Raw genomic sequence first — 70,617 nt, forward strand, 5'->3', positions numbered from 1 at the left:
TGTCAGCGCTTCGAGCCAACACAGGGCAAGGAGACCCTTCAGCAGCACAAAATCATGACCTCCCCGTGGTCCAAGGTGGGCATCGACCTCTGTCACGCCAATGGTCGTGATTATGTGCTAATCATTGATTATTTTTCCAACTACCCAGAAGTCAAGATCTCAGACCTCACAGCCAAGACCATCATCAAGGCCTGGAAGGAGACGTTCTCCAGGCATGGTATTCCACTCACTGTCATGAGTGACAACGGCCCTTGCTTCAGCAGCCAAGAGTGGTCAAGATTTGCCCGGATATATCAGTTTCACCACGTCACTTCCAGCCCACATTACCAGCAGTCCAACGGGAAGGTTGAGAAAGGGGTTCACATAGTGAAGCAGCTCATCTGTAAGGCCGCGGATTCTGCTTCTGACGTCAACTTTGTGCTGCTTGCGTACAGGGCAACCCATCTGTCTACCGGCATGTCACAGGCTCAACTCCTGATGAACAGGGACCTGTGGAAGACTCTTCCAGCCATACACTTGCCTGACCTGGATCACCTCCCGGTCCTGCAGAAGGTGCAGAATCTCAGGGGACCGGCAAAAGCAGGGCTACGATGCTCATGCCACTGATTTGCCTGTGCTATCCCCGAAGGATGCTGTTTGGATCAAGCTACCTGATGGAGGATGGTCAGCTCCAGCTGTTGTTGTTCAACAGGCTGCTCCCCGATCGTATGTTGTGCCTGTGGCTGATGGCTCTGTTGTGCGGCACAACAGACGGGCCCTGCGCACAGTTGCCCACCCGCAATCACACTCTTCATTGTTTCCATCCGTTATTGCGCCACCTCCTGATACCTCGAACCATGAGGCCGCCAGTCAGGCTTCAATCCCGCCTATCAAGGTCCCGTCGTCCCCACCACCACCACCTCCCCGGCGGTCGACCAGGATCAGACGCAAGCCCCAGAGACTGGATTTATGAACACTTGTTTTGTTTGCTATGTTCTGTTTTCGCACCTTAGACACATGTACATATGTTCCCATCTGCTACTGTATGTAAATATGTTAGTTTTTCGACCTACACATGTAAATACTTTAGGCCACAGAAAAAAATTTCAAAAGGGGCGATGTCATGATGTGCAGACATGCACATAATGAGATACAAACAGGCAGCTAATGAATACAGAGAACAGGACATAACCAATCAGCAGGCAGAACACTTGGGGGTGGTTTCCCACTATAAAAGGCACGACGGACTCACACTCCGCCTCTTTCCACTGGTGACATCTACAGTGTGAGTCAGGGTGTACATATCATATAACTCCTACAGCACGTGGCTAAGAGCTAGTCTGGTTCAGTCAGGCAGATTAATCACACTTAGGTTAGCTGAGAGTCGAACTCACAGAAAACTGAGCTAACTGTGTGACAGGTTCAATAAATCAGATTGAACTAACTTCAGGGTGTGGAGTATCTCTCAGGTAAAGCTGCATCCAGTTGCAGCCCGTGTTATCTCAGTGTGCTCAACACGACAGACTGGGGTTCTGGCTGCTCTCCCCATTGGTGCTGCACAGTCTGGGGGTACATACTCTGGTACTGCAGGAGGCAGGGGGCTCACGGTGGGCCAGTCCATCTCCGGCAGGTCCTGTTAGATACAAAGCGGCATGTACGGTTAGACAGACGGACGTGGGTGAGTCGTGATGTGGCGAGGGCTCAGGTCAGGGGGGTTGGGGTGGGGGGGAGGGGGTTTGGGATGGGGTGAGGGGTGTTTGAGGTGGGGTGAGGGGGGTTGGGGTGGGGTGAGGGGTGTTTGAGGTGGGGTGAGGGGGGTTGGGATGGGGTGAGGGGTGTTGGGATGAGGTGAGGGGGGTTGGGGTGGGGAGGGGAGTTGGGGTGGGTTGAGTGGGGTTGGGGTGAGGTGAGGGATGTTGGGGTGAGGTGGGTTGGGATGGGGTGAGGGGGGTTGGGGTGGGGAGGGGAGTTGGGGTGGGTTCAGTGGGGTTGGGGTGGGGTGAGGGATGTTGGGGTGAGGTGGGTTGGGGTGGGGTGAGGGGGGTTGGGGTGAGGGGGGTTGGGGTGGGGTGAGGGGGGATTGGGGTGAGGTGAGGGGTTTGGGGTGGGGTGAACGGATTTGGGGTGGGTTGAGTGGGGTTGGGGTGGGGTGAGGATGGTTGGGGTGGGGTGAGGGGTTTGGGGTGGGGTGAGGGGGATTGGGGTGGGGTGAGGATGGTTGGGGTGGGGTGAGGGGTTTGGGGTGGGGTGAGGGGGGATTGGGGTGGGTTGAGTGGGGTTGGGGTGGGGTGAGGGGTTTGGGGTGGGGTGAGGGATTTGGGGTGTGGTGAGGAGTTTTGGGGCGGGGTGAGGGGGGTTGGGGTGGGGTGAGGGGGATTGGGGTGGTGTGAGGGGGGTTGGGATGGGGTGTGAGGGGTTGGGATGGGTTGAGTGTGGTTGGGGTGGGGTGAGGGGGATTCGGGTGGGGTGAGGGGGGGTTGGGATGGGGTGAGGGGGGTTGGGGGTGGCACACGTGTCATGAGCATCCACAACTAGGCAGAGGGTCTCACTTCATTGCGCGCCGCAGACCTCCACGTCAGTTGGGGTGGGGTGAGGGGGGTTGGGATGAGGTGAGCGGGGTTGGGGTGGGGAGGGGGGTTGGGGGTGGGGAGGGGAGTTGGGGTGGGTTGAGTGGGGTTGGGGTGAGGTGAGGGATGTTGGGGTGAGGTGGGTTGGGATGGGGTGAGGGGGGTTGGGGTGAGGGGGGTTGGGGGTGAGGTGAGGGGTTTGAGGTGAGGTGAGGGGGATTGGGGTGGGGTGAGGGGGATTGGGGTGGAGTGCGGGGGGTTGAGGTGGGGTGAGGGGGTTGGGATGGGGTGAGGGGGTTGGGATGGGATGAGGGGGGTTGGGATGGGGTGAGGGGGGTTGGGATGGGGTGAGGGGGGGTTGGGATGGGGAGGGGAGTTGGGGTGGGTTGAGTGGGGTTGGGTGGGGTGAGGGATGTTGGGGTGGGGTGAGGGGGGTTGGGGTGGGTTGAGTGGGTTTGGGGTTGGGTGAGGATGGTTGGGGTGGGGTGAGGGGGGTTGGGGTGGATTGAGTGGGTTTGGGTGAGGATGGTTGGGGTGGGGTGAGGGGGGTTGGGGTGGTGTGAGGAGTTTGTGCTGGGGTGAAGGGGATTGGGGGGGTGAGGGGGGTTGGGGTGGGGAGGGGAGTTGGGGTGGGTTCAGTGGGGTTGGGGTGGGGTGAGGGATGTTGTGGTGAGACGGGTTGGGATGGGGTGAGGTGGGTTGGGATGGGGTGAAGGGGGTTGGGGTGAGGGGGGTTGGGGTGGGGTGAGGGGGGTTGGGATAGGGTGAGGGGGGTTGGGATGGGGTGAGGGGGATTGGGATGGGGTGAGGGGGTTGGGGTGAGGGGGGCTGGGGTGGGGTGAGGGGATTTGGGGTGGGTTGAGTGTGGTTGGGGTGGGGTGAGGATGGTTGGGGTGGGGTGAGGAGTTTGGGGTGGGGTGAGGGTGATACATAAGAACATAAGAACTAGGAGCAGGAGTAGGCCATCTGGCCCCTCGAGCCTGCTCCGCCATTCAATTAGATCATGGCTGATCTTTTGTGGACTCAGCTCCACTTTCCGGCCCGATCACCATAACCCTTAATCCCTTTATTCTTCAAAAAACTATCTATCTTTACCTTAAAAACATGTAATGAAGGAGCCTCAATTGCTTCACTGGGCAAGGAATTCAATAGATTCACAACCCTTTGGGTGAAGATGTTCCTCCTAAACTCAGTCCTAAATCTACTTCCCCTTATTTTGAGGCTATGTCCCCTAGTTCTGCTGTCACCCGCCAGTGGAAAAAACCTGCCCGCATCTATCCTATCTATTCCCTTCATAATTTTAAATGTTTCTATAAGATCCCCCCTCATCCTTCTAAATTCCAACGAGTACAGTCCCAGTCTACTCAACCTCTCCTCATAATCCAACCCCTTCAGCTCTGGGATTAACCTAGTGAATCTCCTCTGCACACCCTCCAGCGCCAGTACGTCCTTTCTCAAGTAAGGAGACCAAAACTGAACACAATACTCCAAGTGTGGCCGCACTAACACCTTATACAATTGCAACATAACCTCCCTAGTCTTAAACTCCATCCCTCTAGCAATGAAGGACAAAATTCCATTCGCCTTCTTAATCACCTGTTGCACTTGTAAACCAACCTTCTGTGACTCATGCACTAGCACACCCAAGTCTCTCTGAACAGCGGCATGCTTTAATATTTTATCGTTTAAATAATAATCCCGTTTGCTATTATTCCTACCAAAATGGATAACCTCACATTTGTCAACATTGTATTCAATCTGCCAGACCCTAGCCCATTCACTGAACCTATCCAAATCCCTCTGCAGACTTCCAGTATCCTCTGCACTTTTCGCTTTACCACTCATCTTAGTGTCATCTGCAAACTTGGACACATTGCCCTTGGTCCCCAACTCCAAATCATCTATGTAAATTGTGAACAATTGTGGGCCCAACACGGATCCCTGAGGGACACCACTAGGATTGGGGTGGGTTGAGTGGAGTTGGGGTGGGGTGAGGGGTTTGGGGTGGGGTGAGGGTTTTGGGATGTGGTGAGGGGGATTGGGGCAGGGTGAGGGGGGGTTGGGGTGAGGTGAGGGGGATTGGGGTGGTGTGAGGGGGGTTGAGATGGGGTGAGAGGGTTTGGGATGGAGTGAGGGGGTTTGGGGTGGGGTGAGGGGGATTGGGGTGGGGTGAGGGGGATTGGGGTGGGGTGAGGGGGGTTGGGGTGGGGTGAGGGGGGTTGGGATGGGGTGAGGGGGGTTGGGGTAGGGTGAGGGGGTTTGGGGTAGGGTGGGGGGGGGGTTTGGGGTGGGGAGAGGGGATTGGGATGGTGTGAGGGGGGTTGGGATGGGGTGAGGGGGGATTTTGGTAGGGTGAGAGGGGTTGGGATGGGGTGAGGGGGGTTTTGGTAGGGTGAGGGGGGTTGGGATGGGGTGAGAGGGGTTGGGATGGGGTGAGGGGGATTTTGGTAGGGTGAGGGAGGTTGGGATGGGGTGAGAGGGGTTGGGATGGGGTGAGGGGGATTGGGGTGTGGTGAGGGGGATTGGGGTGCGGTGAGGGGATTGGGATGGTGTGAGGGGGGTTGGGATGAGGTGAGAGGGGTTGGGGTGGGGTGAGGGGGGTTGGGATGGGGTGAGAGGGGTTGGGATGGGGTGAGGGGGATTGGGGTGGGGTGAGGGGGATTGGGGTGGGGTGAGGGGGATTGGGGTGCGGTGAGGGGATTGGGATGGTGTGAGGGGGGTTGGGATGGGGTGAGTGGGGTTGGGATGGGGTGAGGGGGATTGGGATGGGGTGAGTGGGGTTGGGGTGGGGTGAGGGGGATTGGGGTGGGTTGAGTGGGGTTGGGGTGGGGTGAGGGGTGTTGGGGTGGGGTGAGGGGTTTGGGGTGTGGTGAGGAGGATTGGGGCGGGGTGAGGGGGATTGGGGTGGGGTGAGGATGGTTGGGGTAGGGTGAGGGGTTTGGGATGGGGTGAGAGGGGTTGGGATGGGTTGCGTGGGGTTGGGGTGGGGTGAGGGGGATTGGGGTGGGGTGAGGGGGATTGGGGTGGGGTGAGGGGGTTTGGGATCGGGTGAGGGGATGTGGTGAGGGGGATTGGGGTGGGGTGAGGGGGGTTGGGATGGGTTGAGAGGGATTGGGGTGGGGTGAGGGGGATTGGGGTGGGGTGAGGGGGGTTGGGATGGGGTGAGGGGGATTGGGGTGGAGTGAGGGGTGTTGGGGTGGGGTGAGGGGGATTGGGGTGGGGTGAGGAGGATTGGGGTGGGGTGAGGGGGTTGGGATGGGGTGAGGGGGGTTGGGATGGGGTGAGGGGTGTTGGGGTGGGGTGAGGGGATTGGGATGGGGTGAGGGAGGTTGGGGTGGGGTTAGGGGGATTGGGATGGTGTGAGAGGGGTTGGGATGGGGTGAGGGGTGTTGGGATGGGGTGAGGGAGGTTGGGGTGGGGTTAGGGGGATTGGGGTGGTGTGAGAGGGGTTGGGATGCGGTGAGGGGGGTTGGGGTGGGGTGAGGGGGTTGGGATGGGGTGAGGGGGATTGGGGTGGGGTGAGGGGGGTTGGGGGTGGCACACGTGTCATGAGGATCCACAACTAGGCAGAGGGTCTCACTTCATTGCGCGCCGCAGATCTCCACGTCAGTGACCTCCCTGTCCTCCAGGCCGCTGACCACGTCCAGTGCCCTCGGCTTGGGCGCGGTGAGGAGACGCAGGTCTTGTGGTTCTCCCTCCAGGCTTCTCCCGCTCCCAGCGGTTGTGCGCAGCATTGTCCTGGGGCGAAGCAAATACAAACAGCGACAGTGTTTGATGGCCCGGCGCATGCTGCCCAGGGATTGTGTAGCTGATGGCATCAGTGGCCATTGCAGCTGGCATGGGTGCTGGCATGTTGGGCAGGGTGGTGGTCCATCCACCCTCCGCGAGGACGGTGCGGGTCACATGTGTGTGGTGGTGTATGGGGGGGGGGGTTGGTACCAGGGGCACAGTGCTGGGTACTCACCCTGGTCACCCTGAGGAGGTTCTGCTATTTCTTTCGGCACTGGGTACAAGTCCGGATGACTTCGCTAACTGCGCTGACGGCAGCTCTCCCCTCCGCCCAGGCATGGCGAACCGCAGATCCTGAGGACCTTCCTCCCGGGCCGGGGTACCAGCACCAGCCACTCTCCTCCTTCACGGAAATGCGGCGCTGCTCTCTTTGCTGCCATGTTGGCTGCCATGCTTGTGTGTGGGAGGGGGATAATCCCTTAAGTGCGGCTGCAGCTGTGCGACAATCACGGAGCAGGTCAATCCGCCGCCATTCCGCTTCCAAGGTGTGGTGTTTGAGTGACGCTCGTGCTAGCCCCTTTGGAGTGGGCTGAATACTTTCACCTGGCGGGCCGTTTTTGTTGTCGGGAAACTCCAGTTTTCACGATGGCGTCAACACTTTGTCTCAGAAACGGAGAATCCAGCTCCGGGGGCGCGATTCTCCCAAAACGGGAGAAATCGTAAGGCTGGCGTCAAACCCGGGCGGGTTTGACGCCAGCCCCCCCTTCCCGACCGGGAACCGATTCTGGTCCCCGGTCGGGGCTAGCAGCCCGACGCCGTAAGCTCCGGCATCACGGGCTTAACGAATTTCGTTAAGCCCGCTTGCCCGAGTTAGCGCCGGCTGACGTGTCATATGACGTCAGCCGCGCATGCGCGGATTGGAAGACTCCAACCCGCGCATGCGCGGATGACGTCATCGCGTATTTGCGCGAAACCCGCGCATACGCGGGCCGGGATGCCCCTCAGCCGCCCCGCGAATGGATACTGCGGGGCGGCGGAAGGAGAAATAGTGCGCGGGCATCGGGCCCGCTGCCCGCGATCGGTGGGCACCGATCGCGGGCCCATGGCACCCTTGGCACGGCCGTGGTACTGCCGTGCCAATCGGTGCCATGGTTATAAAAAGCGAGTTGTTCCCGCTGTTTTTACGAACGGCCAGACCAGGTGTGTTTGCCGTTCGTAAAAACAGCCGTAAAGGGCTGGGACTTCGGCCCATCTATCAGCTGAGAATCGCTGCCGGCCGTAAAAAAACGGCGGCAGCGATTCGTGTCGGGAGTTGGGCGGGGGGGGGGGAGGAGAATAGCGGGAGGGCGGGAAAAATGTCGGGAAGGCCCTCCCACTATTCTCTGACCCGTCGTGGGGGGCGGAGAATCGCGCCCCATATTCCTCCCCCAATTCCTCAAGCCTCGCAAACCGACCTCCCAAGAACTGGTCTTTTAATACCCTGACCCCCCCATCTCCTCCCATCTCTGAAACCTCCCATCCCACTTCCCTGGCTCAAACTGATGGTCCCCCCCACCCAATTGGCATCTCGCTTGACCCCGCCCACAACTTGAAGTGCTGCCTCAACTGCCTCCAGATCTTCAGCCGGACTCCCGGAATATTTACCTGGAACCATCGAGAGCGGCGCTATTGCCAACGCCCTCAGCCTCCGCCAGTAAGTGGCTGTGACAAGATGCGTCATTAATGCTGGTTCCAAAATGTGCTTAACAAGTTGATACAATGAAACAACACAGTTACAGAGAGTATTTCTGCATTAAACTTCCTCCACTTGTGACTGAACTTAGTTTCAGGCTGACTAAATTCCTGCCACATCGCCTGGAACAATTCCTTTTTTCCGATTTGTAACAGAGACACACTCAGAATCAAGTTGACTCACACAAGCCTCGGAGCAGGGGGGGGGGGTGACAATAAGGAGGACCTACTTCCTCTTGTGGGAGTGAAGTGTCCAGAACAAGGATACAGAACGGGATTAGATACAGAGTAAAGCTCCTTCTACGGTGTCCCCACTCCTTGGACAGTGTCATAATATGTGGACACACACATAATGATAACAGACAAGCAGCTAATGGACACAGAGAACAGGACATGACCAATAAGCAGGCAGGACACTCAGGGGTGGGATCTGACGATAAAATACACGAGGCACTCACACTGCTAGTCTGGTTCAGTCAGACAGAGTAACCACACTTAAGTTATCAGGGAGTCGAACTCACAGAGAACTGTGCTAACTGTGCTATTAGTTCAATAAACCTGATTGAGCTAACTTCAAGGTCTGGAGTATCTTTCTGATCTCAGCTGCATCCATTTGCAGCCAGTGTTAGACAGACAGGTACAGCACGGGGTTACATACAGAGTAAAGCTCCCTCTATACCAGTGTTCTTCAAACTTTATTCCGGGGACCCATTTTTACGAACCAGCCAACCTTCGGGACCCAACCCAGCCGACCTTCGCGACCCACGGCGGCCGACATTCACGACCCACGCCGGCTGACCTGCACGACCATTTTCTCTGACCATGTTTGCTGCTGATAAAAATGGAGGAAATGGTTTTGGGTCCCTTTGGCCCTCGTACACACTCCTCCAATGGAACCTGTTGGATGAAGGTGAAGCCTTCCGGTGTCGGAAAGTATGGAGTCTCCATCTGTCCAAAGTTCTGCATTTTTTTCCAGTAAAATTTTATCAAATAAACCCCCCCGAACTTGAAAAAAAACAAAATGAATAAAATAAATGAAAAAAAAAAAAATTAAATGAATAAAATAAATGAATAAAATGAATAACCACGAACTTGTAAAACAAAAAGCTGCGACCGTTTAAAAAAAAAACAGCCGCAGTCCGCATGCGTGCCCAATCATCGGCGCACAAGCGCATAGTTTTGGCATGCGCACCGATGATCTGGCACGCATGCGCAGTGCGGCAGCATGTTTTTACATATTCGTGGCCATTTTGAAGGACGCTTGCAGTCGGCGTTTTTAAAAGCCGGCTGTTGCGGCTGTTGCGGCTGTTGCGGCTGTTGCGGCTGTTGCATGCAGATTTGCGCGATCGGGAGCACTGCGACGGACGGCTACGCGACCCTCCCGACACCTGCCCCCGAGTTTGACAATACCTGCTCTACACTGTCCCCATCAAACACTCCCCAGGACAGGTACAGCACAGGGTTAGATACAGAGTAAAGCTCCCTCTACACTGTCCCCATCAAACACTCCCAGGACAGGTACAACACGGGGTTAGATACAGAGTAAAGCTCCCTCTACACTGTCCCCATCAAACACTCCCAGGACAGGTACAGCACGGGGTTAGATACAGAGTAAAGCTCCCTCTGCACTGTTCCCATCAAACACTCCCAGGACAGGTACAGCACAGGGTTAGATACAGAGTAAAGCTCCCTCTACACTGTCCCCATCTAACACTCCCAGGATAGGTACAGCACGGGGTTAGATACAGAGTAAAGCTCCCTCTACACTGTCCTCATCAAACACTCCCAGGACAGGTACAGCACAGGGTTAGATACAGAGTAAAGCTCCCTCTACACTGTGTGATAAACCACTGTTACACCTGTATTAGGTGATGTAAGGTAGGACCTATATTACAGGTTCGCCGGCAGCCCCTGCCTGCTGGCTCTGCCCAGTAGGGGGAACATGTACACTATTCAGCTGCCATTTCGCCAGCTGCTGTGGGAAGCCACACATCTTACTGCAATAAAGCCACAGTTGTATCCAACCTTAGTCTTTGTACAATTGATCGTGCATCAATTTATTACAGTAAGATTTCCTAAAAGATGGACCACCGAATCAAACCAGATCGCCTGCAGCTGGATCCGCACTCAAGCGATGCCAGAAAGGACTTTAATCACTGGCTAGCTTGCTTCGAGGCCTATATCAACTCAGCGACCACCCCTCCGACGGAGGCTCAGAAGATACAGATCCTTTACTCAAGGTTGAGCTCCAACTTGTTTCCGCTGATTCAGGACGCCCCGAACTACGCAGACGCCATGGCGCTCCTCAAAGAAAACTACGCACAGAAAACGAACACACTCTTCGCCAGGCACGTACTCGCCACTCGCTCTCATCTCCCTGGTGAGTCGATAGAAGACTCCTGGCGGGCCCTAATCCCACTCATCCGGGACCGTGATTGTTAGGCCGTTATGGCCACCGAACATTCCAACCTTATTATGCGCGATGCGTTTGTAACGGGGTTTAGGTCTGATCTCATACGCCAAATTTTGCTAGAAGGGGCCACGCTCGACCTGGCTGAGACTAAAAAGCTAGCACTCTCCATGACGGTCGCCTCACGTAATACTCAGGCCTACCTCTCCGGCCGCGCGGCCCACCCCTCCTATCCCTCGTGGACCCCACAGACGGCCGCCCCAGCCGGGGCTTTACCCAGCCAGTACCCCTGCGCCAAACGCCAACCCGCGCACCCCGGGGGTCCCCGATGTCACTTCTGCGACCAGCAGAAGTACCCCACCAACGCTGCCCGGCCCGCACTGCCATTTGCAAGGCTTGCGGCACTTCGCCACGGCGTGCCAGGCCCGCGCAGTCAAGCTATCGCCCCCCTCCCCCTGAAATACACACAATGGGCGCCGCCATCTTCGCTTCGGACCACGCGCGGCCAGTGGGCGCCGCCATCTTCTCCCCTCAGTCCACGTGCAGCCATGGGTGCCGCCATTTTGTCCAGTCCCCTTGTCCAGCACCCGCAACGTGCGGCCCACAGGTGCCGCCATTTTGTCCAGCCCCCGCAATGTGCGGCCCATGGGTGCCACCATTCTGTCCCCCGCAGAATCTTCAGGAGCCACCATCTTGTCTTCCCCACAGGTTTTGGATGCCGACAGCATTCCATGACCTGAGCCGCCCACGCTCTCCATCTTCTGACGCCAGCGACGACCGACCGCAGCTCACCTCAGTGACGATCGACTAGTCTCATCCGCACAACCTGGCCACAGCTTCGACCAGTGTGAGAATCAATGGTCACGTGACCTCTTGCCTGCTGGACTCCGGGAGCACTGAAAGCTTCATCCACCCAGATACAGTAAGGCGTTGCTCTCTCGCTGTCCACCCCGCCTATCAAAGAATCTCCCTGGCCTCCGGATCCCATTCCGTCGCGATCCGGGGGTTCTGCATGGTCACTCTCACGGTCCAGGGTGTAGAATTCAGCAGCTTCTGCCTCTACGTCCTTCCTAATCTCTGCGCTGCACTAGGCCTGGATTTCCAGTGCAATCTCCAGAGCCTTACCCTCAAATTCGGCGGGCCCTTGCCACCCCTCACTGTGTGTGGCCTCGCGGCCCTAAAGGTCGAACAACCCTCCCTCTTTGCCAATCTAACTCCGGATTGCAATCCCGTTGCCACCAGGAGCAGACGGTACAGCACCCAGGACAAGACCTTCATCAGGTCCGAGGTCCAACAGTTGCATCGGGAAGGCATCATTGAGGCCAGCAACAGCCCCTGGAGAGCCCAAGTGGTAGTCGTTAAAACTGGGGAGAAACACAGAATGGTCGTGCACTACAGTCAGACCATCAATCGGTACACGCAGCTTGACACGTACCCTCTTCCACGCATATCTGATATAGTCAATCAGATTGCACAGTACCGAGTCTTCTCAACGGTAGACCTCAAATCCGCCTACCACCAGCTCCCCATTTGTAAATCGGACCATCCATACATTGCCTTCGAGGCAGACGGTCGTCTCTATCACTTCCTCAGGGTTCCCTTTGGCGTCAACAACGGGGTCTCGGTCTTCCAAAGGGAGATGGACCAAATGGTCGACAGGTACGGTTTGCGGGCCACCTTCCCGTACCTAGACAACGTCACTATCTGCGGCCATGACCAGCAGGACCATGATGCCAGCCTTGCCAAATTCCTCCACACTGCCACTCTCCTCAGCCTCACCTACAATAAGGAGAAGGGTGTTCAGCACAACACACTTAGCCATCCTCGGCAATGTGGTCCAGAACGGGGTTCTGGGGCCCGATCCCGACCGCATGCACCCCATCATGGAGCTCCCCCTCCCCACTGCCCCAATGCCCTCAAACGCTGCCTGGGTTCTTCTCCTACTACGCCCAGTGGGTCCCAAACTGCGGACAGGGCCCGCCCACTCATTCAGTCCATCCACTTTAACCCTTACGGCCGAGGCACAACAGGCTTTCACCCGTATCAGAGCCGATATCGCTAAGGCCGGGATGCACGCAGCAGACGAGACACTGTCCTTCCAAGTAGAAAGCGACACATCAGACGTCGCCCTAGCGGCCACCCTCAATCAGGCAGGCAGACCCGTGGCATTCTTTTCCCGCACCCTTCATGCCTCAGAAATTCAGCACTCGTCCGTCGAAAAAGAGGCCCAAGCTATCGTTGAAGCTGTGCGGCATTGGAGCCATTACCTGGCCGGCAGGAGATTCACTCTCCTCACTGACCAACGGTCGGTTGCCTTCATGTTCAACAACAGACAACGAGGCAAGATCAAAAACGATAAAATCTTGCGGTGGAGAATCGAGTTCTCCACCTATAATTACGAGATCTTGTATCGCCCTGGCAAACTCAACAAGCCCCTCGATGCCCTATCCCGAGGTACATGTGCCAGCGCACAAGTAGACCGACTCCGGGCTCTGCATGACAGCCTTTGTCATTCGGGGATCACTCGGTTGTACCATCTTGTCAAGGCTCGCAATCTGCCCTATTCCGTCGAGGAAGTACGGACAGTCACCAGGGACTGCCAGGTCTGTGCGGAGTGCAAGCCGCACTTCTACCAGCCAGACCGTGCATGCCTGGTGAAGGCCTCCCGCCCCTTTGAACGCCTCAGCATGGATTTCAAAGAGCCCCTCCCCTCCACCGACCGCAACACATATATCCTCAGTGTGGTCGATGAGTATTCCAGATTCCCCTTCGCCATCCCATGTCCCGATATGACGTCTGCCACCGTCATCAAGGTCCTCAACTCACGACGCCGAGGTCCCAGGTTCGATCCCGGCTCTGGGTCACTGTCTGTGTGGAGTTTGCACATTCTCCCCGTGTTTGCGTGGGTTTCCTCCCCACAACCCAAAGATGTGCAGGCTAGGTGGATTGGCCATGCTATATTGCCCCTTAATTGGCAAAAATGAATTGAGGATTCTAAATTTTAAAAAAAAATCACGGTCCTCAACACAATCTTCGCTCTGTTCGGTTTCCCTGCCTACATCCACAGCGACAGGGGATCCTCATTCATGAGCGATGAGCTGTGTCAGTTCCTGCTCAGCAGGGGTATCGCCTCCAGCAGGACGACCAGCTACAGCCCCCGGGGAAACGGGCAGGTAGAGAGGGAGAACGGGACGGTATGGAGGGCCGTCCAGCTGGCCCTACGGTCCAGAAACCTTTCAGCCTCTCGCTGGCATGAGGTCCTCCCTGATGCACTACACTTCATCTGGTCACTACTGTGCACCACTACGAATAACACACCCCATGAACATCTTTTGCCTTCCCTAGGAAGTCCACATCCGGGGTGTTGCTCCCGACTAGGCTCGCAGCTCCAGGACCAGACCTGCTCGGTCGGCATGTCCGAGTCCACAAGGCGGACCTGTTGGTGGAGAGGGTGCAATTGCTCCATGCCAAAGCCCAGTATGTCTATGTGACGTACCCAGACGGCCGCCAAGATACTGTCTCCCTCAGGGACTTGGCACCAGCAGGTTCCACCCATACACACTTCCCCAACCAGGCGCCATCCTCCCCTCCCCCAGCGCTCCCAACATTAACCCCACCAGGACCATCCCTCCTTCCTGCCCACGCCAGAGGATGAAGAGGATTTAGGCACACTGCCGGAGTCACCCAACATCAGGCCAGCATCGACATCGCCAGCATCGACATCACCGCCACCGCGACGTCGCTCCCAGTGGAACGTCAAGGCACCAGACCGGTTGAATCTCTAACTGGCACCGGACTTTCAAAGGACATTTTATTTCCCCCTGATAAAACACTGTACTTAAATTCACTACTGTATATAGGTCCCCACCATCCCCGCCGGACTCATTTTTAACAGGGGGTGAATGTGGTAAACCACTGTTACACCCATATTAGGTGATGAAAGGTAGGACCTGTATTACAGGTTCACCCATAGCCCCTGCCTTCTGGCTCCGCCCAGGAGGAGGAATGTGTCCTCTATTCAGCAGCCATTTCGCCAGCTGCTGTGGGAGGCCACACATCTTACTGCAATAAAGCCACAGTTGTATCCAACCTTAGTCTCTGGACAATGCATCGTGCATCACACTGTCCCGATGAAACACTCCCAGGACAGGAACAGCATGGGGTTAGATACAGAGTAAAGCTCCCTCCACACTGTCCCCATTAAACACTCCCAGGATAGGTACAACATGGGGTTAGATACAGAGTAAAGCTCCCTCCACACTGTCCCCATTAAACACTCCCAGGATAGGTACAGCACGGGGTTAGATACAGAGTAAAGCTCCCTCCACACTGTCCCCATTAAACACTCCCAGGACAGGTACAGCACAGGGATAGATACAGAGTAAAGCTCCCTCTGCACTGTCCCCATCAAACACTCCCAGGACAGGTACAGCACAGGGTTAGATACAGAGTAAAGCTCCCTCTACACTGTCCCCATCAAACACTCCCAGGACAGGTACAGCACGGGTTTAGATACAGAGTAAAGCTCCCTCAACACTGTCCCCATCAAACACTCACAGGACAGGGACAGCACAGGGTTAGATACAGGGGAAAGCTTAATCTACACTGTTCCCATCAAACACTCCCAGGACAGGTACAGCATGGGGTTAGATACAGAGTGAAGCTCCCTCTACACTATCCCCATCAAACACTCCCAGGACAGATACAGCACAGGGTTAGATATAGAGTAAAGCTCCCTCTGCACTGTCCCCATCAAACACTCCCAGTACTGGTACAGCACAGGGTAAGATACAGAGTAAAATTCCCTCTACACTGTCCCCATCAAACACTCCCAGGATAGGTACAGCACAGGGTTAGATGCAGAATAAAGCTCCCTCTACACTGCCCTAATGAAACACTCCCAGGATAGGTACAGCACAGGGTTAGATACAGCGTAAAGCTCCCTCTACACTGCGCCCATATAACACTCCCAGGACAGGTACAGCACAAGGTTAGAGACGGAGTAAAGCTCCCTCTACACTGTCCCCACCAATGACTCCCAGGACAGGTACAGCACAGGTTTAGATACAGAGTAAAGCTCCCTCTACACTGTCCCCATCAAACACTCCCAGGACAGGGACAGCACGGGGTTAGATACAGAGTAAAGCTCCCTCTACACTGTCCCCATCAAACACTCCCAGGACAGGGATAGCACAGGGCTAGATACAGGGGACAGCTTCCTCTACACTGTTCCCATCAAACACTCCCAGGACAGGTACAGCACAGGGTTAGATACAGAGTAAAGCTCCCTCTGCACTGTCCCCATCAAACACTCCCAGGCAGGTACAGCACAGGGTTAGATACAGAGTAAAGCTCCCTTTACACTGTCACCATCAACACTCCCAGGACAGGTACAGCACGGGGTTAGATACAGAGTAAAGCTCCCTCTACACTGTCCCCATCAAACACTCCCAGTACTGGTACAGCACAGGGTTAGATACAGAGTAAAGCTCCCTCTACACTGTCCCCATCAAACACTCCCAGTACTGGTACAGCACGGGGTTAGATATAGAGTAAAGCTCCCTCTACACTGCCCCCATCAAACACTCCCAGGACAGGTACAGCACGGGGTTAGATACAGAGTAAAGCTCCCTCTACAGTGTCCCCATCAAACACTCCCAGGACAGGTACAGCACGGGGTTAGATAGACTCACTCCCAGGACAGGTACAGCACAGGGTTAGATACAGAGTAAAGCTCCCTCTACACTGCCCCCATCAAACAGTCCCAGGGCAGGTACAGCACAGGGTTAGATATAGAGTACCGAATAGGCCCCAACTGTAACTTGTTTGTGCTGAGCTGTCATTACCTGCAGTGAACACAGACACAGAGCTCGTGGAACACTCCGATGCAACATTCTGTATCATTGTATCGGATGAGGGGAGAGATTAACAAAAAGGCTTCTGTCTACTTTCCACTGAATAAACCCTGCGAAGTGCACAATCTTTGACACAAAGTTATCGAGGCAACCACCCTCCCGTCCACTCTCTGCTGACGTTCCTGTTGGCTGGCACGCCAATCGGCAGCTGCATCTTGCTGACTCTTCATGTCGTTCTATCTCGTGTCAGATTTCAGCGTGAGGAGGAGTGCGCTCGTGGGCGTGGGTGAGGGTGGGGGACACCGCAGTGAAGGAGTGAGGAGGAGGGTGTCGGGGGAGGGATTGCGAATCCCTGCCCACTGATTGGACCGACCCCTAAAATAAACCTGCGACCTTCGATGTGTCGACGTTTATCTCTGACGGGAAGGCTTGGAGAGGCTGACAGAGCCAGAGGAGGAGGTAGCAGGACCGGGTAGAGGTAAGTGAGTGTGTCCATCGGGGGATGCAGAGAGAGAGAGAGAGGGGGTCCATCAGGCTCGAGCCGCTGACCTGCCCCTCGTAGAGGGGGCCTGAGGGAATGTGGTAAGGAGAGAGGCCGGTGAGTCAGAGGGGAAATACCAACTTGCCGGAGGGGAAAGAAGCAGGAATCGATGGAGGGAAGGTGAGAATGGAAGAGTGTCGGTGCTTCTCGCAACTGAAGCTGCCAAAACGTCCTGCTCATGGCTACGAAAACTCTCACTCCTAGACTGCCTTAAGCTCTATTATCACTGGGCAGTCAATCGCTCCCCACCGCCCCCAACCTGACACCTCACTGCATCAGCTATTTATGGTTGCACAACCTTAATGATCTCAGCCATGGGGTGGGGGTTCTTGGGTGATTTTGAGATCCAGTCGAAGTCCCACTTTCCAGCCCACATGTTTTCCTGGCAGTGAGCAAGGAATTAAAGCTCCCAGAGTTTTGAACGGGAACAGCGTGTCTGGGCTCTGAGCAGTGACCTGAACACCACAAGGAGAGAGAGAGAGACCTGATAATGCTGCAGTTAAATTCATTTGCAGGATGTAGGTGTCACTCTTGGCCAGACCCAGTAATTATTGCCCATCCCTAATTGCCATAAGACACAGGAACTGAAGTAGGTCATTCAGCTCCACCCTTGAGAATGTGGTGGAGCTGCCTTCTTAAACTGCTGCAGTCCCTGAGGTGTAGGCACACCCACTGAGCTGTTAGGGAGGGAGCTCCAGGATTTTGACCCAGCGACAGTGAAGGAATGGCTGATATATTTCCAAGTCAGGGTGGTGAGTGACTTGGAAGGGAACTTCCAGGTGGTGGGGTATCTGCTGCTCTTGTCCTTCTAGATGGTAGTAGTCACGGGTTTGGAAGGTGCTGTTTAAGGAACCTTGCTGAGTTCTTGCACTGCATCTTGTCGATGGTACACACGGCTGTTGCTGTGCGTCGGTGGTGGAGGGTTTGAATGTTTGTAGAAGGAGGAGCAATCAAGTGGGCTGCTTTGTCCTGGATGGTGTTGAGCTTATTGAGTGTTGTTGGAGCTGCACTTATCCAGACAAGGGGAGAGTATTCCATCACACTCCTGACTTTTGCCATGTAGATGGTGGACAGGCTTCAGGATTGCTGGCTGATTTGGCATTGCTGGCTGATTCAGGTTTGCTGGCTGATTCGGGATTGCTGGCTGATTCAGGTTTGCTGGCTGATTCGGGAATTGCTGGTTGATTCAGGTTTGCTGGCTGATTCGGGATTGCTGGCTGATTCAGGAGTGCTCGCTGATTCGGGATTGCTGGCTGATTCAGGTTTGCTGGCTGATTCGGGATTGCTGGCTGATTCAGGATTGCTGGCTGATTCGGGATTGCTCGCTGATTCGGGATTGTTGGCTGATTCAGGTTTGCTGGCTGATTCGGGATTGCTCGCTGATTCGGGATTGCTGGCCGATTCAGGATTGCTGGCTGATTCAGGATTGCTGGCTGATTCGGGATTGCTTGCTGATTCGGGATTGCTGGCTGATTCAGGAGTGCTCGCTGATTCGGGATTGCTGGCTGATTTGGGATTGCTGGCTGATTCAGGATTGCTGGCTGATTCGGAATTGCTCGCTGATTCGGGATTGCTGGCTGATTCAGGATTGCTCACTGATTCGGGTTTGCTGGCTGATTTGGGATTTCTGACAGATTCGGATGGCCCTTCATGGTACGCAGAGTTTTGTTGCCTCTGTTTCCATCACACCTGGGCAGCAATGTTGGGAGATGGGATTCAAACCCGGGAATGTCTGATTCCTCGGCAGAGTGACGAGGATAAAAGCTTGTTCATTAACGAGGTAGTTAGCAGCAATCTACAGGATAAGCAGCTCTCTCTCAATCCACGGTGAGTACTGTGATACATCCAACAATCAGACATCTCCACGCAGGAACCTGGACATCTCCTTCAATTGATAAATAATATTGGCTGTTAACTGACACAAACCAATCACATAACTTCTAAAAGCCATATGCTGAGGTAATTCTTTCTCTCTTTCTCTTTGTATCTCTCTCTCTCACACTCTCTCTGACTCAATATCTCTGTTCTCACTACCGTCCTCTGCCTTCTCTCTTTCTCTCCCTGTCTGCCTCTTCTCTCTCTTTATCGTTCTCTCTGTTCCTCTCTGTCACTCTCACTCTCTCTCTCTTTCTGTCTTTCTCTCAGTCTCTCTCTCTATCTCCCTCTGCCCCTCTCTCTATCTCTCTGACATCCACTCATGCTGTCTCTGACTTTCACTCTGTCTCTGACTTTCACTCTCACTCTCTCTCTGACTTTTACCCTCTCTCTGACTTTCACTCTCTCTGACTTTCACCCTCTCTCTGCCTTTCACTCTCTCTTTCTCTCTGACTTTCACCTTCTCTCTCTCTGACTTTCACCCTGTCTCTGGTTCACTCTCTCTGACTTTCACTCTCTCTTTCTCTCTGACTTTCACCCTCTCTCTGACTTTCACTCTCTCTTTCTCTCTGACTTTCACCTTCTCTCTCTCTGACTTTCACCCTCTCTCTGACTTTCACTCTCTCTTTCTCTCTCTGACTTTCACCCTCTCTCTGACTTTCACCCTCTCTCTGACTTTCACTCTCTCTTTCTCTCTGACTTTCACCCTCTCTCTGACTTTCACTCTTTCTCTCCATGGCATTCTGTCTCTCTGACATTCTGTGTCTCTCTCTGACATTCGCACTCTTGCTCTCTCTCTCCCTGACATGCACTCTCTCTCTTTCTCTCTCTGGCATTCACTCTCTCTCAGAGGTTTGTGCTCTCAAGTTCGCCCTCTGGAGGCTGAATAAGGGAGGATATTCTCACAGGGAGGGCGGGCGGGTGGGGGGGGCGGTTTCTCCCTGGTGTCTGGGAGCCAATATTTACCCCTCACCACTCTCACTAAAAAAAACAGATGATCTGGGTTATTCTAACATTGCTGTGTGTGGGATCCTGCTGTGTACAAACTGCATGCTGTGTTTGCTGCAACAGTGACCTTACTTGAAAACAAATCCAATCTCTCTAATTGCTGTGTTTTTCAGTCTCCATCTGACCAGCCTGGATCCTGCAAGTATCTGGATTGAGTTCAGGATATGAAGACATCTCTCAGTTTAATGTTGTCTCTACTGGCAGTCAATACTGGTAAGTGAAAAGAGAAAAGATTATTTACTTTCTTCATTTCCACCATATTCCTCCCATTCGTTCTCTCTCCATCCTCAGTTCCCACACTGACTCCGTTTCTGCATCCTGAATCCCAGTCCTCTCTCTCCATCTCCACACTCTCTGCACTATATTCCTCACCCTGTTCCTCTTTACAACTGCCTCATGGGCCCAGTATCTCACGGGGATCCTTTGAGAGCATGCTAACTGCTGACCCTCTGCCCTGTCCCAAGGTACAAGGTACAACCTGTATCCCAGGTTCGATTCCAGCTTGGGTCACTGTCTGTGCGGAGTCTGCACATCCTCCCCGCCTGTGCGTGGGTTTCCTCCGGGTACTCCGGTTTCCTCCCACAGTCCAAAGATGTGCAGGTTGGGTGGATTGGCCATGATAAATTGCCCTTAGTGTCCAAAATTCTATGATTAACCTAGGACAAAAGTTCGGCACAACATCGTGGGCCGAAGGGCCTGTTCTGTGCTGTATTTCTCTATCTCTATCTATTTATCTGTAAGAAGTCTTACAACACCAGGTTAAAGTCCAACAGGTTTGATTCAAACACGAGCTTTCGGAGCGCAGCTCCTTCCTCAGGAAAGCTCCACTGCGCTCCGAAAGCTCGTGTTTGAATCAAACCTGTTGGACTTTAACCTGGCGTTGTAAGACTTCTTACTGTGCTCACCCCAGTCCAACGCCGGCATCTCCACATCATATCTATCTGTGTGCAGGCTGCTAACCACTGACCCCCGATCTGTCTGTGTGGTGAATGTAACTCCGTAATTCACACTGTATTGTATATACATGAGACGATGCATTGATAAGCGCAGTTGCGTTGCCTGACCACTAGGGGAGTAGCGCTGGGAATGCTTAGGAGTTTGTACAGGGCTCCACCCTTGGCTCCGCCCACGACTCCTCCCCCTGGACTGCTGTATAAATATCAATGCTCAGAGCCAGTCGTTCAGTTCATCGAGAGTTCAATGTGGAACAGGCTGGCTCTGTTGTAGATTAAAACCACTGTTCATATCTTAAAGCACGTGTCTAGTGAATTGATGGTTCCATCAATTTAATCTACTTAAGAAACAGTCAGGATCAATCATGGAATCAGCCCTCAAGCCTGAGCGACTGGAACTCGACCCGCAGGATGCAGAGGCAAAAGAAATGTTTTCTCATTGGCTGCGGTGTTTTAAAGCCTACCTGGCGGAAGCAAGCACAGCCGAAACAACGGAGGAGCAGAAACTGAGCCTACTGCACGCGAGGGTGAGCCACAGAATCTCTACTCAATTAAACTGCGCCGGTTCGAATGCTGAAGCCCTAGCGCTACTCGACAAAATGTATGTGAGGCCTGTTAATGAAGTCTGTGCACGACACGTGTTCACTACTCGCCGCAAGCGGCCTACGGAACCGCTCGCAGAATTCCTGAGAGATCTTAAAACTTTATCTAGTGACTGTAATTACCAGGCGGTTACTGCGGCAGAACATAGAGAACTTGCTGTAAGGGATGCCTTTGTTGCGGGCCTTAGGTCAAATTACGTGCGCCGGCGACTGCTGGAAAAGGGGGCCCTAAATCTTGAAGCGACTGTTGAACTTGCTACCACTATGGAGGTCTCCTTCCGCAGCCTCACCACATTCCCCGCGGACCCCGCGACCCCGTCATGGGCCCCCGACCAGCGCCTTCCCCAGGCCTGCGCCGCGCGGGCGCCCAGCCACAATGCTGCCCCAGCCTGCCACTTTTGCGGTCAGAATCAGCACTCGCGGCAGCACTGCCTGGCCCGCAATGCGACCTGCAGCAGCTGCGGGCGAAAAGGACACTATGCCAGAGTGTGTCTGGCGAAGCAAGACCCAGCTTCTAACCCTCCCACGGCTCAAAGCACTCGTTCCCTGAATTCACAGGCCCACAGGCCCTGAAATGCTGCAGCCTGTATGCCGACTCCGCCCCCACCCGACATGTGCGACTCATGGGGGCGGCCATCTTGGCAATCCTCCTCCATGCGGCCAGCCATGTGCGACTCATGGGGCGGCCATCTTGGCAATCCTCCTCCATGCGGCCGGCCATGTGCGACTCATGGGGGCGGCCATCTTGGGATCCATCCCCTTCAAACTCTGAAACTCACCTCGACGACTACGAACTCTGAGGGCAGTCATCACGGGGCCACTCCAGCACAGCTGATCGAGCCACCGACGACCCCGCAACTCAGCGCAGTCACACTGGACCAATCGCGCCCGAAGCATCTGCGAAACCCGATGGCGACGGTCCAAATTAACGGGTACAGCACGCCATGCCTTTTCGACTCCGGGAGCACTGAGAGCTTCATACACCCAGATCTAGTAAGATGGTGTTCGCTCCCCGTTTTCCCCGTGCAGCAAACTATCTCCCTCGCTTCAGGCTCCCACTCTGGACAACGCTCACAATCCAAGGCGCTAGCTATGCCAAATTCCAGCTCTACGTCCTGCCCAAACTCTGCGCCCCACTCTTATTAGGCCTTGATTTCCAGTGTAATCTCAAGAGTCTCACCCTCAGTTTCGGCGGACTCTAACCCCACTCACTATCTGCAGCCTAGCCACGTTGCGAATCTCCCCCCCTCCTCTCTTTGCCAACCTCACCCCGGACTGTAAACCCATAGCCACTCGCAGCAGGCGGTACAGCCTACAGGACAGGGTATTCATCTGATCGGAGGTCCGAAGGCTACTCAGTGAGGATATCATAGAGGCCAGCAACAGCCCCTGGAGAGCTCAGGTGGTGGTCGTTAAGGCCGGGGAAAAATTCCGCATGGTTGTCGACTATAGTCAGGCCATAAATAGATTCACGCTCCTTGATGCGTATCCCCTCCCCAGGATTGCAGACATGGTAAACCAGATCGCCCAGTATCGGCTCTTTTCCACGGTGGATCTGAAGTCTGCATACCACCAGCTCCCAATCCGCCCGGAGGACCGCCACTACACGGCATTCGAGGCCGATGGCCGCCTCTTCCATTTCCTCCGGGTCCCTTTCGGCGTCACTAATGGGGTCTCGGTGTTCCAATGAGCAATGGACCGAATGGTGGAGCAGTACGGGCTGCGGGCCACGTTTCCGTACTTGGACAATGTCACCATCTGCGGCTATGACCAGCAGGACCACGACGCCAACCTCCACTGTTTTCTCCACATGGCACAGAAACTGAATCTCACGTATAACAAGGTGAAATACGTTTTCCGCACAACCAGACTAGCCATCCTCGGCTATGTCGTGGAAAACGGAGTCCTGGGCCCAGACCCGGACCCGGACTCTTAGAACTCCCCCTCCCTCATTGTCCCAAGGCCCTCAAATGGTGCTTGGGTTTCTTTTCCTACTATGCCCAGTGGGTCCCTCAATATGCGGACAAAGCCCGCCCACTCTTTAAGGCCACACGATTTCCCCTGTCAACCGAGGCACGCCAGGCCTTCGACGGCATCAAGGAGGACATCGCCAAAGCGGTCATGCGGGCGGTGGATGAATCCACTCCCTTTCAGGTTGAGAGCGACGCCTCAGAGGTAGCTCTAGCAGCCACTTTAAATCAGGCAGGGAGACCCGTTGCATTTTTCTCCCGTACCTTATCCGCTTCAGAACTCCGACACTCCTCAGTCGAGAAGGAAGCACAAGCCATCGTGGAGGCTGTTCGTCACTGGAGGCAGTACCTCGCAGGTAGGAGGTTCACCCTCATCACCGACCAACGATCGGTTGCTTTTATGTTTGACAACTCGCAAAGGGGCAAAATTAAAAACGATAAAATCCTGCGGTGGAGGATCGAACTCTCCACCTACAGTTACGATATTAAGTATCGAACGGGGATGCTCAACGAGCCCCCAGATCCCCTATCCCGCGGGACATGCGCCAGCGCGCAGATTGACCGCCTGAAAGTCATCCACAACGACCTCTGCCACCCGGGGGTCACCCGGCTCGCCCACGCCATGAAAGCCCAAAATCTGCCTTTCTCCACTGAGGAGGTAAAAGCCGTCACCAGAGACTGCCCGATCTGTGCGGACTGCAAACCGCACTTCTATAGACCAGGCAGGGCCCACCTGGTCAAGGCTTCTAGGCCCTTTGAACGCCTCACGATCGATTTCAAAGGGCCACTCCCCTCAACTAACAGGAACGTTTACTCCTTAAACGTCATAGATGAGTTCTCCCGCTTCCCATTTGCTATCCCGTGCCCCGATATGATCTCCCACACAGTCATTAGGGCCCTGCATAGTATCTTCACCCTGTTTGGTTTCCCCAGCTATGTGCACAGCGACCGGGGTTCGTCCTTCATGAGCGACGAGCTGCGTCAGTACCTGCTCGACAAGGGCATTGCCTCAAGCAGGACTACCAGCTGCAACCACAGGGGGAACGGGCAGGTGGAGAGGGAGAATGCAACGGTCTGGAAGACCGTCCTACTGACTCTCCGGTCCAGGAATTTCCAAGTCTCCCAGTGGCAGGAAGTCCTCCCAGACGCGCTCCACGCTATCAGGTCCCTCTCATGCACAGCGACCAATCAGACCCCGCACGAGCAGCTCTTTAGTTTTTCCAGGGGCACTACCATGGGGGTCTCACTTCCGGCATGGCTGAAGACACCGGGCCCGGTACTCCTCAGGAAGAACGTCAGGGTGCACAAAACTGACCCCCTTGTTGAGAAGGTGCGCCTGCTTCACTCCAACCCCCAGTACGCCTTCGTCGAGTTCCCTGACGGCCATCAGTTCACCGTATTCCTCCGGGACCTTGCACCCGCTGGGTCCAGCATCCCCTCTATCACTACAGATGCACCCCTCACCCTACACCCCATCCTGCCGCCCCCTCGGGCTCCTGAGCCCACTAGCTCGCTACATTGGTTCCGCGCGCCCGCACCGGCTAACCCCCAGCGCCCCCAGTCCCCAGTCGAACCAGACGGGTATGGAGCTCGGACGAGATCTTCCCCGGAGTCCGCCATCGTACCCCAACCCACAACCCCCGTCCAGCCACCGCAAGAGGCTGCAGATCGCAGCGGACAGTTCGACCACCGGTCAGACTCAATTTATGAACCACCACCCCTGCCGGACTTGATTTTTTTTGTAGGGGGTGAATGTGGTGAATGTAACTCCGTAATTCATACTGTATTGTATATACATGAGACCATGCATTGATAAGCGCAGTTGCGTTGCCCGACCACTAGGGGGAGTAGCGCTGGGAATGCTTAGGAGTTTGTACAGGGCTCCGCCCACAACTCCTCCCCCTGGACTACTGTATAAATACCAATGCTCAGAGCCAGTCGTTCAGTTCATCGAGATTTCAACGTGGAACAGGCTGGCTCTGTTGTAAGTAGATTAAAACCACTGTTCATATCTTAAAGCACGTGTCTAGTGAATTGATGGTTCCATCAGTCTGGAAGCCGCTAACTTCTGACCCCTGGTCTATGTGCAGGCTGCTAACCCCTGACCCTCTGACCTCTGGTCTGTGTGCAGGCTGCTAACCTCTGACCCTCTGACCCCTGGTCTGCATGCAGGCTGCTAACCCCTGACTCTCTGACCCCCAGTCTGTGTGCAGGCTGCTAACCCCTGGCCCTCTAAGCCCTGGTCTGTGTGCAGGCTGCTAACCCCTTGACTCTCTGACCCCTGGTCTGCGTGCAGTCTGCTAACCCCTGACCCTCTGTCCCTGGTCTGTGTGCAGGCTGCTAACCCCTGGCTCTCTAAGCCCTGGTCTGTGTGCAGGCTGCTAACCCCTGACTCTCTGACCCCCAATCTGTGCAGGCTGCTAACCCCTGACGCTCTGACCTCTGGTCTGCATGCAGGCTGCTAACCCCTGACTCTCTGACCCCCGGTCTGTGTGCAGGCTGCTAACCCCTGACTCTCTGACCCCCGGTCTGTGTGCAGGCTGCTAACCCCTGACTCTCTGACCCCCGGTCTGTGTGCAGGCTGCTAACCCCTGACCCTCTGTCCCTGGTCTGTGTGCAGGCTGCTAACCCCTGACTCTCTGACCCCTGGTCTGTGTGCAGGCTGCTAACCCCTGACTCTCTGACCCCCGGTACCTGACTCTGACCCCTGGTCTGTGTGCAGGCTGCTAACCCCTGACTCTCTGACCCCCGGTCTGTGTGCAGGCTGCTAACCCCTGACCCTCTGTCCCTGGTCTGTGTGCAGCCTGCTAACCTCTGACCCTCTGACCCCTGGTCTGCATGCAGGCTGCTAACCCCTTGACTCTCTGACCCCTGGTCTGCATGCAGGCTGCTAACCCTTGACTCTCTGACCCCTGGTCTGTGTGCAGTCTGCTAACCCCTGACCCTCTGTCCCCGGTCTGTGTGCAGGCTGCTAACCCCTGACCCTCTGACCCCCGGTCTGTGTGCAGGCTGCTAACCCCTGACTCTCTGACCCCCGGTCTGTGTGCAGGCTGCTAACCCCTGACCCTCTGACCCCGGTCTGTGTGCAGGCTGCTAACCCCTGACCCTCTGACCCCTGGTCTGTGCGCAGGCTGCTAACCCCTGACCCTCTGACCCCGGTCTGTGTGCAGGCTGCTAACCCCTGACCCTCTGACCCCTGGTCTGTGTGCAGGCTGCTAACCCCTGACCCTCTAAGCCCTGGTCTGTGTGCAGGCTGCTAACCCCTGACCCTCTAAGCCCTGGTCTGTGTGCAGGCTGCTAACCCCTGACCCTCTGACCCCCGGTCTGTGTGCAGGCTGCTAACCCCTGACTCTCTAAGCCCTGGTCTGTGTGCAGGCTGCTAACCCCTGACCCTCTAAGCCCTGGTCTGTGTGCAGGCTGCTAACCCCTGACCCTCTGACCCCTGGTCTGCGTGCAGGCTGCTAACCCCTGACCCTCTAAGCCCTGGTCTGTGTGCAGGCTGCTAACTCCTGACCCTCTAAGCCCTGGTCTGTGTGCAGGCTGCTAACGCCTGACTCTCTGACCCCCAGTCTGTGTGCAGGCTGCTAACCCCTTGTGGCGCTAACAATTATACTCAAAGCCGAGAGACTAGTACAATAGAGGCTTTATTGTTGTACGATGTTGTCCCTCCATCCGCAACTGTAGACTGAGGGTCTGAGCAGCTCTCATACATATTTATCCACAAGCTCCCTGTGGGCGGAGCTAGCCGGCAGGGGCTGACCGGAGGAACCTGTATTACAGGTACAGGCATACATCCCCCTACTGCAGTACACATAACTACAGTGGTTATCTCACCACATTCACCCCCTGTAAAAAATGAGTCCGGCGGGGGTGACATGTAACTCTAATACAAAGGATGCTATTTACAAGAGGGTCCAACAAGGAAAACCAAGAGTCCATCCGGTTAGCAGGTTACAGGTTGAGCCGAATCGGTGGTCGGACGTTCCGCTGTGATCGGCGTAGCTGTGGTGGTGACGTCGGCACAGGCGGTGATGGCCCCGATGGTGCAGGTGCTGGCGGTGTTGGTGCTGGCTGCTGGCGGGATCACTCCGAGAGCAAGCCAAAATCTTCCGTGTCCTCCAGGGTGGGCAGGGGGATGAGGGATGGACCTGATGGGGACGAATAGGGGGGCGCTGGAAGGGGTGTGGGCATGGGATCGGCACCTGAGGGAGCCAGGTCCCGGAGCGAGACTGTGTCCTGGTGGCCGTCGGGGAACTCCACGTAGGCATACTGAGGGTTGGCGTGGAGAAGGCGTACTTTGTCCACCAGGGGTTCCGCCTTGTGGTGCCGGACATGCCTACGGAGAAGGACTGGGCCCGGAGTCGTGAGCCAAGTCGGGAGCGACACTCCGGATGTGGACTTCCTAGGGAAGGCAAAAACACGTTCATGGGGTGTACTGTTAGTTGCGGTGCACAGTAGAGACCGAATGGAATGGAACGCGTCAGGGAGGACCTGCTGCCAGCGAGCGGCTGGGAGGTTCCTGGACCGTAGGGCCAACTGGACGGCCCTCCATACCATCCCGTTCTCCCTCTCTACCTGCCCGTTTCCCCGGGGTTGTAGCTGGTCGTCCTGCTGGAGGCGATACCCCTGCTGAGCAGGAACTGACGCAGCTCATCGCTCATGAATGAGGATCCCCTGTCACTGTGGATATAGTCGGGGAAACCGAACAGGGCGAAAATGGAATCCAGGGCCTTGATGACGGTGGCAGACGTCATATCTGGGCATGGGATGACAAAGGGGAACCTACAGTTGCGGATGGAGGGACAACATCGTACAGCAATAAATTGTGGCGCTAACAATTATACTCAAAGCCGAGAGACTAGTACAATAGAGGCTTTATTGCTGTACGATGTTGTCCCTCCATCCGCAACTGTAGACTGAGGGTCTGAGCAGCTCTCATACATATTTATCCACAAGCTCCCTGTGGGCGGAGCTAGCCGGCAGGGGCTGACCGGAGGAACCTGTATTACAGGTACAGGCATACATCCCCCTACAGCAAGTACACATAACTACAGTGGTTATCTCACCACACCCCTGACTCTCTGACCCCCGGTCTGTGTGCAGGCTGCTAACCCCTGACTCTCTGACCCCCCCGGTCTGTGTGCAGGCTGCTAACCCCTGGCCCTCTGACCCCGGTCTGGGTGCAGGCTGCTAACCCCTGACCCTCTAAGCCCTGGTCTGTGTGCAGGCTGCTAACCCCTGACCCTCTAAGCCCTGGTCTGTGTGCAGGCTGCTAACCCCCGACTCTCTGACCCCCCCCGGTCTGTGTGCAGGCTGCTAATCCCTGACTCTCTGACCCCCGGTACCTGACTCTGACCCCCGGTCTGTGTGCAGGCTGCTAACCCCTGACTCTCTGACCCCCGGTCTGTGTGCAGGCTGCTAACCCCTGACTCTCTGACCCCCGGTCTGTGTGCAGGCTGCTAACCCCTGACTCTCTGACCCCCGGTACCTGACTCTGACCCCCGGTCTGTGTGCAGGCTGCTAACCCCTGACTCTCTGACCCCCGGTCTGTGTGCAGGCTGCTAACCCCTGACTCTCTGACCCCCGGTCTGTGTGCAGGCTGCTAACCCCTGACTCTCTGACCCCCGGTCTGTGTGCAGGCTGCTAACCCCTGACTCTCTGACCCCCGGTACCTGACTCTGACCCCCGGTCTGTGTGCAGGCTGCTAACCCCTGACTCTCTGACCCCCGGTCTGTGTGCAGGCTGCTAACCCCTGACTCTCTGACCCCCGGTCTGTGCAGGCTGCTAACTCCTAACCCTCTGCTCCCGGTGCGTCTGGAAGCCACTATCTCCTGACCCTCTGGCCCCGGTCTGTCTGGAGGACACTAACCCTTGCCCCTCTGTTCCCAGTCTGTCTGGAGGCCACTAACCCCTGACCCATGGTGTCCAGGTGGCAGTGCCAGGCTGGCAAGGTCACTGAGGGGGGCCTTGCCCAATTAAAGGAGGCTTGAGGGGGAGTATGAATGGTTGGGGGGGTAAAGGGTGGATATGAAGGGGCCTCCTGAAGGATGGGGGGGAAAGGGTGGGGTCCTGGAAGGCGGGGCACCGAATGGAGGCATGGGAAGGCCTGAGAAGGGGGGCCCCCAGCGACCCCATAACAGATTGTCCTCACTTGGGGGGGTCTTTGCCCTTGCGTCTGGGGGGGGAGGGGGTGGTGAAGTTGTCCATGGTTGGGGGGGGGTGAGGTGTGGGGACCCTCAAGCTTATTTAGAGATTGGGGCATCTTTTCAAAATGGCGGGCCGACCTCTGAGGAGCCGGTGTGCCCAACGAGTTCAGGGAACGATTTAAGGGCAGCACGGCAACACAGTGGTTAGCACTGTTGCTTCACAGCGCCAGGGTCCCAGGTTCTATTCCCAGCTTGGGTCACTGTCTGTGTGGAGTCTGCATGTTCTCCCCATATCTGCAAGGATTTCCTCCGGGTGCTCCGGTTTCCTCCACAAATCCCGAAAGATGTTAGGTGGATTGGCCATGCTAAATTGCCCGTAGTGTCCTAATAAAAGTAAGGTTAAGGGGGGGTTGTTGGGTTACGGGTATAGGGTGGATACGTGGGTTTGAGTAGGGTGATCATGGCTCGGCACAACATTGAGGGCCGAAGGGCCTGTTCTGTGCTGTACTGTTCTATGTTCTATGTGCTGTTAGGTAGTTTGGACAATCTGAATTCTCCCTCTGTGTACCCGAACAGGCGACGGAGTGTCGCGACTTGGGGATTGTCACAGTAACTCATTGCAGTGTTAATGCCAGCCTACTTGTGACAATAAAGATTATTAAAAAAACCTAAATGGGAACAAAGTCCCATAGCGAGCGTTCAGCCGTGTGTTTCCCAGTGCACGCAGCGGGACAAGATTAAAAATGATAAAATCTTGCGGTGGAGAATCGAGCTCTCCACCTATAATTGCGAGATTTTGTATCGCCCCGGCAGACTCAACGAGCCCCCAGACTCCCTTTCCCGAGGTACATGTGCCAGCGCACAAGTAGACCAACTCCGTGCCCTACACAACAGCCTCTGCCACCCGGGGGTCACACGACTGTACCACCTCATCAAAGCCCGCAATCTGCCCCACTCCGTCGAGGAAGTACGGGCTGTCACCAGGGACTGCCAGGTCAGTGCGGAGTGCAAGCCGCACTTCTACCGGCCGGACCGCGCGGCCTGGTGAAGGCCTCCTGCCCCTTTGAACGCCTCAGCGTGGATTTCAAAGGGCCCCTCCCCTCCATCGACCGTAACATGTACTTTCTCAGTGTAGTCGATGAGTACTCCAGATTCCCTTCGCCATCCTATGCCCCGATATGACGTCTGCCACCGTCATCAAGGCCCTCAACACAATCTTTGCTCTGTTCGGATTCCCCGCCTACATCCACAGCGACAGGGGATCCTCATTCATGAGCGATGAGCTACGTCAGTTCCTGCTCAGCAGGGGTATCGCCTCCAGCAGGACGACCAGCTACAACCCCCGGGGAAACGGGCAGGTAGAGAGGGAGAACGGGACGGTTTAGAGAGCCGTCCAACTGGCCCTACGGTCCAGAAACCTCCCAGCCTCTCGCTGGCAGGAGGTCCCCCCTGATGCACTACACTCCATCCGGTCTCTACTGTGCACCGCCACAAATAACACACCCCATGAACGTGTTTTTACCTTCCCTAGGAAGTTCACATCCGGGGTGTCGCTCCCAACTTGGCTCACAGCTCCAGGACCGGCCCTTCTACGTAGGCATGTCCGACTCCACATGGCAGACCCCTTGGTGGACAGGGTACACTTGCTCCACGCCAACCCCCAGTATCGCTAAGTGAAGTTCCCCGACGGCCGCCAAGATACTGTCTCCCTCAGGGACCTGGCTACCTCAGGTTCCACTACAACACACTCCCCCACCCACGCGCCACCCTCCCCTCCCCCGGCGCTCCCAACATTAGCCACTGGGTGCACCAGTATTAGAGGATGTAAGGTAGGACCTGCACTACAGGTTCACCGGTAGCCCCTGCCAGCTAGCTCCGCCCACAAGGAGCCGTATAAATATGCGTGTCCTCCATTGATCTGCCATTTCGCCAGCTGCAGCAGGAGGCCACGCATCTGACAGCAATAAAGCCACAGTTGTACCCAACCTTAGTCTTTGTGCAATTAATCGTGCATCAGGGAATGAGACTGAGACACAGAGAGAGAGAGACACACAGACAGATAGTGAGAGTGAGACAGTCAGAGCGAGACAGATGGAGAGCGAGTGAGTGTGAGAGAGGGAGAGGGAGAGGGAGAGAGTGCGTATGGATGTGTGACTGGGATGGGAGTTCAGTTGGGAATGTGGAACTCTCGCCTTCACTTTGTTGTGTTTTCTCTCTCCAGCCACCAGATGCACAGACATTGCTGGAACAATGAAGCAGATTGATGCCGGAATTGGAATGGTGTTCGGAGTTAATTATACAGGATCCGTGTACACCCGGCTGCAGGATTCCTGGATCAGGATCCCTGGAACACTCAAACACATCACTGTTGGTCCAGCAGGAGTTTGGGGAGTGGATCACAAGAGAAAGATTTTCCGGATGACATCAGGAACCTTGAACCCGATATTCAGTGAGTCAGGAGTTTACCAGATATTTATAAAGGAATTGCATTTCTCAAATGTTTCCCAGTCAATGAAATTTGCAGGAAATGAAGCAACAGATATACATACAGCAAGATCCCACTAATGTTCACTCAATACTGACACTCTGACAGTGCAGCTCTCCCTCAGTACTGACCCTCTGACAGTGCAGCACTCCCTCAGTACTGACCCCCTGACAGTGCAGCACTCCCTCAGTACTGACCCTCTGACAGTGCAGCACTCCCTCAGTACTGACCCTCTGACAGTGCCGCACTCCCTCAGTACTGACCCTCTGACAGTGCAGCTCCCCCTCAGTACTGACCCTCTGACAGTGCGGCACTCCCTCAGTACTGACCCTCCGAGAGTGCAGCGCTCCCTCAGTACTGACCCTCTGGCAGTGCAGCACTCCTTCAGTACTGACCCTCTGACAGTGCAGCACTCCCTCAGTACTGACCCTCTGACAGTGCAGCACTCCCTCAGTACAGACCCTCTGACAGTGCAGCACCCCCTCAGTACTGACCCTCTGACAGTGCAGCACTCCCTCAGTACTGACCCTCTGACAGTGCAGCACCCCCTCAGTACTGACCCTCTGACAGTGCAGCACTCCCTCAGTACTGACCCTCTGACAGTGCAGCACTCCCTCAGTACTGACCCTGACAGTGCAGCACTCCCTCAGTACTGACCCTCTGACAGTGCAGCACTCCCTCAGTACTGACCCTCTGACAGTGCAGCACTCCCTCAGTACAGACCCTCTGACAGTGCAGCACCCCCTCAGTACTGACCCTCTGACAGTGCAGCACTCCCTCAGTACTGACCCTCTGACAGTACAGCACTCCCTCAGTACTGACCCTCTGACAGTACAGCACTCCCTCAGTACTGACCCTCTGACAGTGCAGCACTCCCTCAGTACTGACCTTCTGGCAGTGCAGCACTCCTTCAGTACTGACCCTCTGACAGTGCAGCACTCCCTCAGTACTGACCCTCTGACAGTGCAGCACCCCCTCAGTACTGACCCTCTGACAGTGCAGCATTCCCTCAGTACTGACCCTCTGACAGTACAGCACTCCCTCAGTACTGACCCTCTGACAGTACAGCACTCCCTCAGTACTGACCCTCTGACAGTGCAGCACTCCCTCAGTACTGACCCTGACAGTGCAGCACTCCCTCAGTACTGACCCTCTGACAGTGCAGTACTCCCTCAGTATTGACCCTCTGACAGTACAGCGCTCCCTCAGTACTGACCCTCTGACAGTACAGCACTCCCTCAGCACTGACCCTCTGACAGTGCAGCACTCCCTCAGTACTGACCCTCTGACAGTGCAAATCACAAAAATAAAGCAATGTGCAGAGACCTCAGAAGGTTTTACGGCTGCAGGAGGTTCCAGAGGCAGGGAGGGTTGTCAGAGCTCGAGGAGGTTATGGAGATGGGAGTGTTGTAGGGGCTGGAAGGAGTTACAGAGATAGGGAGGATTGTAGATGCTGGGGGGGGGTTACAAAGATAGGGAAGGTTGTTGGGGCTGGAGGGGGCTACAGAGATTGCATGGGTTGTAGGGGCTGGGGTGTTACAGGGATAGGAAGGGTTGTAGGGCTGGAGAATGTTACAGAGATAGGGAGCGTTGTAGGGCTGGAGAATGTTACAGAGATAGGGATGGATGTAGGGGCTGGAGCAGGTTACAGGAATAGGGAGGGTTGTAGGGCTGGAAAATGTTACAGAGATAGGGATGGATGTAGGGGCTGGAGCAGGTTACAGGAATAGGGAGCGTTGTAGGGCTGGAGAATGTTACAGAGATAGGGATGGATGTAGGGGCTGGAGCACGTTACAGGAATAGGGAGGGTTGTAGGGCTGGAGAATGTTACAGAGGTAGGGATGGATGTAGGGGCTGGAGCAGGTTACAGGAATAGGGAGGGTTGTAGGGCTGGAGAATGTTACAGAGGTAGGGAGGGTTGTAGGGCTGGAGAATGTTACAGAGATAGGGATGGGTGTAGGGGCTGGAGGAGGTTACAGGAATAGGGAGGGTTGTAGGTACTGGAAGAAGTTACAGAGCTTATGGGAAGCTGGAAGGGATTTGAACACAATGATGTAGAACTTTGAGCAATACAGCCTGGAGGTGTGAATGAGTGGAGGTGATCCGCTGCACGTTAGGGATATACACAGGGAGGGTGGGGGTTAGTAGTGTTTTAGATGAGTTGAAGTTCACAGTGGGCAGGTGATGGGTGGCCAGGGGAGGAGAATGTTGGCATTAGTGAGTCTGGAGCTAACAAAGGCTCTGATTCGTGGAATGGGGTCAGGGGGCAGGGACGGGCTGGGGCAGGGCAGGAATGGGGTGGGGTGGGAGGGATGGCTGACGTTACGGATTGGATAACCGGCACAGCGTGGGCCAGTGATTGGCGATAAGGCGGAGTCAAACCAGACGCCGTGATTACAATCGGCCTAGTCTTTCAGACACCATGTGAAACCTAAGATAATGGGGGCTGTTAGGGGAGGGGGAAGCGTGGAGGTTGTCACGACGAGTTGACCAGACTGAAGCTAATCCCGCTCTCTTCAATCCTTTCAGATGGTGAACTGATTCAGCTGGACGCTGGGGGAGAGCGGATCCTGGCAGGAGTCGACCAGTTTGGCTCCACCTTCTGCATCAACAGCCAAGACCTGGCCGCCGTCACCGACAACAAGTCCGCTACCTTCAACACCATCGGGAGCCGGATGCGGTACTACTCCTGCGGACCCCTGGGCTGCTGGGGGGTGACCCTCGCCAGGGACGTCTACTACCGACTCAACGTGAAGCCCTCGGCCTGCATTGGCACCAGCTGGACACGCGTCTTCGGAAAGTTCCAGAACATCGAGGTCGGCAGCGATGGGCGAGTATTTGGGATCAGCGTCACCAAACAGCTGTACATGAGGTAAATCCCGCAGCGCAATGGAAAGAAGTCAAGAACACAGGAGAGAGCGGGTGATAAGTGTGATTGGCCAGGGGGAGTGGGAGGGTGGCAAATTGTCCTGATTGGAAATGTGAAGTAATTCATCGATTTCTGGTATTAGGTTTCCAGTCCAGCCCCAACAGTGGCAACATATTAATTCATTTAAAAGACTGTGCGGAAGGAATGATTCATACCAGGAGTGTTTGCATAAAGACATTGGGATTTGGGATTTCTTTTTAAACAAGACTTTATTATGAATGTAAGATTAAACTCTTTAACTTCACACCTGTAAAGAACAGCTTACAATTAACCCTTAAACACTACTACTCAATTTCCCATTGAACAACAAGAAAATAAACATACAGCTCTCAATCTATCTTAAAGTCAGCCTGGCTAGAGTAATACTCGCTTTACAGAACAGATTTGGCTTCTGTTGGAACCCCTTCAGATTCTGGCTGAATATCTTCAGAGAGCTGGTTCACCAGCTTCTTCCTTGTCGCCAGGCTAGACTGCTCTGATTAAAGATATTACTCTTTTTTGACTATCCTACTGTGAGAGAATTGTGGACTCAGTGTCAGACAGATCAGATTTTACCTCTTCTATCTCCAGAAACCGTCTCTAAAACTGTCGCTTTTTCAAAATGTCTCTCTGCATCCCTTGGCTACACCCAGCAATGACCTCTTCACCCCATGCTGAAAGATAAATTACCCTCTGAAGGCTGAAAGTACATTAATTCTCCAGGGACCAACATGTAAATTGTTATTGTTTCATCCATCTCTTGTACAGTGTAAAAATGCTAACTTTAGTAAAAATATATTTTTAAAAACTCCCCAGGGACTTTCCCCAATCAAACCATAGTGCATTAGCCCAGACTGAAAACCACATCCTCTGGTCAATTTCACCTTCTGGCTCCGAGAAGCTCCCAGGCCTTTACTAAACAAAATCTTTTTTTTTAAAACAACATGACCACTGTAGTCAAACACACTACAACCCCAGGCATCCAACCCTTTATTTATCCCAATATTTAGAAGCCAATATTCCTTAAAAAAAAACCCATTCATCACACTGGGATAAAACAGGGCTCTTATACTTTTCACGTGCATGTTTATCTGGTTAGTGCAACAGTCGAGGTTCCAACGTCCTCCCCGCCACATGGCAGACCAGGAATCTCTCCCACCCTTTGCCCCTGACACTTGCAGGACTTCTAGTTTGAGTAAAGTGTTATTAATGTGCCTGCCATGAACGTCACGCTGTGGGTTGGGACTCGAACCCAGAGCTTCCGATTCTGAGGCACGGCAATGTTAATCATTGCATTATAAGCCCCCTGTTTCAGAAAAAAGAAACAGAACTTCTGACAGTGCTGCACTGGAGTCGCAGACTCTGCACTTAGGGGTGGGGCCCCTTGAGCTCACAATCTTCTGGCTTAATTAACAGATTTATTCACTCAGCCAAGCGTGACAGGCTTGGGGGTATCAATCCACACTGCACTGAAGGTGGCAGGGCAGGTCAAGAAAGTGGTTACTAAAGTATTCAGTCTCCTGGACTTGATCAATAGAGGCCTAGAGTACAAACGAATTAAGTTATGCTGAATCTATCTTAAACACTGGTTCAGCCTCAACTGCAGCATTGTTGTGGGAACCGCACTTTAAGAAGGATGTGGAGACACTAGAGAGAGAGAACATGGAGAAAGGTTTACATGAATGGTTCCAGTGACATGGGCAGATTGGGCAATATGGGGATGTTCTTCTCAGAAATGAAAAGATTGGGAGGGAGATTTGATCACGGTGTTCAAAATCAGGAGGGGGGGGTAGTTTAGACACAGCAGAGTTTTCTTACCCTTGGAGCATGGGGCCCCAGTTAAGAATTTCCAGCAGCAAGTTTTTTGTGAGTTTAAAATTAAAGGAGCTTATTTATTCTCACACACATGCCCCAAAAATTTGCAAGAATACTTAAGCATGCACACACATATGTGCACACACACACGAGGGTTGTTTACAAATAAAGGTAGCATACGCTGTTACTATTCATGATTAAGTCAGCCTCCGATTTAACATCTCCATCGCCCACTCGAGAATGAAGTTGGTGCTTTGAAGTTGGACCAAGAGTGCTGAAAAGTAAAACATTGTCAGCAGGCCATCAGGTGCCCTGTACTTGAATTTCTAGGAGGTTGATTTGCAGGTTAACTTGTGTTTAGAACAGGCTGTGGGTGTTGGTGGTTATGGTGTGGGAGGTCCTTCTCTCAGTTGGGATTTCCCCACCAACAAGTTGTTATTATCAGTTCCCCTGGCTGTATTTGATGGCTTTCTGTTCAATTTGCCCACGGGCTGCCTGCAGCTGATTTTAACAGATAGTAAGAAGTCTTACAACACCAGGTTGAAGTCCAACATGTTTGTTTCAAACACTAGCTTTCGGAGCACTGCTCCTTCCTCGGGTGAATGAGGAGATATGTTCCAAAAACATATATACAGACAAATTCAAAGCTGCCAGACAATGCTTAGAATGCGAGCATTTGCAGGTAATTGAATCTTTACAGATCCAGAGATAGGGGTAACCCCAGGTTAAAGAGGTGTGAATTGTCTCAAGCCAGGACAGTTGGTAGGATTTTGCAAGGCCAGATGGTGGGGGATGAATGTAATGCGACATGAGTCCCAGGTCCCAGTTGAGGCCGCACTCTTATGTGTGGAACTTGGCTATAAGTTTCTGCTCAGCAATTCTGCGTAGTCGCACGACCTGAAGGCCGCCTTGGAGAACGCTTACCCGGAGATCACAGGACGAATGCTCTTGACTGCTGAAGTGTTCCCCGACTGGAAGGGAACATTCCTGCCTGGTGAGTGTCGCGTGATGTCCGTTCATTCGTTGACGCAGCGTCTGCATGGTCTCGCCAATGTACCACGCTTCGGGACATCCTTTCCTGTATCCTTTCCTGGATTTTAGAAGAAGGAAAGAGCATGGCTCCCTCATCATGTAACCTTTTACAAGTTCGAGGTCCTTCTCCAAAGAATATTAATGTTTCATCTGACATCCCGCGTTGATTTTTTAAAATATTTTTATTCAGGAAATTGTCAATTTTGCAACATACAAAAAAAGAAAAACATGTTTATGCAATTTTTATAAAACTACCCCCACAGCCCAGTCCCATCTCTCCCTTATTTATCAAGTATGCTCCCTGCTCCCCCCACCTACCCACCTCCCCCTTATGGGCAACAACCAGTTCCTTAACAAAGGTAATAAATGGTACTGACGTCTAATAGAACCCTTTCTCCGTCCCCTATTGGTGTATTTGATTTTTTTTCCAAGTGCAGGACTCACACAGGTCCCCCAGCCATGACGACACCTTAGGCGGTGCTGATGCCCTCCACGCGAGCGAAATCCACCTCCAGGCTATCAGAGAGGTGAAGGCCAAGACGTCAGCCTTCTTCCCCTCCTGCAACCCCGGCAGGTCCGACACCCGAAAGATCGCCACACATGGACAGGGCTCCACTCTAACCCCCAAAATCTCTGCCATATTTTTGAAGAAGGAAGCCCAGAACTTGACTAATTTAGGGGATGACCAAAACATGTGTGAGTGGTTCGCCGGCCCCCTCGAACAACGCTCGCATTTATCTTCCACCCCAACCCCTGGAAAGAACCCACTCATCCGCACCCTGACATGTGCGCCCAATGCACCACTTTAAACTGAATCAAACTCAGTTATGTACATGAGGAGGTAGAATTAACCTTACTCAAAATCTCGTTCCACACACCCCCACCTCAAAAGCACAATCCAACTTTCCTCCCAATTTCCCATTGCTTGCTCCAACAAAGTCCTCTCCCCCTCCCTCTCCATCAACTGCCCATAAATATCTGATATTCTCCGTTTCTCTATCTCATCAAGGGACAGCACCTTATCCATAAGAGAGGGCTCTGGTAACCAAGGAAATGAAGAAAGTTCCTCCCGGACAAAGTTCCATACCTATAAATATCTAAATACCTTCCATAAACAAATCCCTAAACACTTCGACCCCTTCCCTGTCCCAGATCTTATACGACAAATTCATCCCAGCTGATATAAACCTATAGTTCCTACAGATTGACACCATTGGCGACATGTAATCTAGTTTAAAGTTCTGTCTGAATTAGTTCCATATTCTCAGAAAAGCTGTTACCACTGGGCTCGTAGAGTACTTGGCCAGCAAGACTGGAAGAAGAGACATGACAATGGCCTTAAACTCAAACCTGTACAGAAGCCTCCTCCATCCAACCCCAAACTGCCCCCCCCCCCCATTGTCTATCCCTCTGCAGGAACGCACTACGAACCCCAGGGGGGGTCTTTCTGCTCACACAAAGGTTGAAATCAGCTTGTTAATCCTGCTAAAAGAAAAACGACCTCGGCAGAAAGATTCAAAGGCACTGAAACACAAACAAGAACCTTGGAAGAACATTAATTTGAACAGTCTAGACCCTTCCCGCCAATGACAACGGGAAGGCATCCCATCTCTTCAAGTCCGCCCTCACCCCCTGTACCAGACTGGCCAGGTTCAACTTGTGCACCAAGGCCCAATCATGAGTCATCTGTATCCCCAGGTACCTAACATTAGTCCTGGCCAGTCAAAACGGCAATTTCATCAGATCAGCTCCCTTCCCCGGAGAGTTCGCCAGATAAACCTCACTCTTGCCCATGTTCAGTCGATACCGTGAGAAGGAACCAAACTTTCTCAGCATTTCCATTATCTTCCCCACATTAGTGAGAGGGTCCATAACATAGAACAATAAGTTGTCCATGTACAGGGACACTCTAAGCTCCCTATCTCACCTCTCTATGCCCTTCCACCCAGCCGACGACCTACGGTCAATGACTTGATCACGAAAGCAAATAGTAACGGGGAAAGTGGACATGTACCCCTACACAACTGAAAGTACCCGAACGTAATGCATTGCTATGGATGTTCGCAGTGGGGCCCCTCTACAAAAACTTAATCCACTAAATTAACTTGGGCCCGAAGCCAAACCGCCCAGAACCTCAAAAAGATACTCCGACTCCACCCGGTCTAACGCCTTTTCCACGTTCATGGAGATGATCACCTGTGGTTCGACCCCCAATAAGGTGCACAGCACCACATTAGGACCATCCCCTTATGTTGGCCAACAATCGGTGGCCCTTAACAAATCCCGTCTGATCCTCGGCAATTACCCCCGGCAGGCACCCCTCCAAACAAGTTGCCAACACCTTCGCCAGCAGCTCTGCATCAGCATTCAACAGAAAAATGGGCCGATGGGACCCATACTCCACAAGATCTATATCCTGTTTGAGGATTAAGGAAATGGGTGCCTGCGCCAGAGTGGCCAGCAACATCCCCTGGGACTGAAAATTGTTAAACATGTCCAACAAGTGTGGCCCACAGGGAATCTGTCCAGGCCTGGTTCCTTCTCCGACTACAGAGAACGCAAACATTTCATTATTTCCTTCAGCCTAAGCAACGCCTCCAGCTCCTACTCTCTTTCCTTCTCCACCACCAGGAAGACCACCCCACCCAGAAACTGTACAAGTCTTCCTCCGGAAGCTCAAACGGTACAGCCCCTGGTAAAAGATCTCTTTTCTGAATCAGAAACCAACAATCCACCCCCCCCCCCCCCCCCCACCCGCCCGAGTCCTTAACCAGAGCTGTTTCCCGAGAGGCCGCCTCAGCTGGTGAACCAATAACCGGCTGTCCTTCCCCTCCCCTTTCACCTCCCATGAACAGTTCCACCATTGGGGCAGCAGAGTATTGACGGTCCACCTCCAGGATAGACTCCACCAACCTCTGCCCCTCTGCCCTACCTGACTTATCTCTGTGAGATTTAATTGAAATTACCTCCCGCTAATGACCACCTTTAATGCCTCCCAGAACATGGACGGTGAGACATCCTCGTTCTTATTAAATTCCACATTGGTTCCAATAGTGGCAGCTATCCTCTCTCAAACCCCCACTTGTCTGTGAGTAATCCCTTATCCAGCCCCCATGGGAGTCACTGAGTACAGCCCTCCATGAAACACAAATCCACATAATGTGGATCGTGGTCAGAAATAACAATCGCCGAATACTCCGCCCCCACCCCGGGGAGTAACAACTTACCCACTACAAAGAAGTCAATAGGGCAGTAGAGCTGGTGCACATGCGAAAAGAAGGAAAACCCCTTATCCCTCGGGTATCTGAATCACCACGGGTCCCCCTCCCCCACCCCGATCTGCTCCATAAATCCGAGTAACTCCGGTAGATCCTTTGTCACCCTCAATGACGTAAGGGATCCTCACCAGATAACCAATCGCAGCTCTCCACCCTGATATACCATCAATTCACTACGAGACTGTGAGAACGAGTGAACATAAGGCTTTATTATCCAGGAACTCACCTGCCAGTGTCTGCTGTACAAATGAGTGCTGCCCACAGGTGGCCGGTCTATATATCGCCCCGGGGAGGGCGGAGCCAGAGGCGGAGCCCACCGGGGTTCCAGTATAGTACCTGGAAGTAGACCGTATTATAATTTCCTGGTCATAGGTCACAATACTATACAGACAGTTCATACTCGGGTGAATACATTCACCACACACCCCAACTTCGATCCCATTAACTAGCATCTCTGCCAGCACAGTGATCCCCCATCTGGGGAAAAATGCAGGTTATACATTCAATGAATCAGCAAACAGCAAACCCCCCAAAGGTAAATATTGAACATTCAACAAACCCATCCCCACACCTATTCACTCGCCTCCCTCCCCCTCAACATTTCCAACCATTTCCAACAATATTGTAACAAACATCAAATCAATAACCCGGCAACAAAGTTAAAGACAGAATAGAAAAATGGAAAATACAAAGAGCAAGAAAACTAAATATAAAAACCCCACCACTCATATGAAACCAGATGCATCATTCAACTTCACCCGGTCCATAATTCTTTACAAAGTCTTTTGCCTTCTCTCGAAGTAATGGTCCCCATCTCTGAACGTGATCTGCAGGTGAGCCAGGTGTACCACTCCAAACCTCACTTTGCTCTTATAAAGAGCTGCCTTGGATTTATTGAACCTTTTTGCCAATTGTGCCCAACGTCCTGATAGATTCAGATAGATTTCCCCCTTTACATTTTCGAGTGTCCTTCGCCCACCCCAGGATCTTTTCCTTGTCCAAGTACCTGGGGAATCGGGCTCTGATCACCCATAGCAGCTCCCCAGATCTGGGCCCCTGTCGCAACGACTGGTGGGCCCGGTCCACTTCGGGAAGGTTTGCGAAGACCCCCTCCCCCACCAGCTTCCCAAACATCCTTGCCACATAGTCCGTGGTATTCCCACTTTCTATGCCCAGAAATCCTCACATTTTGGTGTCGAGAGTGATTCTCCAGGTCATCGACCTTGGCGTTCAATGTCCTCTGCCCCTCCGCTAACATCACCACCTCTGCCTCCAAGCATGTAATTCTGAATTGTCCAGCCCTGCACTTCCATCTGCTGTTCCACCCTATTCAGAGCTCCCGAAGGTGCTCAATCAATCTTTGCCAGATTGTCCGTGACCACCTGCCTCTGCTTCATAAACTCCTCCACCAGGAATTCCACCAGCCTCTCAGTTGTCCACTAAGAGGACGACGAAGACGCAGAGGCCACCGCCATTTTCTCCCCTTTTACAACACGAGGATCTCCTGAGTCTGACGAGGACCCCTTCCTCATATTGTACCACCGGAGATCCCACACTGGAGGAGGGCTCCAAACTCTCCAACGACACCACCTTTCCACCTGAACAGCACCCATTAAACAGGAAAATTGGGCCAAAAACCGGAACCCCAAGCAGGAGCCACCTTGTGTGCGACTGTTCACTTCATGGCTGCCATAGGAGGTCTTCAACATCCTGTGTTATTGTTTAATACATTAAGTATCTGAGGTACTTGGTGTCTTGGTTACTGAATGAGCCCCTTCAATTTGATAATTTCCTTTCAAAACCATTTCAGAAAGGGCATCGGTCCAACCTCAGTCTGGAATGTTCCCTTTTTGTCCCCTTTTGGAGGCCGGGGAATAGTTTCAATCCACCCAAAGAAGTCAGGTACCCCCAGAAGGCCATCTTTTTCAGCCGCTTCTGTGTTAAGGTCCAAAAGGTAGAGGCTGGGGAGGTGGGGGGCTGGTGGGGGGGGGGGGGGGGGGGGGCTGCGTACGGAGGGTCTTGAGAACAGGAACTGAGAAACCGTTCCCGATTGCACATGCTGATGCAAGGAATATCTTTCCCAAGCAGCGAGTGTTCAGGACTGTGCTACCTGAGAGTGTGGGGGGAGGCAGGGCCAATCTAGGATTTCAAAAGAGAACTGGATCATTGACTGAAGATTTTCACCTTTGCCCTAAATGCTATATCTAACTCCTTCTTGAAGTTTCAGCTTTCTGTGGTAAGAAATTCCACAGGCCCATCACTCTCTGGGCAAAGTTTTCTCCTCATCTCTGTCTGAAATGGTCTCCCCCGTATCCTCAGACTGTGACCCCTGTTTCTGGACACACCCACCATCGAGAACATCCTTCCTGCATCTACCCTGTCTGGTCCTGTTCGAATTTTATACATTTCTATGAGATCCCCCTTCATTTTTTGAACTTCAGCGAATATAATCCTTTTCCTTTAAAAAAAAAATTCCAATTAAGGGGCAATTTAGCATGGCCAACTGCACCTACCCTGCACATCTTTGGGTTGTGGAGGTGAGATACACACAGACACGGGGAGAATGTGCAAACTCCACACGGACAGTGACCCGGGGCCAGGATCAAACGCAGGTCCTCGTCGCCACAAGGCAGCAGCGTTAACCACAGCACCACCGTGCCACTCCAGCGAATATAATCCTAACCAACCCATCTCTCCTCAAACGTCAGTCTCGTCATCCCAGGAATCAGTCTGGTAAACCTTTGCTGCACTCCTTCTAGAGCAGGAACATGCATCCTCAGATAAGGAGACCTTACTTGCACACAATATTCCTGATGTACAGCTCACCATCTCACCAGCTTTGTGTCATCTGCTAATTTGGAGATGTTAATTTAGTTCCCTCAGCTAAATCTTTAATATATATTGTGAATAGCTGGGGCCATAGCACTGATCCCTGCAGTACCCCGCTAATCACTGACTCCCATTTGAAAAAGACCCGTTTATTCCTACTCTTTGTTCCCTGTCTGCCAACATGTTTTCTATCCATCTCAATACACTATCCCATCCCATGCTCTTTAATTTTATAAGCTAATCTCTTATGTGGGGCTTTGTCGAAAACCTTCTGAAATTCAAATTAACCACATTCACTGGCTCCCCCTCATCAACACGACCAGTTACATACTTGAAGAATGGGACAGATGTAGGGGCTGGAGGAGGTTACAGAGATAGGGAGGGTTTTAGGTGCTGAAGGAGATTACAGAGATAGGGAGGGTTGTAGGGACTAAAAGAGGTGGCAGAGATTGGGAGGGATGTAGGGACTGAAGGAGGTTACAGAGATTGGGAGGGATGTAGGGACTGAAGGAGGTTACAGAGATTGGGAGGGTTGTAGGGGCTGGAGGAGGTTGCAGAGATAGGGAGGGTGATAGGTGCTGGAGAGATTAGAGAGATTGGGAGGGTAATTGGGGCTGGAGAAAGTTACAGAGATAGGGAGGGTGATAGGTGCTGGAGAGATTAGAGAGATTGGGAGGGTAATTGGGGCTAGAGAAAGTTACAGAGATAAGAAGGAGGGGTCGCGGACTCGCGCGCCGTTGTAACAAGGCTGAACTTTGACTGTATTTTTCCTTCATCTGCAGGAAGGGAATCTCCGTCGACCGTCCCACTGGATGGGGTTGGACAAAGATACAGATCGGAAACCTACAGTTCAACCACGCGTCCTGGGATCTGGGGCATCTCTGGCTGGTACGGACAGACGGGAAGATTGTGAAATGCTCAAGTGACGAAATCGACTGAATCCGAGGACTTCCCAGCACCTCCGCGCAGACCCAACATGTCTTAAAGCCTCAGCAAGCTGTGCCTGTGGGCTCTAGGGGGGGGGGGGCGCCACTGCTCTGATCTCTGTGACCGCCGCAGCAGTGACTCTCTCTGCCTGCGTGGAATTCGTGCAATGTTCAGTAACACTCTGACCAATAAAATCAGACTTAAGCACTGATCGAATTTGACGCTGCCTCACTCGCACAATGTGGGGATTGATGTGTTAGCACCAACTGAGAAGGATGGTGTTGCCTGGGGCTTTTTTCAATAGAAGTGATCAGTCCGAATTACCTCCTGAAAGTCAACAAGTCCAATGTTTTCCAGCCTGACCTCCCACCTTCCACAAATGGGAGACTAGGACTATTTCAACAGGTTAAGAGGCAATTCAGTGGAGTTTATTTCATCATAAGAATAATGAATGAAAATAATCACGTCCTCTGGATGGGCGGTGTGTGAGGAGGGTTATAGATTTAAAATCATAACTGATAGTGTGCATCTTAGAACTTAAACTGGATAAATATTTTGAACAGGTACGTGGGTAATGTGTAAAGCAGTGATATTCAATTGGAACTATTTCAGCAAGGAGCTGGAACTGACACAGTAAGACAAATGGCCTCTATCTCCACAACGTGGTTCATTTCTCATTTCAAGAGTTCAGTACGCACAGGTTTAGATAAACAATAAAGCTCCATCTACACTACTCCCACCAAACACTTTACCGCATGGCGTTAGATACAGAGTAAAGCTCCCTCCACACTGTCCCCATCAAACACTCCCAGGACAGGTACAGCACGGGGTTAGATACAGAGTAAAGCTCCCTCCACACTGTCCCCATCAAACACTCCCAGGATTGGTACCGCATGGCGTTAGATACAGAGTAAAGCTCCCTCCACACTGTCCCCATCAAACAGTCCCAGGACAGGTATAGCACGGGGTTAGATACAGAGTAAAGCTCCCTCTACACTGTCCCCATCAAACAGTCCCAGGACAGGTATAGCACGGGGTTAGATACAGAGTAAAGCTCCCTCTACACTGCCCCATCAAACACTCCCAGGCCAGGTACAGCACGGGGTTAGATACAGAGTAAAGCTCCCTCTACACTGCCCCATCAAACACGCCCAAGACAGGTCCACACCACTCGATGGTGGTGTGCTCCTTGAAAGGAGTGAGTTCTCAGAGGATCATGTAACCGAATAGGACAATGGTGCTGGAGCACGTGAACCTTGGGGGGGGCGGAGCACGTGAACCCTGAGGGGCAGAACACGGAAACCTGGGGAGTGGAGCGCGGGTTCCCTGCCAGTTGGGACTTTGGAGCCGTGTATCATGGTATCTTTTGACTCACTCTCTGTACATTGACTCCTAGTTTAATAAACTGTTCATTTATTAATCCACCTGCTCGTTGCGTGTCTGTGAGGATATTATATTGGCGACGAGGATCAAACAAGTGCCTTCCTGCTGTTCAGAAAATCGGGAGAGTAGACACGTGTGGAAAAAATTCCCATCAAATTATACTCAATTCCCATCAAATTCCCATCAAATTATACTCAATTCCACAGACCATGAGTGACAATGCGCCTTTTTGGCAAATTCAAACCCTAATACAGCACAATGGGTGCTGTACATCAATTGCCTCCATTACCTTTACAAAGCTAATGAAATCGGAGTGGAGGAAAGCAAAAAGGTACCCTTCTAACAGCATGTGGTGCTCCCACTTACAACCTAATTAGGATTCTAATTTCTCCAGATGCCCCAACTCCAAAACATTTGAAGTGTTGGTGGAATTAGCCAAGGGTCATTACCACCCTCGAGAATAATGCTGCCTTACAAATTCAATTTGACCAGGGTCCCAGGGGAATCGATTGTGGAGTTAACGGTGTGCCTAAAACAAATGAGTAACAATGAACAATGCGAGTTCTGCACTTAATGACACATTGCGTGACTGAGGCTAGTCTGAGGTGTTAACAGTACGGCCATACGATCGGCAGCTCCCGCTATTTACGGACTTTGATGCTCTTTTCAGGGCCCCCAACGGAACTTCGTCGACGAATCCCAACATGGGAAGGGGTCTGGAGTAGATGCCTAAGGTCCTATGGTCCGGACCAGGAGTGGGGTAAGAAGAAAAACGGTGGAAGCGCCCCTGGAAAAGTGGGGGAAGAGAAACAAAATGGCGGCCGGCGGAAGCCTCGAGGAGCTGAGGCAGTGGGCGCAGGAGCAGCAGGATACTCTGCTGCGCTGCTTCCAGGAGCTTAAGGTGGAGCTGCTGGAGTCGCTGAAGGCTACCACCAGAGAGCTGATGGAGACTCAGACAGCCCAGGGGGCCGCGATCCGGAAGCTGCAGCAGCAGGCCTCCGAAAGGGAGGATGAGGCCGTGGCCATCGCGGGGAAGGTGGAGATGCACGAGGCGCTCCATAAAAGGTGGCAGGAGCGGTTCGAGGAGCTGGACAACCGGTCGAGGCGGAAGAATTTGCGGATCCTGGGCCTCACGGAGGGGCTAGAGGGGTCGGACCTGGCGGCCTATGTGGTTGTCGTGCTGAACTCGCTGATGGGGGGTGGGTCCTTCCAGGGGCCCCTGGAGTTGGAGGGGGCCCACAGAATTCTGGCTAGGAGGCCCAAGCAGAACGAGCCGCCGCGGGTGGTGTTAGTGCGGTTTCACCGGTTCGTGGATCATGAGTGTGTGCTCCGGTGGGCCAAGAAGGAGCAGAGCAGCAAGTGGGAGAACACGGAGGTGCGGATCTTCCAGGACTGGAGTGCGGAGGTGGCTAAGCGGAGGGCCGGGTTCAACCGGACGAAGGCGGTGCTCCACAGACGTGGAGTTTGGCATGTTGCAGCCGGCGCGTCTGTGGGTCACCTACAAGGACCGGCACCATTATTTTGAGTCCCCGGAGGAGGCGTGGGCCTTTGTGCAGGCCGAGAAACTGGACTCAAACTGACGGTCTAAGATGGGGGATTTTGTATGATAATGTAATTGTGTTTGCTCTGTTTAATGCAAGATGTGGGTTGGCTTTAGGGTGGGTGGGGCGATGTCGTTATGTCTGTTTGTATGGGTCTGGTAGACGGGTTCGGGCAGGGGTGTAAACGGGGAGCTGGTGATGGGGACTGGCAATGGGAGTTGCCCCAGAGGAGGCGGGGTTGGGCAGGGCGAAAGCGCGGGCTTTTCTCTGGTTTCCCGCGCTGTGGGATGATGGGGGCGAAGTCGGGGCTGAGAAGCGCGGGCCGTTGCTGGTTGTTATTTTCCCGCTCAAGAGCGGGGGGGGGGGGGGGGGGGGGGGGGGCCTGCTGATGGGCACGAAGGAGGAGGAGTAATCCCACGTGGGGAGGAGTCGGCGGTATGGCGGGAGCCGCCGGGGTCAGCAGATGTTAGCTGGCTCACGGGAGTGCTATGGAGGGAGGGGCGCGGCTAGGAGGGGCCCTAGCCTTGGTGGGGAGGGGGTACCGGGTTGCTGCTGAAATGGTCAGGAAGGAGCTGGAGGATGCAAGGGGTGCTGGGGGGGTGGGAGTTGCCGCCATGGGGAACTGGCCGAGCGGGGGACGCTGGCCAGTGGTGGGCAAGGGAGTGGGTTATGGCTAATCGGCAGGGGAGGGGGGCAGGGAGCCCTCTGATCCGGCTGACAACCTGGAATGTGAGGGGGCTGAATGGGCCGGTCAAACGGGCCCAGGTGTTTGCGCACCTGAAGGGGCTGAAGGCGGATGTGGCCATGTTCCAAGAGACACACCTGAAAGTGACGGATCAGGTTCGGCTGAGGAAGGGATGGGTGGGCCAAGTATTTAACTCAGGGCTGGATGAGAAGAATCGGGGGGTGGCGATCCTGGTGGGGAAGAGGGTGTCGTTTGAGGCATTAAATGTGGTGGCTGACAGCGGCGGGAGGTATGTGATGGTGAGTGGTAAGCTGCAGGGGGAGCGGGTGGTGTTGGTGAATGTTTACGCCCCAAATTGGGACGATGCGGAGTTTATGCGGCGTATGTTGGGCCGCATTCCGGACCTGGAGGTGGGGGGCCTGATCATTGGGGGTGGGGGGGGACTTCAACACGGTACTGGATCCCCCATTGGATTGATCGAAGTCCTGGACAGGTAGGAGGCCAGCGGCGGCTAAGGTGTTGAGGGGATTTATGGATCAGATGGGAGGGGTGGATCCCTGGAGGTTTGCGAGGCCAAGGGCCAGGGAGTACTCATTTTTCTCCCACGTGCATAAGGCCTATTCGAGGATTGATTTTTTTTGTCAGGGGGCTGGTTTCGAGGGTGGAGGATGTTGAATACTCTGCCATTGCCATTTCGGATCATGCCCCGCACTGGGTGGACCTCGGGCTGGCGGAGGAGAGGGACCAGCGTCCGCTCTGGCGCTTGGAGGTGGGGCTGCTGGCAGATGAGGAGGTGGCCAGGAGGGTTCGGGGGTGTATTGAGAGGTACCTTGAGGCCAACGATAACGGGGAGGTTCGGGTGGGGACGGTCTGGGAGGCATTGAAGGCGGTGATTAGAGGGGAGTTGATTTCCATCCGAACCCATAGGGAGAGGGGGGAGCAGAGGGAGAGGGAGAGACTGATAGGGGAGATGGTGCAGGTGGATAGGAGATATGTGGAGGCTCCGGAGAAGGGATTGCTGGGGGAGAGGCGTAGCCTTCAGGCCAGGTTCGACCTATTGACTACCAGAAAGGCGGAAGCTCAGTGGAGGAAAGCACAGGGGGCGGTGTATGAATATGGGGAGCAGGCGAGCAGGATGCTGGCACACCAGCTCCGAAAGCGGGACGCGGCCAGGGAGATTGGGGGAGTGACGGATAGAGCTGGGAAGGTGGTGCGGAGGGGGGTAGATGTTAATGGGGTCTTCAGGGACTTTTATGGGGAACTGTACCGGTCTGAACCACCGGTGGAGGGGGGTGGAATGGGGCGCTTCTTGGACAAGCTGCGATTTCCGTGGGTGGAGGAGGGGCAGGTGGAGGGACTGGGGGCGCCGATCGAGCTGGAGGAGGTGGTCAAAGGGATAGGGAGCATGCAGTCGGGGAAGGCGCCGGGGCCGGACAGGTTTCCGGCCGAATTTTATAAAAGGTATTTGGGCCTGTTGGGCCCCCTGTTGGTCCAGACCTTTAATGAGGCAAGGGTGGGGGGTGGGCTTTGCCCCCAACTATGTCACGGGCGCTGATTTCCTTGATCCTTAAGCGGGACAAGGGCCCTCTGCAGTGTGGGTCATATAGGCCGATCTCGCTTCTAAATGTAGACGCCAAGCTGCTGGCAAAGATCTTAGCCACAAGAATAGAGGATTGTGTGCCGGGGGTCATTCATGAGGACCAGACGGGGTTTGTGAAGGGAAGGCAGTTGAATACAAATGTACGAAGGCTCCTCAACGTTATTATGATGCCGGCTGTGGAAGGGGAGGCGGAGATAGTGGTGGCATTAGATGCGGAGAAGTCCTTTGATAGGGTTGAGTGGGGGTATCTGTGGGAGGTGTTGGAAAGGTTTGGGTTTGGGGAGGGGTTTGTCCGTTGGGTGAGGCTGCTCTATGAGGCCCCGATGGCGAGTGTAGCCACGAACACGAGGAGGTCGGAGTACTTTCGGCTGTACCGGGGGACGAGACAGGGGTGTCCCCTGTCCCCCTTGCTCTTCGCGTTGGCAATTGAGCCCCTGGCCATGGCGTTGAGGGAGCCAGGGAACTGGAGGGGCCTGGTGCGGGGTGGGGAGGAGCATCAAGTGTCGCTTTATGCAGACGACCTGTTGCTGCATGTGGCGGACCCGGTGGGGGGGATGCCAGAGGTGATGAGGATTCTTAGTGAATTTGGGGGCTTCTCTGGGTATAAGCTGAACCTGGGCAAGAGCGAGTTGTTCGTGCTGCACCCGGGGGATCAGGAGGAGGGGATTGGTAGGCTCCCACTGAAGCAGGCAGGGAAGAGCTTCAGGTACCTAGGAGTCCAGGTGGCTGGGAGCTGGAGGGCCCTGCACAAGCTCAACCTCACAAGGTTGGTGGAGCAGATGGAGGAGGAGTACAAAAGGTGGGATATGTTACCGCTGTCACTGGCGGGGAGTGTGCAGTCCGTTAAGATGACGGTGCTCCTGAGGTTTTTGTTCCTGTCCCCTGCCTCCCCATCCTTATCCCGAAGGCCTTTTTTAGGAGGGTCAACAGGAGTATTACGGGATTTGTGTGGGCGCATGGGACTCCGAGGGTGAGAAGAGTGTTCTTGGAACGGGGCAGGGATAGGGGGCGGCTGGCGCTGCCCAACCTATGTGGGTACTATTGGGCTGCCAACACAGCGATGGTGCGTAAGTGGGTAATGGGCCGGGAAGGGGCAGCATGGAAGAGGATGGAGGTAGCGTCCTGTGTGGGCACGAGCCTGGAGGCGCTGGTAACGGCGCCGTTGCTGCTCCCCCCAATGAGGTATACCACGAGCCCGGTGGTGGCGGCTACCCTCAAAATTTGGGGGCAATGGAGACAGCATAGGGGAGAAGTGGGGGTCTCGATGGAGGCCCCAATACGGGAGAATCATTGGTTTGTTCCAGGGAGCATTGATGGCGGATTTCTGGGCTGGCACAGGGTAGGGGTTAGGAGGTTGAGGGACCTGTTTGTGGAGGGGGGGTTCGCGAGCTTGGGGGAGCTAGAGGGGAAGTTTGGGCTCCTACCGGGTAACATGTTTAGGTACATGCAGGTGAGGGCGTTTGCCAGGCAGCAGGTGGAGGGGTTCCCCTTGTTGCCTCCACGGGGGGTGCGGGATCAGTTGCTCTCGGGGGTGTGGGTTGGAGGAGGGAGGATTTCGGACATATACCGGGTGATGCAGGAGGTAGACGAGGCCTCGGTGGAGGAACTCAAGGGGAAGTGGGAAGAGGAGCTGGGTGAGGAGATTAAGGAGGGGACGTGGGCGGATGCCCTGGAGAGAGTGAATTCCTCCTCTTCCTGTGCGAGGCTTAGCCTCATACAGTTCAAGGTGCTACATAGGGCCCACATGACTGGGACGAGGATGAGTAGGTTTTTCGGGGGCGAGGACAGGTGTGCTAGGTGCTCGGGGAGCTCAGCAAACCACGGCCATATGTTTTGGGCATGCCAGCGCTGGGGAGTTTTGGAAGGGGGTAGCAAGGACAGTGTCGAGGGTGGTGGGATCCAGGGTCAAGCCAGGCTGGGGACTCGCAATATTTGGGGTTGCAGTGGAGCCGGGAGTGCAGGAGGTGAAAGAGGCCGGGGTCCTGGCCTTTGCGTCCCTAGTAGCCCAACTGAGGATTCTTCTTCAGTGGAAGGATGCGAGGCCCCCAAGCGTGGAGGCCTGGATCAATGATATGGCGGGGTTCATCAAATTGGAGAGGGTGAAATTTGACCTGAGGGGATCAGTACAGGGGTTCTTTAGGCGGTGGCAGCCTTTCCTGGACTTCCTGGCGGAACGGTAGGGAAATAGGCTGGCAGCAGCAGCAACCGGGGTGGCGGGGGGGGGAGGGAGGGAGGGAGGGGGGGGTTCGGTGGGAGGGAGAACTGTGTACATGGGTTTGTGGGATGTGGCGGGTGTGTTATCTCTTTCCCTTTTGTTGTTTGCTTTTTTTTTCTTTGTTTGCAGTTGCTTTTGAAGTTGGGGTGGGTGTTGTTCTTGGGTTTTTACTATGGTTGTTTTGTTAATATTTGTTTTGTTGTTTATATTTTGTGAAAATCTTAATAAAAGTTATTTTTTAAAAAGCAGTACGGCCATGCAAAAAAATTGCAAGCAGGGGCAGAGATTACCTTCAATAAGGCATTAGAGGTTGCCCCGGCTATGGAAAGCACCAAATGTGGTGGCGGTGACAGCGGGCAGAGGTGGGGGGAGGGGGGGGAGGGGCGGAGAGTTGCAGACTGTGCAAGCAGGTGAGGTCCACTAGGTTTGGCTGGAGACCGCCGGCAGTCATGGTGCCAGAGATGATGATGCAGAAAGCAATGAGCGAAGAGACTCGGAGCAAAAGAGAGTGCAGGGATATAGGGAACTGATCCACAGGCTGGGACCTATGAAGAATACTATCGGTATGGGAGAGATTACCCCTATGAGGGATGTAACCCCAGGGAAGCTACATGTTGTGCCAGTAATAGGAGGGGCACATAAGGAGGAAATGCAAGACGGGGCCATCAAATACAGCTCTGACTCCAGTACACCGTGTTGAGGACAGCCCTGAAAATGGATCTGAAATATAGTTTAAACAACATAAATGTGAGCAGGACACCCCCGAATTACCATTGTGGTGACAGTAAATTGTCAGCCACTGGAGGTGGACATGGAGGGCCACAGCTACAGTTGTAGGTGAACAAACGTATCGTTACCTACAAGGTGGACCCAGCCTCTGAAGTTAAGAAGCATGTCGAACAGGCCATAATAATAAGAATCTTTGATTGTCACAAGTATGAAGTTACTGTGAAAAGCCCCTCGTCGCCACATTCCGGCGCCTGTTCGAGTAAGCTGGGACGGGAATTGAACCCGTGCTGTTGGCTTTGCTCTGCATTACAAACCAACTGTCTAGCCCACTGTGCTAAACCAGCTAGCCACATATACTGGGAAAGCTTTAAGAATCCTAAGAACAACCACAACGCCCATAAGCTGCTGGCACCAGTCACCTCAACTACCCCTAATCGTAATGGGGGGAAGGCGGGGGGGGGGGGGGGGGGGGGGGGGGGGGGGGGGGGGGGGGGGGGGAAGGCCATGACTGATGGACCAGGACTGGCTTATCAAATTAATTAACTGGCTAGAAATCTTCCAAATTAATGAAGGAACTCTTCATGACATCTAAAAAAATGTCAGAAGGTTTTCCAAAAGGTGCTGAACAGGATACAGTGCCTAAAAGCAAAAATTTAAGTGGATCCGGAGACCACGGCCAAGTTATTCAGAGCCCGATCCATCCCTGTGCCTTATGTGAGGAGTTTGAGTTTGAATTCAAGCGGCTAGAATTAAGTATCATCAAACCTGTGCAGTTTCAGAGTGGGCAGCTAGTCATAGAATTTACAGTGCAGAAGGAGGCCATTTGGCCCACCGAGTCTGCACTGGCTCTTGGAAAGAGCACCCAACCTAAGCGCACACCTCCACCCCATCCCATAACCCAGCAACCCCACCGAACCCAAGGGCAATTTAGCATGGCCAATCCACCTAACCTGCACATCTTTGGACTGTGGAAGAAAATGAAAAATGAAAATGGCTTATTGTCACAAGTAGGCTGCAAATGAAGTTACTGTGAAAAGCCCCTAGTCGCCACATTCCGGCGCCTGTTCAGGGAGGCTGGTACAGGAATTGAACCGTGCTGCTGGCCTTGTTCTGCTTTACAAGTCAGCTCTTTAGCCCACTGTGCTAAACCAGGAAACCTGAGCACCCAGAGTAAACCCACGTAGACACGGGGAGAATGTGTAGACTCTGCACAGACAGTGACCCAAGCTGGGAATCAAACCGGGGACCCTGGAGCTGTGAAGCAACTGTGCTAACCACTGCGCTACCTTGCTGTCCAATCATGCCAGTGGTGAAACCAGATGAAACCATTGAAATATGCAGGGACAAAAACTAAATGTGAAGCAGACAACAAACTAACTGGTTCCCAATACCTGGAACTGAAGATTTATTCGCTAAATTAGCTGGAGGCTTCACCGACACCAAACTTGATATGAGTCATCTGACCCAACAATTAGAGTTAGACAAAACTTCCAGGGAATTTGAGGTTTTTAAAAACTTTTTATTAAGGCATTTATAGTTTTATAAGGACAAAAAACACATGTACAGATATAAACATGGTTCAACACGTAACACACCCCTCCATCTCCCACAGTTCTCATCTAAGCTAGACCGACATAGTCTAACACCCTCCCCCCCACCCCCTCTCCCTACCCCCGCCCCCCCCCCCCCCCCCCCCCCCCCCCCATATTGAATCTGCTGAAGGCTCAATTTTCTCTGAAGAAGTCGATAAAGGGCTGCCACCTCCGGACGAACCCTAATGATGAACCTCTCAGGGCGAACTTGATTTTCTCAAGCCTGAGAAACCCAGCCATGTCACTAACCCATAACCCTGCTTTCGGGGGCTTCAAGTCGCTCCACGCTACATTTCCGGGCTACCAAGGAGGCAAAGGCCAAAACATCAGCCTCTCTCATTCCCTGGACTCCCGGGTCTTCCGACACTCCAAAAATTGTCACCTCTGCACTCGGTGCCGCACATACCTTCAACACCCTGGACATGACATCTGCAAATCCCTGCCAGAATCCCCTCGTCCACTACCCACTTCCTAATCATGGCTATATTCGCCGCCCAGTAGTAGTTCCTAAAGTTCGGCAGTGTCAGCCCTCCCTCCCCTTGGCTCCACTCCCGCAACTCCTCCTTTACTCGTGGGGTTTTACCCACCCACACAAACACAGATATCAGCCTGTTCACCCGCTTAAAAAAGGCCTTTGGAATAAAAATAGGGAGACACTGAAAAACAAACAAATATCTTGGGAGAAACGTCATCTTTACAGTCTGTAACCTCCCCGCCTGTGACAACGGGAGCATGTCCCACCTCCGGAAGTCCTCCTCCATTTGTTCCACTAATCAGCCCAGATTTAATTTGTGTAGCTGCCCCATCTCCTTGCCACCTGAATACCCAGGTAACGAAAACTACCTCCCACCACCTTAATCAGCAACTCCTCCAGTCTCCTCTCCTGCCCCCTCACTTGGATCACACAAACCTCACTTTTACTCATATTCAATTTGTACCTATAGCCAAGGAAAACAACATTGGGGAGAGGCAACATCCTTGCCTCGTCCCCCAGTGCAATCTAAAATAGTCCGAGCTCACCCGGTTCATCCGCACGCTCGTCATCAGTGCCTGCTACAGCAACAAATGAAGCTTTGCCCAAACCCGAACCATCCCAGGGCGTCCCACAAATAATTCCATTCCACCCAGTCGAAGGCCTTCTCCGCATCCATTGCGACCACCACCTCCACCTCCCTCGCCTTGGAGGGCATCATGATAACATTCAGGAGCATTCTAACATTGGCCGTTAGCTGCCTACCCTTAACAAACTCCGTCTGGTCTTCCCCTATCACCCCGGAACACAGTCCTCTATCCTCAAAGCCAGGATTTTATAGGGAGATTAGTCTGTATGACCCACATTGTTCTGGGTCCTTCTCCCGCTTCAGGATCAATGAGATCAAAGCCTGTGACATTGTTGGGGGAAGAACACCTCACTCCCTTGCCTCATTAAATGCCCTCACCAGCAGCATGCCCAACATCCCAGAAAACATCTTGTACAATTCCACTGGGTAGCTGTCCGGACCCAGGCCTTGCCCGACTGCATGGCTTCCAATCCCTCTAGTATTTCTTCAATCCCAATCGTGGCTGCCAGCCCCTCCACCAACCCATCCTCCACCTTTGGAAACTTCACCCTTTCCAAGAACTGCCTCATTCCCTCCACCCCAGCTGGGGGCTCCGACTCTTACAACCGACTGTAAAACTTAAAACAGCCCATTCACCCCCGCTGTGTCTAATCCCGTGTTTCCTCCTCTGTCCTTCACTCTTTCTATCTCCCTGGCCACCTCTCTTTTCTTTAGCTGGTGTGCTAGCATCCTACTGGTCTTCTCACCTTACTCATATATCGCCACTCTCGCCTTCCTCAACTGTTCCATCGCCTTCCCTGTAGATAACAGCCCAAACTCCATCCGCAGCTTCTGCTTCTCCTTCAACAACCCTGCCTCCTGGGCTTCAGAATATCTTCTATCCACCTGGAGTATCTCCCTAACCAGCCTATCCACCTCTGCCCACTCCACCTTCTCCTATGGGCCCGTATCAAAATTAGCTCCCCCCTAACCACCGCCTTCAGCGCTTCCCACACCGTTGCTGCCGAAACGTCCCCATATCATTTATCTTCAAATAATTCTGGATGGCCTCCCTCACCTGCCCGCACACCCTCTCATCTGCTAACAGTCCTACATCCAGTCTCCATTGCGAGCGCTGACCCCCCCCCCCCCCCCCCCCCCTTGCTCACTCGTAAATCCATCCAGTGTGGGGCATGGTCTGACACAATGATTGCTGAATACTCGGTGTCCATCGTCCCTGCTAGCAAAGCCTTGTTCAAAACAAAAAAATCAATCCGGGTGTATACTTTGTGAACCTGGGAGAAAAAAGAAAACTCCTTCGCTCTTGGCCGTCCAAACCTCCATGGATCTGCCCCCCCCCCCCCCCCCCCCCCATCCCCATCTCTTCCATTAACCTTTTTAGCTCCTTCGCCGTGGCTGGCACCCTCCCTGTCCTTGAACTCGACCGGTCTAACAGCAGTTCAATGACCTTATTAAAGTCCCCTCCCATGATCACCCTATGTGAGTCCAGGTCCGGGATCTTCCCCAACACCCGCCTCATAAACTCTGCGTTACATCAAATTACATTACGGGCAGCATGGTAGCACAAGTGGATAGCACTGTGGTTTCACAGCGCCAGGGTCCCAGGTTCCATTCAGGTGTAAAGTATCCCATTTCCTAAAGTCCTCCCTAACCTCCTCAACCAACTTTGTCAGGTTACATTTGTGCATCGCCGCCCACTCCCCCGTCACCTGAACCCCCAAATATCTAAAATTAATAATCTTTATTACTGTCACAAGTAGGCTCACATTAACACTGCAATGACGTTTCTGTGAAAAGCCCCTAGTCATCACATTCCGGCGCCTGTTCGGGTACACAGAATTCAGAATGTCCAAATTACCTAACAGAGTGTCTTTCGGGACTTTCGGAGCACCCGGAGGAAACCCAGGCAGACACGGGGAGAACGTTCAGACTCTGCACAGACAGTGACCCAAGCTGGGAATTGAACCTGGCACACTGGCACTGTGAAGCAACAGTGCTACCCACTATGCTACTGTGCTGCCTCAGGTATCGGGATGTGTTATAACCCGACAGGAGGCCCAGAGATCTGTAACTTCAGAATCCAGATGAGCGGGGTTAACCTCCCTTTTCTAAGGACTGCTGGGATATAATTACTCCGGCCCAGGTGTGGGCCGGGTGTGGGGAGTCCCTTCGGGGAAGGAAGAATGTGTAGTAACCTGAATAAAACCATATTGTTCCACAGACATCGCTTTTGAGTGGTCGCTTGCCTGAGACTTTATTTTTTTTTAAATATTTTATTGAGGCATTTGAAAATTTTTATAACAGTAACATAAACAATGACATCAACATAGTAAAATAAACATTTCCTCCCATCCCAATCTTCACGCACCTCAACCATAAAACAACAATCCGCCCCCACCCGCCTGCTCCCCCCCCTTGGAATACTGCATCTGCTGACATTTTAATTTTCCCTGAGAAAGTCGATGAACGGCTGCCACTTCCGGGTGAACCCTAACATTGACCCTCTTAAGGCAAACTTTATTTTCTCGTCACTGCAATTGCATCCACCACCTCCGGTATTAGCGCCCTGCTCAGAACAAAAAAGTTGATGTAAGAGTATACCTTGCGGACATGTGAGAAAAAGGAAAACACCTTCGCCGTCAGCCGTGCAAACCTCCATGGGTCCACTCCCCCATCTGTTCCATAAAACCCTTCAATTCCTTTGCCACGGCCGGCCTCCTCCCGGTCCTGGATTTTGATCGGTCCAAATCCGGCTCGATGACTCTGTTAAAGTCTCCTCCCATAATCAGGTTATGAGTTGAGATCTGGTAAGTCTGAGATCTTACCTAACTCCCGCCTCATAAATTCCACGTCATCCCAATTCGGAGCATATATGTTCACGAGTACCACCCGCACCCTCTCCAGTTTCCCACTCACCATTATATACCTACCCCCTTGTCTGACACGATTCTCCCTGCCTCGAAAGCCACTCGTCTGCTGATCAAGATCGCTACCCCCCTGGTCATCGAGTCCAGCCCTGAATGGAATACTTGGCTGACCCATCCGTTCCTCAATCTCGTCTTGTCTGTAAACTTTAGGTGTGTCTCTTGTAGCATTGCCACGTCTCCCTTCAGCCCCCTCAAATGCGCAAACGCGAGCCCTCCTGGCTGGCCCATTCAGCCCTCTGGCGTTCCATGTGATCAGCCCAGTCAAGGGGCTTCCAGCCACTTCCCCCGCCCCCCCCCCCCCCCCCCCCCCCCCCCCCGGCCGACTAGCCATCACCCATTTTAGGCCAGCCTCTAGCTCGCGCCCACCGCCTCCTCGAGTTCCCACTCGGGCAATCGCCGTTCCTGACCTCCCATTTGTCCCCTAGTTATAGTTCCTCCCCTGACAGCAAAGCAACTCCCCCATCCCTCCAACAACACTCGAAACCCAACCCCCCAAGTCAAGCTCCAGCTTAGCACCTGCTCACCCCCCACTGCGCTTCCGAGAGTCAGCTGACCCATGCTGACTTGATAGCGCCTGCCCCTGGCACCAAGCAGTCTGTCTCCCTATTGTTCTCTCCTCTCTCCCCCACATAAATAAGCATTTTAAAAGCATCATATTCCCCAGTAAAAAAACATCAGAAAAAAGTGAAGAAACAATCACTTTAGAAAAATAATCACCCAAGAAGCAGAACCTACCCCAAAGCCCATCCCCCCTCTCACCAGCTCCCTGCAAGACAAAACAACCTTTAACCATCCAAACAGCCCCTTATTTCACATAGCACTACTTGATTTATGCAATCCAGCACAACAAATCGCCGCCACAGTCCTTCTCCAAGGCTTCAGTGTCTTTTAATTCACCTCCAGCCTAATTCTTGAATAAAAGTCCATACTTCGTCTGGTGTTTCGAAGTAGAAGTCCCGTTCCTCATGTGTGACCCACAGACGGGCTGGGTACAGCATCCCGAACTTCATCCCCTTCTTAAAGAGGGTCGTTTTTGCCCCATTGAACCCAGCTCGCCTCTTGGCCAAATCCGCTCCAAGGTCTTGCTAAATGCGCAGTTCACAGTTCTCCCACTTGCTGCTCTGTTCTTTCTTGGCCCACCGTAAAACGTGTTCCTTGTCCAGGGAACGGTGAAAACGTAGCACTATGGCCCTCGGCGGCTCGTTCGTTCGGGGCTTCCTCGCGAGGGCTCTGTGCGCTCTGTCCAATTCTAGGGGCCGAGGGAACGCCCCAGCCCCCATCAACTTCTCCAACGTGTCCGTCACATAGGCCCTCGCATCCGATCCCTCACTGCCTTCAGGGAGGACGACGATTCTGAGATTCGGCCTCCTGAACCTGTTCTCCAGGTCCTCCAGCTTCTCCTGCATTCTTTTCTGGCGGTCATTCATCATCTCCACCTTGGTCTCCGACACGGTTAGGTATTCCTCGTGCTCGGACACCTTTTTCTCCGCCTCCTGGATCGCTCACCCTTGGATTTCTTGATTCTGCACCACTTGATCAATCGAAGCCTTAATCGGGTCCAGCATGTCCTTTTCCAGCTTGGTGAAGCAATCCTCAAAAAACTTCACCAGCTGCTCCGTCGACCACTGTGCCGTCTCCCCGCGGCCCTTGCTCTTCGCCATGCTGTCCCGCGCTACCAGCTCTGCTTGCGTCTTCCTTATAGGACATTGTCTTCTCACACGGCCATTTCTGGTCCAATTCTCCATACACCGGAGGGGGATTTCTCCTCACTGTCTCACTCGTCACCGATTTATCCCATAAAATCCGGAAAAAGCCAGGGGAGAAAGGTCCAAAAGTCCATCAAAGGTGGGAGCTATCAAATGTGTGACCTACTCCTCCATGGGCGCCACTGGAAGTGGCCTGAGACTTTTCACTGTCGACGAGTGTCTAGTCGAGCTACAGAAGGCGCCATTTCCTCCGGACCCGGGCCCACCTCGATTAGACCTCAAGATGTCTCTGAGGTGACAGTTATGCCACGAATTGATAAGCTTGAGGCATTCAACGGCGAGACGGGGATTGGACAAAGTACGTGGAACTAATTAACTATTTTTTCCGCGTGAACAACATAGTTGTGGCCGACAGACAGACGGCGACTCTCCTTCGGGTCTGCCATGCAGAGACTCACAGCATTATCAAAAGGTTAACATTTCCCTACTCAGCCAACACCCACCAGCTCGTGGAGCTCGTTACGCTGGTCGACAACCATTTTGACCCGAAACAGCCACTAATCGTTTGCCGTTCCCGCTTTCACATGGCTGCTCAATGCGAGGTCGAACCTATCACAGAATTCCTGGGCTGGTTGAGCAAGCTCGCCAAGTTCTGCGAGTTCAGCCTAGCGTTATCAGAGACATTCCGAAACATGTTGATTTGCGGAATCAGAGATGGGCCGACCCAAGAACGTTTATTGAGTGAAACTGATCTGGACCTGAAAAAAGAAACCGGGATCGCATTGCCCCAGGAGAGCGCAGGAACTCCGAGCCGAGGGATGGGCATTCTGATGAGGACCCCACTCCCGGGCAGACATTTCGGAATCCCACCGTTGGGAGCGCACTCCAGGGTACCAGGACCGGCAGCACCAATTCCCTGCCAGCGGATATCGTGCTCCCAATACGCTAGAGATTCTTTTCTTTTTTTAAATAATTTTTATTCAAATTTTCACAAAATATCAATATCAAAACATACTAAGAAAAGAAAGAACAAACCCCCCCCCCCCCCCCCCCCCCCCACACCGTGTATACAAAAAGGAAGAAATAAATTAACGGCCGTCATTAGCAAAGAACAAATATACATGTCCCTTCAGCCCAAAACAAAGAGATGACCCCCCCCCCCCCCGACCACCCCCCTCCCCCCCGCCCCCGACCCCCCCCCCCCCCCCCCCCGGGTTGCTACTGGCCTTTTTCTACCGATCTGCCAGGAGATCTAGGTATGGTTGCCACCTCCTGAAGAACCCCTGCACTGATCCCCTCAGGGCAAATTTCACCCTCTCCAATTTAATAAACCTTCGCCATATCGTTGATCCAGGCCTCCACGCTTGGGGGCCTCGCATTCTTCCACTGAAGAAGAATCCTCTGCCGGGCTACGAGGGACGCAAAGGCCAGAATGCCGGCCTCTTTCGCCTCCTGCAGTCCCGGCTCCTCTGCAACCCCAAATATTGTGAGCCCCCAGCCCGGATTGACCATGGATCCTACCACCCTCGATACCGTCCTTGCTACGCCCTTCCAAAATTCCCCCAGCGCTGGGCATGCCCAGAACATGTGGACATAGAACATAGAACATAGAACAGTACAGCACAGAACAGGCCCTTCGGCCCTCGATGTTGTGCCGAGCAATGATCACCCCACTTAAACCCACGTAACCCGTATCCCAACAATCCCCCCATTAACCTTACACTACGGGCAATTTTAGCATGGCCAATCCACCTAACCCGCACATCTTTGGACTGGTTTGCTGGGCTCCCTGAGCACCTAATTCACCTGTCCTCGCTCCCAAAGAATCGGCTCATCCTTGTCCCGGTCATGTGAGACCTATGCAGCACCTTAAACTGTATGAGGCTAAGCCTTGCACAAGAAGAGGAGGAGTTCACCCTTTCTAGGGCATCCGCCCACGTCCCCTCCTCAATCTCCTCACCCAGTTCCTCCTCCCATTTACCCTTCAGCTCCTCCACCGAGGCCTCGTCTACCTCCTGCATCACCTGGTACATTGCCGAGATCCTCCCCTCTCCAACCCACACCCCCGAGAGCACCGCTAGAGATTCTTGATGAGTGGAATGAATGCACTGGCATCAGAGGAAGCCGATGGAACAGACGGCAGCAGGAACCTTCACCCACCTTCCATCGCTACACCGACGACCATTCCAGAACACAGACGACAATGATCCGGATCCCACCGCCTTTACTGCATTTCGGAACCACAGGTGCCACCAATCCAGGTCGCGGTTCAGATCAACGGTTTCCTGATTGAGATGTAACTTGATACTGGAGCTACAGTCTCTGTGATCAGCCGCCGTACGTGCGATAAAATTTGCTCCGGGGTGCGCAGCTTAGTGTTATAGAACATAGAACATAGAACACTACAGCGCAGTACGGGCCCTTCGGCCCTCGATGTTGCGCCGACCTGTGAAACCATCTGAAGCCTATCTGACCTACACTATTCCATATTCATCCATATGTCTATCCAGTGACCACTTAAATACTCTTAAAGTTGGCGAGTCTACTACTATTGCAGGCAGGGCGTTCCACACCCCTACTACTCTCTGAGTAAAGAAACTGCCTCTGACATCTGTCCTATATCTCTCACCCCTCAATTTAAAGCTATGTCCCCTCGTGTTGGTCATCACCATCCGAGGAAAAAGACTCTCACTGTCCACCCTATCTAACCCTCTGACTATCTTATATGTCTCTATTAAGTCACCTCTCAGCCTTCTCCTCTCTAACGAAAACAACCTCAATTCCCTGAGCCTTTCCTCGTAAGACCTTCCCTCCATACCAGGCAACATCCTAGTAAATCTCCTCTGAACCCTTTCCAAAGCTTCCACATCCTTCCTATAATGTGGTGACCAGAACTGCACGCAGTACTCCAGGTGTGGCCGCACCAGAGTTATGTACAGCTGCAGCATGACCTTGTGGTTCCGAAACTCAATCCCCCTGCTTATAAAGGCTAGCACACCATATGCCTTCTTAACAGCCCTATTAACCTGGGTGGCAACTTTCAGGGATTTATGTACCTGGATGCCGAGATCTCTCTGTTCATCTACACTACCAAGAATCTTGCCATTAGCCCAGTACTCTGCATTCCTGTTACTCCTTCCAAAGTGAACCACCTCACACTTTTCCGCATTAAACTCCATCTGCCACCTCTCAGCCCAGCTCTGCAGCTTATCTATGTCCCTCTGTATCCTATAACATCCTTCAGCACTATCCACAACTCCACCGACCTTCGTGTCATCTGCAAATTTACTAACCCATCCTTCTACACCCTCTTCCAGGTCATTTATAAAAATGACAAACAGCAGTGGCCCCAAAACAGATCCTTGCGGTACACCACTAGTAACTGAACTCCAGGATGAACATTTGCCATCAACCACCACCCTCTGTCTTCTTTCAGCTAGCCAATTACTGATCCAAACCGCTAAATCACCTTCAATTCCATACTTCCTTATTTTCTGCAATAGCCTACCGTGGGGAACCTTATCAAACGCCTTACTAAAATCCATATACACCACATCAACAGCTTTACCCTGATCCACCTGTTTGGTCACCTTCTCAAAAAACTCAATAAGGTTTGTGAGACATGACCTACCCCTCACAAAACCGTGTTGAGTATCGCTAATCAACTTGTTCTTTTCAAGATGATTATAAACCCTATCTCTTATAACCTTTTCCAACATTTTACCCACAACCGAAGTAAGGCTCACAGGTCTATAATTACCAGGGTTGTCTCTACTCCCCTTCTTGAACAAGGGGACAACATTTGCTATCCTCCAGTCTTCCGGCACTATTCCTGTCGACAAAGACGACATAAAGATCAAGGACAAAGGCTCAGCAATCTCCTCCCTGGCTTCCCAGAGAATCCTAGGATAAATCCCATCTGGCCCAGGGGACTTATCTATTTTGACATTTTCTAAAATTGCTAACACCTCCTCCTTTTGAACCTCAATTCCATCTAGCCTGGTCGACTGAACCTGAGTGTTCTCCTCGACAACATTGTCTTTCTCCAGTGTAAACACTGACGAAAAATATCCATTTAATGCTTCCCCTATCTCCTCTGATTCCACACACAACTTTCCACTACTATCCTTGATTGGCCCTAATCTTACTCGAGTCATTCTTTTGTTCCTGATATACCTATAGAAAGCCTTAGGGTTTTCCTTGATCCTATCCGCCAACGACTTTTCGTGTCCTCTCCTCGCTCTTCTTAACTCTCCCTTTAAGTCCTTCCTGGCTAACTTGTAACTCTCAAGTGCCCTAACTGAGCCTTCATGTCTCATCCTAACATAAACCTTCTTCTTCCTCTTGACAAGTGCTTCAACTTCCTTAGTAAACCACGGCTCCCTTGCTCGACAACTTCCTCCCTGCCTGACTGGTACATACTTATCAAGGACACGCAGTAGCTGTTCCTTGAAAAAGCTCCACATTTCGATTGTACCCATCCCCTGCAGTTTCCTTCCCCATCCTATACCTCCTAAATCTTGCCGAATAGCATCATAATTGCCTTTCCCCCAGCTATAATTCTTGCCTTGCGGTATATACCTATCCCTGCCCATTGCTAAAGTAAACATAACCGAGTTGTGATCACTATCACCAAAGTGCTCACCTACATCTAAATCTAACACCTGGCCGGGTTCATTACCCAGTACCAAATCCAATGTGGCCTCGCCCCTTGTTGGCCTGTCTACATACTGTGTCAGAAAACCCTCCTGCACACACTGCACAAAAACTGACCCATCTATAGTACTCGAACTATAGTATTTCCAGTCAATATTTGGAAAGTTAAAGTCCCCCATAACAACTACCCTGTTACTCTCGCTCCTGTCAAGAATCATCTTTGCAATCCTTTCCTCTACATCTCTGGGACTATTCGGAGGTCTATAGACAACTCCCAACAGGGTGACCTCTCCTCTACTGTTCCTAACCTCGGCCCATACTGCCTCAGTAGACGAGTCCTCAAGCGTCCTTTCTACCGCCGTAATACTTTCCTTGATTAACAATGCCACACCCCCCCCTCTTTTACCATCTTCTCTGTTCTTACAGAAACATCTAAATCCTGGAACCTGCAACAACCATTCCTGTCCCTGCTCTACCCATGTCTCCGAAATCGCCACAACATCGAGATCCCAGGTACCAACCCATGCTGCAAGCTCACCCACCTTATTCCGGATGCTCCTGGCGTTGAAGTAGACACACTTCAAACCAGCGTCCTGCTTGCCGGTGCCCTCTTTCGAACTTTTAACCCTATCCCTGACCTCACTACTCTCAACATCCTGTACACTGGGACTACAATTTAGGTTCCCATCCCCCTGCTGAATTAGTTTAAACCCCCCCGAAGAGCACTAGCAAATCTCCCTCCCAGGATATTGGTACCCCTCTGGTTCAGGTGAAGACCATCCTGTTTGTAGAGGTCCCACCTACCCCAGAATGAGCCCCAATTATCCAGGAAACCAAAACCCTCCCTCCTGCACCATCCCTGTAGCCACGTGTTCAACTCCTCTCTCTCCTTATTTCTTACTTCGCTAGCACGTGGCACGGGTAACAACCCAGAGATAACAACTCTGTTTGTTCTAGCTCTCAGCTTCCACCCTAGCTCCCTGAATTTCTGTCTCAAATCCCCATCTCTCTTCCTACCTATGTCGTTGGTACCTATGTGGACCACGACTTGGGGCTGCTCCCCCTCCCCCTTAAGGATCCCAAAAACACGATCAGAGACATCACGAACCCTGGCACCTGGGAGGCAACACACCAACCGTGAGTCTCTTTCGTTCCCACAGAACCTCCTGTCTGTTCCTCTAACTATGGAGTCCCCAATGACAAGTGCTCTGTTCCTCTTCTCCCTTCCCTTCTGAGCAACAGGGACAGACTCTGTGCCAGAGACCTGCGCCCTATTGCTTACCCCTGGTAAGTCGTCCCCCTCAACAGTATCCAAAACGGTATACTTGTTATAGAGGGGAACGACCACAGGGGATCCCTGCACTGCCTGCCGGTTCCCTCTGCCTCCCCTGACGGTAACCCATCTACTTTCTTCTTTTACCTGAGGTGTGACTACCTCCCTATAACTCCTCTCAATAACCTCCTCCGCCTCCCGAATGATCCGAAGTTCATCCAGCTCCAGCTCCAGGTCCCTAATGCGGCTCTCGAGGAGCTGGAGTTGGGTGCACTTCCCGCAGATGTAGTCAGAAGGGACACGAGAGGTGACCCTTTCCTCCCACATTCTGCAGGAGGAACATTCAACTGCCCTAGCCTCCATTCCCACTGAACTAACTTCCCAACTACTGAAAAATAAAAAAATAAAAAACTTATTAGTTTAGCAATCCAACGGACAGAGCTTTTTTTTTGGTTAGAGGAGGAGGATGGGTGGGAGACACTACATAAGTAGTGTTTCGGGTAAAGCTGTCACTCGAGAACAGCCCCTTCACAAACCACCTTCAACTTACGCTGACCGCACTGCACGTATGCAAATCTCCCCGGAACAGCCAATCAGAAGCTCTGCTCTGCTGCCCTCTGCTGGATGCTCACCGTCCGTCGAACTCCTCGGGTCACTGATGCAGGTGCACCTTCAACTTACGCTGACCGCACTGCACATATGCAAATCTCCCCGGAACAGCCAATCAGAAGCTCTGCTCTGCTGCCCTCTGCTCTGTTGAAAGATAGCGACGCCTGGCTGGCGACATATACAGAGGAACCGTTGGAGATCGCGGGCACCTCGGAAGTTCCTGTGGGACTCAGTCAGTGAAACTACCACCGGTGGTGGTGAAAGGTTCGGGCCTAAATTTGCCGAGGTGCAGCTGGCCGAAACACTCCCGTTTGCACTGGCAGTGGGTGTGTCGAGTGTACCCCAATGGACCAGACGTGGTGTCGGCACATTTCCAGGGGGTGTTCCAGGAAGGCCTCAGTACCATCCGGGAGGCCCCCGTCAGTGGACCCAGCCAGGCTATTTCCGGGTCTGACCCATTCCTTACACTTTGAAGCTGAAGGTAGATGTTGAAATGGAAAAGCTGAGGATCATCCACCTGGTGCAATTAGCAGATTGGGCCACACCGGTCATGCCGGTTATGAATGTTGAGGGGACCGTCCGCCTTTGCCGAAGATTGAGGACATATACGCGAAGCTCAGCAGAGGAAGGACTTTTACCAAGCCCGACATGGGCCATGCCTATCTGCAGTTGCTTTTGGACCCATTCTCATGCACATACATGACCATCAACACGCAAAGGGGGTTGTATGACTATACCAGGCTGCCATTCAGCGTCTCGTCGCCTGTGCCATATTCCAGAGGGTGATGAAAAATATCCTCCGCAGGTTGCCACAGATGGCGGTTTACCTGGACGATGTGCTGATCACTGGTTCCTCTGACCAGGAGCATCTGAAAAATCTGGAGGACATGCTGTCTTGGTTCGGGATGGCTGGGCCCACCTGCAGCGTCAAAAGCACATGTTCCATGTGAAGGATGGTCAATTTGGTCTATTTGAGCTACATGGTTGACAGGCAGGGACTACACCCAGTAGGCGATAAAGTTCAGCCATTCAGCAGGTGTCCGTACCAAGAGATCCTGTGGAGGTCTGTTCGTTTCTGGGCCTGATGAACTATTATGGGAAGTTCACCGCGAACCTGCCGTTGGTTTTGGCTCTGCTGTGCCATTTGTTGAAGAAGGGCCAGCAGCAAAACGGTGACTGTCGTTTTCCCACTTGCTGACACACTCCGACCTGGCAAAGCCCTTGTTGCTCACATGTGACGCCTCAGGTCTTGGCACACGGGATGGACGATGGTACCGAGAGGCCCATTGCGTCCACTTCATGCACCTTTGCGGCCGCGGAGCGAAACTACACCCAAATAGAAAAGGAAGGGTTGGCGTTGGTGTTCGGTGTTCGATGATTCCATCAATATGTCTACAGCCATGCGCTCGACAGCTTATACTGACCATAAATCCCTCTTGGTGTTATTCAAAGGCAATTCCTCTCAGTGGCGTCCACTCACATTCAGCGTTGAACTCTCCTTCTGGAAGCTTACAAACATATTTTGGAACATCGAGCAGGGATGAGGACTCCCCACACGGTCGCTCTCAGCCGCCACCTGCTGCCCACCAGCACGGCAACACCAGCAGCATTGGACAAGGTTGTCGTAACGTTGAATTGTATGGACTCATTACCGGTAACGGCGGCTCAAGTAAAGGCTTGGGGGGGCAGCACGGTGGCCTAGTGGTTAGCACAACCGCCTCACGGCGCTGAGGTCCCAGGTTCGATCCCGGCTCTGGGTCACTGTCTGTGTGGAGTTTGCACATTCTCCCCGTGTCTGCGTGGGTTTCGCCCCCACAACCCAAAAATGTGCAGAGTAGGTGGATTGGCCATGCTAAATTGCCCCTTAATTGGAAAAAATAATTGGGTAATCTAAATTTTAAAAAAAAGTAAAGGCTTGGGCACACACAGATCCGCTGCTGGCCAGGGTCTGCCACATCGTGGTGCACGGGACCAGCACCGCGCCAGCCCGGAGGACCTTTCTTTAAAAATAAATTTAAAGGGCCCAATTAATGTTTTTCCAATTAAGGGGCAATTTAGCGTGGCCAATCCACCTACCGTGCACATCTTTGGGTTGTGTGGGGGAAACCCACGCAAACACAGGGAGAATGTGCAAACTCCACACAGACAGTGACCCGGGGCCAGGGTCAAATCTGGGTCCTCGGCGTCGTGAGGCAGCAGTGCTAACCACTGCACCTCCGCGCTGCCCTCCTCCCGGAGGACCCGAGGGCTTTTCCCACAAATATGGCAGAACTCAGCGTAATGGATCCCATCCTTCTGCGGGGTTTCTGATGGTGATTCCTGAATGTGGCAATGGTTGTGGAGAAGGCTTTTGATCAGGTTGAGTGGCCGAATTTGTTGGAGGTGCTAGGCCGATTTGAGTTTGACCGAGGTCATGGATTGGGTTTGGTTGCTGTACAAGGCGCCGATGGCTAGTGTATGTATGAACAGGAAAGGTTTGGGGTGCTTTGGACTGTATTAGGGGACGAGGCAAGTGTGCCCACTTTCCCCATTGCTTTTTGCTCTGGCGATAGAGCCGTTGGCAAAGGCACTTAGGGCATCAAGGGGTTGGAGAGGGATTGATTGGGGAGAAGTCGAGCACAGAGTCTTATTGTATGTAGATGATCTTCTGCTATGTATCCCGGACTCTGTGGGGATTACGGAGATCCTGAGGGAATTTGGCCTTTTTTCAGGGTATAAATTGAACATGAGGAAAAGTGAGGTGTTCCCGATTAATGCCAGAGGGCAGGAGAGGAGGCTCGGGGAGGTAATGTTCCGGGTGCTGAGCTGCATAAATTTATGCAGCTGGGCCCAGCTGCATAAATTGACTTTGGCGTGACTGGTGGAGGGTTTAAGTCGGACTTTAGGAGGTGGGATGTGTTGCCTTTGTCCTTGGCAGGGCATTTGAAGACGGTTAAAATGACGGTGATGCCCAGGTTCGTGTTCTAGACCCTCCCTATCTTTGTCCCCAAATCCTTTTTTAGGAAGGTGAATGGGATAACTTTGAGGTTTGTGTGAGCGGAGGAGACCCAGTGAGGAGAATGTTTTGGAAAGGAGTTGTGGGGTGGGGGGTAGGGGGTGGGGGGGCTGCTAGCGCTGCCGAGTCTGCTGAGTTATTACTAGGGTACGGATATCGCAATGGTCAGGAATTAGGCAGTGGAGGACAGGTCAGTTTGCGGGTGGATAGAGGCAGCATCACGTAGGGGGGTAGGTCTGAGGGCACTGCTGTTGACGCTTCTCTCGTTCTCGCCATCCCGGTATTCCGTGAACCTGGTGGTGGTCTCAGCGTTGCGAGTTTAGAACCAGCGCAGGCAATATTTCTGGTTGGAAGGCATGTTTCTGTGGGCACCAGTATGCGATAATCACAGGTTTGTGTCGGCGGGGCTGGATGTGAGGTTCCGGGGGTGGTGGCCGGTGGGGATAGAATACTACAGGGACTTGTTTAAAAGGGATAAGTTTGCAGGCCTGGAAGAGCTGGAGGCAACATTTCAGTTTCCTAAGGCCAATAGGTTCAGGTACTTGCAGGTGAGGGACTTTGTGAGGAAAGAGCTGGTGTCCTTCCGGGGATGCCGTCTCCGGGGTTACAGGATAAGCTGTTGTCTGAAGATAACATTGGGGCGGGGAGAGTGACAGATATTTATGGAGAGCTTGGTGGAGTGGGAAGACGATCCCTCCAGTGGAGGAGATCAGGCGTAAATGGGAGGAGGAGTTGGGTGGGGAAGTGAGGGCCAGGACGTGGAAGGAAGCCCTGCGGAGGGTGAACGTGTCCTCATCGTGTGCGAGGTTAAGCCTCATCCAGTTTAAGTTGGTGCAAAGGGCCCACATGGTGGTGGCAAGGATGAGCTGGTTCTTTGCAGGGGTGGAGGATAGGTGTGGGTGGGGGGGGGGGGGGGGGGGGGGGGGGGGGGGGGGGGGGGGGGGGGGGGGGGGGGGGGGGGGGGGGGGGGGGGGGGGGGGGGGGGGGGGGGGGGGGGATCAGATC

General features: G+C 53.3%; 1 protein-coding gene across 4 annotated transcripts; it reads left to right on the forward strand.

Annotated features, from left to right (window-relative positions):
• Positions 1 to 16,658: 16,658 nt before the first annotated feature.
• Positions 16,659 to 44,851, forward strand: LOC119974575 (fish-egg lectin-like). Of its 4 annotated transcripts, none has more exons than XM_038813594.1 (5): positions 16,659 to 16,749; positions 19,809 to 19,908; positions 31,588 to 31,815; positions 34,381 to 34,723; positions 44,496 to 44,851. In XM_038813594.1, the coding sequence occupies exons 2-5, from the start codon at positions 19,860 to 19,862 to the stop codon at positions 44,650 to 44,652; spliced, it is 777 nt and encodes a 258-aa protein (XP_038669522.1). In that variant the 5' UTR covers positions 16,659 to 16,749; positions 19,809 to 19,859; the 3' UTR covers positions 44,653 to 44,851. The 4 variants fall into 4 exon arrangements, with proteins under 4 accessions (XP_038669522.1, XP_038669524.1, XP_038669525.1 ...); XM_038813596.1 differs by lacking the exon at positions 16,659 to 16,749 and adding an exon at positions 16,913 to 16,932; XM_038813597.1 differs by lacking the exon at positions 16,659 to 16,749 and adding an exon at positions 17,548 to 17,564.
• The last annotated feature ends 25,766 nt before the right edge of the window (positions 44,852 to 70,617 follow it).

This window comes from Scyliorhinus canicula, chromosome 12 (genome assembly GCF_902713615.1).
Source record: "Scyliorhinus canicula chromosome 12, sScyCan1.1, whole genome shotgun sequence".
NCBI lineage: Eukaryota > Metazoa > Chordata > Chondrichthyes > Carcharhiniformes > Scyliorhinidae > Scyliorhinus > Scyliorhinus canicula.

Coding starts and splice junctions, on each gene's coding strand:
- LOC119974575 (XM_038813594.1), top strand. CDS start 19,860: ATGAAGACATCTCTCAGTTTAATGTTGTCTCTACTGGCAGTCAATACT. Junction 31,816..34,380: donor AACCTTGAACCCGATATTCA/GTGAGTCAGGAG, acceptor CAATCCTTTCAG/ATGGTGAACTGATTCAGCTG. Junction 34,724..44,495: donor ACCAAACAGCTGTACATGAG/GTAAATCCCGCA, acceptor CTTCATCTGCAG/GAAGGGAATCTCCGTCGACC.